Source organism: Patiria miniata, unplaced genomic scaffold (assembly GCF_015706575.1).
Source record: "Patiria miniata isolate m_02_andy unplaced genomic scaffold, ASM1570657v1 HiC_scaffold_1, whole genome shotgun sequence".
Taxonomy (NCBI): Eukaryota; Metazoa; Echinodermata; class Asteroidea; order Valvatida; family Asterinidae; genus Patiria; species Patiria miniata.
Genome location: NW_024037047.1, coordinates 16,443,923 through 16,515,155, shown reverse-complemented (window position 1 = coordinate 16,515,155; position 71,233 = coordinate 16,443,923). Strand labels below are relative to the sequence as shown.

The following is a 71,233-nucleotide window of genomic DNA, read 5'->3' as shown; positions in this document are numbered from 1 at the left end:
AATCTTGTTTTTTGTTTCATACAGCGCTCCCTTAATTAGAACGTAGCCTTCACCGAATTCGTAGATAATAAAGAATCGATGCGATACGTTGTGTAGTGCCACACGCACTGGCTTCTAACTTTAAAAACCGCCAAAAATCAGCAATTAAGACTGGGTTCGAAAGAAAAGCGTGCAAACTATTTGCAGAGATAATAGTAATATTAAACCGTTCTATATTAATAAGACTTCACGTAGCCTTCGTCTTTGGAACGACGCGAAGCAGGACGCTGTGCTACACCTACTCAAAACGTAATAGCCGCTTCACGCAAAAGTTACCGAAATGCCACAATTAAGCAACCTAGGGGTGCTGCACATGGACCAATGGCGTGCTTTGGTCCAATAGTTACGGTGTTCGACTCGTATGCCGTGGTACATGGGTTCGAATACTGACCGTGGGAACATGGTGCTTTTGCTCTTACGAAAGGCACTTTACCATGATTGCTTCGTCCTTCGGATGGGACGTAAAGCTGTAGGTCCCGTGTGTTGTGTAATGCACATTAAAAGAACCCATAATACCTATCGCTAAGAGAAGGGCTTTGCCGCGATGTTTCTGGCAGTGGCCACAATATGCACCACAGTGCCTTGTAAATCCTTATAAGGTGCTACATAATGGGTCACATATTTCTCACAGACTTCATTTACCTGTCTTTAATAATAGACATAATTTCTAGCGCTTTGAGTACCTAATTGTTGGTAGATACATGCGCTATATAGGCTATGAGCCCAACACCTATTGTTATTCTACGAATTAACTATTATTATTGAGTGGTCGGGCACAACCCGACAACTCTTTGGATTTGTTACGATTAATCTTTCTTTGAGTGGTCGGGCACAACCCGACAACTGTCTGGAATTGTTCTCATAAATCTTCTTTCTTTCATTTTTTCCGGACCATATTCTCCGCGGGTTTTCTCCTAAACGGTATATGGTATGAACTTGTAACTTTCAACATAAATTGACCCTCATCCCTAGTGGTGCATATTACTCTGACGTCATGATGAGGTCATCAGGTGTCAAATTACAAGCGATTTGTGTTGAAAAAAATGACTTCTTTCACCTATAACTCTTGAACAACATAATCAATCATGTTCCAATCTTGTAATCAGAGAGACCATTAATTGGTAAACAATTTTGTCGTGTACATGAACTCGCTTGACCTTTATTTCCGGGTCTACCGGAAGGTCAAAGTTAGGCGAATTCAAAATGAAGACATTAGCCTGAATTCAAAACAAAGCAAAATTTCTTCCGAACGGTTCACGGTCTGATCATTTAACCTAGTGTGAACTTGTACCGTGTTACAAAGATGTTATAAATTTTGTTATGTCATCATGACGTCATCAGATATCAAATTACAAGCGATTTCAGGGCAAATTTTGACAAAATAGTTTGCACTATATCTTTTGAACTAAATAGAGTATCGTGTTCGTTTTTTTCATGAGGTTGTAGACTATGCCGTGAGAAAACATTTCTTGTCCCCAGACACAAAACCGCTTGACCTTCACTTCCGGTGTTACCGGAAGTGCAATAAAAACTGAATATAACTCAAAAGCGGAAGCATTTTACTACACACATATAAATTATAAAAATGTTTAGTGAGAAATGCCAACCACCAAAAGAAACCAGACGTCATCATTCAAAAGGTCGCCCCTAGCGGCACATACAATATTGTTTGCTTTCTTTAATTTGAAAACCAACCGTTCAAATTTTACCAAATCGCCCCTTGATATTCTCTGATTAACCACAGATAACTTGGCAAGGTTTCAAATTCATGACGTGATCTGACCGGAAGTTACTTCTTTGAGAATTTGTCAACGATCATATTTTAAATTTAATTTTATCATTTGATCCATGTCGTATATCTTAGCCAAAATAACGATACCATTACAATGTTCACCTTTGCGTCCAAAAACTGTGACGTCATCAAACAGGAAGTTCGGCGTGATAAATACAAACACTTTTATTTTCCATATTTTCATACGATGTTGAACTTCACAATGAACATCCACTCCGAACTAAAACAGTGTCCACCTCCTGTTTTGAAGAATGAGGTTATCGAGTTAGAAATAACTTGTATGCGTACGTAGATTGTTTACTGAAATTTACCACACTGTTAGAGATACATTTTTGTAAACAAAATAATTGATTGTCCTGGAAAGGATTTAATTTCGTGATCCTTTGTTCTTACATTAAAATATTCATAACTTAACTTAACAGTGTTTCATAAAATAGTTGTCTACCCGACCACTCTACGTTTGTAACAACAAACGCGAATCTCTAATTATTATTATCATTCTCCTCAGCAATTTCAGCGAATTCTTTTCCAGAACTGTTTGTCAACATGAAAACATATATGAACTTCAATAGTTATCATGACGTCATCATGGGTCTCGTGACGTCACTTGAAAAATTAATAAATGTAATCTTTGAAATTCAGTCTGAAATCAACCGTGAGAGACCGGAACTTGAAATTTATGGGAATCGATATGATAGTATATGATCTTCATTTTCTCTTGTGCGCTTCAAATCACGTAACCCTTCCTTCCGGTCTAAAGCGGAAGTGCCTAATCATTTGAAAGTGGAAAAAGATATGAACTTGCTTTTAACGGTGTGAGTGTATGGCTGGGTTGACCTTTCCAAAAAAATCTTAGTTCGGGTAGCCTCGGTAATACATTGTATTACATTTTACGTCACGAAACTAAAACGGGAGGAATTCCTCCTTTTTCCGAAAATGTCCGAAGTTTGCCGAATTCGTTTCGTCGACCATCGGATAGCGCCCGAGTATTTCCGAGTATATAGGTTTAATTAACTGCTAATTGCTTATAAAAAACTTTTTTAAATGAGTTGATAATTAATATTGTTGCTTTCATTAAGAAACTTGAAATTCAACGGCGAATTTGTGCATCAAGTATACTTGGATCGTCTGGACGAACTTTTTGCTACGTCATGTTCATGTACAATTCCAGTTTGACGACCGCTACCGAGATTTTCCAAAACTCGGTCTTCATTCGGCTCCGCCTGCTAACAGTGCTATTTGGGTGCCTTATTTTGAAGATTCCAGATCAACATTAGTCAATGTTATCTTACAGAAATATCAAAATACATTAACTGTATGATATTACGAAGCAAGTGATTTATTTACAAATTTGATCAGAACATTGAAAGCTATAAGTGATAAAGCAAAATCGGAAACGAAGCCGAGCTTTGAAAAAGGGTTGTCAATGTCGTCATGTTTATTTTTAGCCACAGAGGCTGTTGACCTAAAATTAAGACGTGAGCGTCGGGAATAATTGTCAGGTCTAGGGAGCCAGACTAGCAAGAAGTGTTCGAGCGCCCTCTACCGGCAGGTTAACAAAATTCCAAAACGCATGTTCAGTTGATGTCTGTGGCGAAATTTGCGGTAATCGACCTTAATGCAGACAAGACCTGTGCGCAAAAAAATTGATTACGTCATCAGAAAGGAAGTTACAATGAAAAGACCTTTAAACTTGCTAAAAAAAAATGCTAAAAAATGATCCGAAGCAAGTCAGCCGAATCAGCTCTAGTTCTTTAGCTGTTCCCAATTTTGAATACATCTTCCCCATAGGATTTGGACACGTTTTCATTCCACAACTTTTTTCATAAGATCAACTTTAAACTTTGCTTATAGTTATCCACCATCATCTGAGATGTATGCCAAGTTTTTTTTTTTTTTACAGTCTAATTATAACTAATGAACTATTAGACCGATTAATCACAAATTTGCTAGGTATAAAGACAGGGAAGTGATTTATAGATGAACATTGATATGACGTCATGATGACCTATGCAGTAGCAATTTAACGGTGTCTCAGCTGCTAAAAGTGCTCTCTGGTTTAACACAGCACTCCCTTAATTGAAAGTAGCCTTCACCGACATCGTAGATGACAAATAATCAACGGTGAAGCATAGCCTTTAGTCAAGTCCCACGCGCCGGACACGTGACGCACCCCAAATGCTGACACGTAAAATAAATTGCACGAGCGGCGAAGCCGCGAGGGCCTTTACCATCTCGCTGAAAACGCTTTTGTTTTTCTTTACATTTGTCTACCGATTTGGTAGACATGCATAATGCATTACCCGTTGTGAATTGACCAATGAAAATGCAGAATTACTAATGTAAATCAGCCGTCGTCTGGCGCCAGACAGCACGTGCGTCATGGCGCGGGTGCTGTTGCTGGTAACCGCAAACCACCGTTATAGATGATTGGTTTATATTGCTTGATTTATATTACGTGAATAAATGAATAAGTATGAAGCCCGAGAAGGGACAGGGTGAATTTTTTGGGGGGAATTTCCTAATTCGTTCGCACGAATTACTAATTCGTTCGAACGAATTGCTAATTCGTTCGCACGAATTCCTAATTCGTTCGCACGAATTAGTAATTCGTTCGCACGAATTGCTATTTCGTTAGCACGAATTACTATTTCGTTTGCACGAATTACTAATTCGTTCGCACGAATTACTAATTCGTGGGAACGAATTAGTAATTCGTGCGAACGAATTACTGGAGTTATTCGTGCGAACGAATTGGTAATTCGTGCGAACGAATTACTAGAGTTTGCTAATTCGTTCCCACGAATTAGTAATTCGTGGGAACGAATTAGTAATTCGTTCCCACGAATTACTAATTCGTGCGAACGAATTACTAATTCGTTCCCACGAATTAGTAATTCGTGCGAACGAATTAGTAATTTGTGCGAACGAATTAGGAAATTCCAAAAAAAAAATCCACCCTGTCCCTTCCCGGGCTTCATAAATAAGTGATTAGTTCCACGAGATAGAAAGAGCCCTCGCAGCTTCGCCGCTCGTGCTAGTCTTTTAACGTGCCAGCATCGGGGGTGCGTTACGTGTCCGGATGGTCCGGGTATAGGCGCGTGGGTCTTGACTAAAGGCTAGGTGTAGCACGACAAGCAGTATTTGGTTCTCACTTCAATAACCACAGGGACTGCAATAAATAACGTCTGGCCTAAATTGCAAAGCGTGATAGATTATGGATAAAAATATATCTATGGAAATAGTTTGCAGCGAGCAACCATTCATCTAACTTGGTAGATATTAAAACACTTCGATATTAAGACTCTACGTAGTCCTCGTCTATGGAATGTCACGAAGCCATGCCATAGCAGATTCTTTTCAACGTCATAACATATCCTTCAACGCAATTCTCCATGTTCAGGAATCAACATGACGCGGTACTACACTGCCTTACAACGCGTACCTCTTCATGCAAAATCCATTGAATACCCATCAACAACCAAATGCATTCTAGACACGAAAAAGAAGAAATTTTCACTTCGTTGTTAAGCACATGAAAAAAAAAATAAAAACATTGTGTCCAAGCTTTATTTTTATATTAAAATCCTTGCTTCTACATAGATATTAGTCTGGAGTAATATTTCTACATCAATTCAACCTTACAGTTCAGTAAAGTAATACACGTATACATTCTATATTACACGACTATTACCTGATTAATACAAGGCAGTTATATGAACAAGTCATAGTAACTGTTTTCCTCTGAAAGATAAAGATATGCTCTGAAATAATGAACAGGTAACTAGCCAAGAAATTGCAACGTTATAAAATTCTCTTGATTTTCTTAATCATTGATATCGTAACTTCTCTTGTGTAATGAACTATTGCCGCGATTCGGATTCGCTCAGAAATAAACCAGGAATAACACCAGAAATATGTTACAAAATCTGGTTAATTATATAAATAAATGCTGTAAAAATAAAGTATAGAAACCTTAAATAATATACTTTATTATAGCTGTATTCAGTAGTAAGTAAGCAACACACAATCACATTACCATCATAAACGATTTTAGTTATTGCTTATACGATTTGTGTTTCATGTACAAAAAAAAGTGGTGTAGCAACTTCCTAAAAGAAAAGAACTCTAAAAGGCTTTTCATCATCAGTGAAAAGGCTTTTTTGGATTTCACATCTCCTATCGACTGTAACATTTATTGACACCTGCGTTCAAAGGATTTCAACCGGGATTTCTAATATTTATCCACTAATCAAAGTTTAAACATACATGTATACTGTCCAAATACAACACCAAAGAGGACAATTTAACTGTAGTTCCAGAAAGTCTAGTTACTAAAAATAACCAAGAATACTAGTTTGTTCTATAAACTGAATTATATTTTAAACTGAATTAAACAGTAAATTTCAAAAGTGAGAAACGGAAATTGATTTAGCCAAATTTCTTTATGGACCTTTATCTAAACCTATACATATATATTAACTTTACCACAAATATTCATTCCAGCTGAAAAATTTAATTATTTTTTTCCATATTTTTCGTGCCATTATTAACAAAGTTAATTTGATTAGATGCTGTTTGAAACATCACCCCACCTGATTCAAACTATACGAACAATATGGATTGAAGTGAAATAATTAAATCGAATCGATCGAGTATCCACTAGAGATTGCTTTGCAAGGTTTTTCAACCAAAATTGCTTTGACCTCATTCTTAATTGTCAAGACCCTTGTATTAAATGCCAGATTGTTTTTAATTAAGACGACAACCAAGCAACTCCAATCGCAAAGCAGCAGCAGTTATCCACTCAGTAGGCTCGATGCGCACTAACGTCGCCACCACACTCTCATCAAACCAGTTAGTGACCGGGGTGTCGCCATTAGCGTCAGTGTTACCAATGAATACCTGACATGTAAACAATATATCCGGCTTAGTTAACTCTGTACCACATGAATACTTTTGCATTCAAATATTGCGTGATGTTGCAAAGTTCGATAATTACTTCTAGGACAAAATAATTGGTGCTAAGCGCAAATTGAATTTGAGAGAGCAAATGGCACGTTTCGTTATAAAATGTTTGTTTTAATTCCACTGTTTTAACAGGACCCATACATTTCATTACTTTCAAACTGACGGAAAAGTATGCAATTCACTTTAATATGCCATAATATGTTTTAAACTGAACGCGGTGCTCATGACATTGCGTGCCTCCTTGTAAATTTCGTTGGTTTTTTTAGGGATATAAGATCTTGAAAAAGAATGCCTTAAAAACAATAAGCTTGAAAGAAAACTAACCAATGTAGGACAACTTTGCAGAAGTAAAATATCGTAAATCTGGATTTCAAAATCTTTCGAAAGCATAACACGGGAATAATTACGTATTTACCTTGATGTCTCCGTTTTCATCTGTCACGTGTTCACGGACAGATGAAGGCTGCTTCTGATACGCAACCTGGTAGTGCGTCACATAGTGAGTGTACTTGTAGTAGCCTTGCGTGATGACACCACGGACCACTGTGCTATCAATGAGGTCAACCTCGATCCAAGGATTTGTATCGCCCCTGTACAGAGAGAGAAAGCACAACGAGATGAATGAAATCACTGAACAGACACACCCAGTCTTGAGTGGAGGAGTGGTCTAATTTCATCCTCGACACAGTAGTAATCACTAGCGGAGAAATTGCTTCCTGTATTCTGATTCGATCCAGTAGAAGCAGTTAATGGATTTATGTATTGTACTCTCATGAGATGGATTTCTTTCGTCGGGGTGATGTAAGCTCAATATTTGGTTTTGCCCTTCACCGACGTTTTTTGAGAGCACTGTATACTCAGTGTTTATAAAAAAAAAAACGTGGGTGACGGGCAAAACTAAATGTTGAGATCTCGTAATAAGTTTGATTTTATTTCCAATGTGTATCACATGTCTTTAACATTCGATGTGAATTATTACGTCCAAATTCATCCTCCTGGAAAAAAATCCTCCCTTTTTGATTTGGTAATCAGATTTAGTGTGACATTGCTTGCTGGATGAATAAGATTATGATATTACAACTTTGAAGTTATCTTGTGTTTTTTCCATATCACGAAGGCCACAGAGGAATTTTTTTGTTCGTCTGTATCCCGAATACCGCATAAACAAAACCTAACACTCTGATAAAACGTAGTCAGGCACCAGACATTTCCGTAACTTATAATGTCCACGAGTTTTGAACATGCAATTAATTAATCCAGTAAGAGGAGAGCAGTTAGTTGAAATGAACGCATACTGCTCGACGGCGTGGGGACGAGGTCGGATTTTGTGATCGTCAAATTCAAAGCGCATTCACTGTATCACTGTATCATGCCATAAGGCGAATGCATTGAGCAAGGTATATTGTATGTTCGAAGCATCTTTGCCTTTGACGGATTATTTGAAAATAGATGGAGCAATAAATCGCCATTGAAGGCGTTTACGTGATTGTACAGTGATAGCGTGCTCAGAATGATCTTATCTTATCGTTGTTTATCGTATACCTTATGTGATAAGGCGGCCAAGGTACATTGGTGGCATCAGTAAACCTTTTGTGCATGCAGTGTTTCCCTGTATCTTTTCCTTCTTTTGCATCCTTCCGTGCATTTTATGGAATGCACTGAGATGCAAGTGATTGTTTAATCCCTACCATTGGGCCACCCATGCAACGTTATTGTTCAGCCGTCCATCCCTGGCTGGAAAATTGCCTTGATGGCTTGACGATGTGATGTGGTCATCAGTGACGGTACCGTCTTCAAGACCGAGGGGCTCTGGGCTCGAGCACTCGTCTATATTGCAAAACAGGACACAAATGAAAAAACAACAAAACATATTTTGGCTTTATGTATCGCCAAGAACTCTTGGTAAACGCAAATCAGCACACAACACAACATTTCTTCTAAGACTCGGATATACTAGGTTTCGACTCGACAAAGTCCAATTTCATATTGAAAACTACATTTTAAAAAGTCTAAACATGTGTTTAAAAAAATCAGTTGATGACGTAATCAAGACGTCAGTTTGAAATTTGCCAAACGTAGTCCACACAAAGACCAGATACTAAATATATACATTGACAGTTGATGTCACGATGACGTTATCACGGGTCATTGGACGTCATCTTAAAGGTGCATTTTTAACAATGTTCTCTGTGTCATAAATCTTTGGGCGACTTACAAACTGAAGTGTGTTTCTTTGTTCCCGGGCAACGTTCCCGTATCTCTCGCATGACTTGCTTCATCCAGTCATCCGGATTATCAGGATCAGCTTCCGGTGGGGGACCGAAGTAACAAACCCTCGCCTTGGTCTCCACACCGACCACGAACACTTTTGAATAAAACCGATATCGATCGTTATATAGGGAAATAGGTTTCCGGGTACCCCATAGATAAATCCCTTCTGTGACCTAGTGACAGCTGTCAAAATGGCCGGTGGTGAGAAAAGGGTCTGAATTCTTAACATCAAATTGGCTCAAATAGTTCAAAGAAAATAAAAGCAGGCCTACATGTCGTCACCGACACCACGAACTGACACCCTCTGAATCACATGTGTACAAAAAAATTTAAACATTCAAATTTTCTTTTTTTGCACATATCAGCAGTTTGTATCATGAAGTTTAACATGACGAAGTTAAAATTGCTGAAATCATCTAAAATAAGCAAATTTTACTAATGAATTTTAAGAAATTGGTCAATTCTGGTATTTTTGGTTACCACGAAGTGACCCTGCACAGAATGTCAGTTTGTGAAAACCAAAATGTACGTGTTTTCGGAGAGTGCGCGCATGCAATAGCGTTAGAGAGTGTCAGTTCGTGAAAACCAAAATTGACGTGCTTTTGGAGAGTGCGCGCACGCATGCGCAGTGTGTGCGCGCACTCTCCCAAAACGCGTCAATTTTGGTTTTCACGAACTGACACTCACTAACGCTATTGCATGCGTGCACTCTCCAAAAAACACATACATTTTCGTTTTCACGAACTGAAACCCATCTTAATCATTTAATTTCTAATTAACTGAGCAGATTTTTACAATATAACGTTTATAATTGAGTAGTTTAAGAATTTTCACGTTAAGTGATACTAAAACCTTTAAGATAGATGGATTATTTTACTGAGTAAATTCGTGTCAAATCTTTAAAAGCGTTTTTATCCGATTCGTATTTCTGCAACGCTGACCACCGGGTGTCAGTTCGTGGTGTCGATGACGATGTAGATACCCGTTTGTTAAATTTGATGTGCTAACGCATTGTCATTAACCACCTCACCCATCAAAGGCTCCTGTTTCATGTCAATCTAGTGCAGCTTAACTTTTATTCATCCAGCAGTTCAATTTCAACAAAGTTCGTAATGGTTCTTTTTTTTCAGGACTGATCAGGATAGAGCTGAAGTCAAGCTTACCTATTATTGCTGATACCATCAGAATCCAAGCCACTGCTCCGTCCATTCTCAGGAATGCAATGAACGACAATCCACACAGTTGCGTGTAAATCACCAATATACAAACCATATCAGCAAGCATCAGCTGGAACGTACTCCACCGTCATTGCCAACCAATGACGAGCGAGCACGAGCGTCTTGCAAGCATCCTAACGTTTGTGATTGGCTAGGGGCTTCCTTGTGGAGGGGCCTTGCATATACTAGCCAAGTTGTGATGTCAGTTGCTAATTGCAGGTTGTCATTTATTGAAACTCTCATGAAATAAATGATTACTATGACCAGGCACGTAAATAACCAACAAAATCAGTACAACACAACCACCAGCAATTTCTTCTTTCCCGCAAAATTTAATTAAACGCAAATAGTGTATGGACAATGAATCTTTGGAAATTGTCTGAAGCGCAACGAAATCGTCAAGGAAGGTAGATATTAAAATCGAAACTAAATTAAGGCTCGTTCTCGGCGTCTTTGAAATGATGCAAACCAGACATAACGCTTTATCTATTTTTGGCAAAAAAAAAAAAAAAAAATCGCGGTCAAATCAATACAGAACGCCATGACGAGAAATGGAGTGTCGTGACGATATGGAAATGTTTAAAGCAGTAAAAACGAAAAGGAGTTTAGTCTGAAGCGAATTTCTGTTTTTAAAACAGCGTGAAGATTGTACAAAATTTATTATTATATCGCAAAGCTTCTCACAAAGGGTAACGTTTTTAGATTAACAGAGTTGTAATAAGTTTGAGTTTAAAAACCAATTCATAAATACCTAAGTTCCTACCTTGAATGACATCACGGTTTTGCTCATTAAAATGGAAATCAGTATCATCATAACATCCATGAAACGTGGCAATATGACGATTGAAAATATTGTTACAGGATTGCATAAAAATATTCGATGACATGGCCACTAAATCGACGGTCTGTAATAGGCACACCAAGAGAGTCAGATGACACAACGGACTTGCTGCGAAGATGATTGTTTCTCAAGATGATTAATTCCCATCTGATTTTAATGATTTTTTTCCAGATCGACAGGTCCTCATTCACCAAAATCGAATTACAGTGAAAATGCATCGAATTTGCTGCTGAATTTGGGTTTCTTTATATTTTAGAAATGTAATCAAATTAACCAAAGCAACAAACCAACATTTCAATTTATTTTGTACAGCATTTACATGTAAAAGTAATCAACACAATACAACACAACCACCTTAACCCGTCACATTAAATTATATAAACACATTTAACAAAACAGCACAATAAATTCCTTTTTCTTCCATTATTTCTCTAATAACCACTTTTACAAACCTAAATAAAACCAAAAATAACCGTCCTCCACTTACATGTACATGTATATTGACAAAGCTAATAAGCTGAATTAGATTTTTTTTTCACCTTTCTGGCCGATAGGTTTTGTACACGTTTTCTTTCTACAAGCCACTTTTTGGGAACTTTCTAGACAATCAACTTAAACTTTGCTCTCAGCTTCGGAGTCTGAGCTGCTGAAAGCAGCTTCTGGATTAATTAACGTAGCCTACACTGAAGTCGCAGATATTACATAATGTGCTCCTCACTTCAATAACCACAGGGACTGTAATAAAGTCTGGCCTGATAGGAAAGCGTGGCCAATTAAAGATGACAATGAAACTCGCTGCAATGAGTTACAATGCAGCGAGCAACCATTCATCTGAAATTGGCAGATATTAAAATACTTCTATATTAGGACTCTACGAATAGTCCTCGTATTTAGACAACGCAAAGCCATTAAGACCTATCCACGTTCAGAAATCGACATGACGCAGTGCTGCAGCATCTCACAGCGTTCGCCTCTTCGTGCAATAGGTATAAAATCCCAATAAACAACCAATTGCAGTCAGTACAGTCATGGAAAAGGAGAAATTTGATATACTGGTTTACCACATCAGGACTGTACTGAAGTTGTGGGTCTCTAAGCTTTATTGATATTTTAAAAGCTAAGCTGCTACATATTAGTTTGAGGTACTATTGTACATCCATTCAAATGTATACTTGAAGTAAAGTAATGCACATATACGTTCGTTAGTACACAACTATTTAACCTGATGAATATTGAAACTAGGCTTAACTTGTACAGCATAATAAACCAATGCCGCGATTCCGATACGCTCACATATACAGCAGGAATAATACCTCAGATGTCAACAAATAATGTAATTTAGATGAATAAATTTTGTTAAGAGTATTTTGTTTATTGTACATGTACTATAGACTTTTTTTGGAAAGTATTATTTATTACTTAATAAGCAGCATAACGTCACAACAAATCTTAAACGACTTTCTCTCTTCTAGAAAGTTACTACACCTTTCAAAAACACAAATCGTATAGGTAATACGATTTGTGTTTTTGAAAGGTGTAGTAACTGAAAGGTGTTCTAGAAGTCTAAGTGTCTTTTCTTTTTCAGTGAAAATGCTATATCGGTAAGGTTCATGATTTTTCATACCGCATCACGTTCACAAAACGAATTCGACTACATCATTTTTGACAGCTAGACTTAAAACGGTTTGCACTGCGATTCCTAATCATTCATACCTTCACTAAACATGTGAACAGATTGTCCGAATTCCACAAACAAAAGGACAATTTAAATACAGTTCCAAACGGTTTAGTTACTGAACAGAACGAGAAGGCTATAACTTGATTATTTTCTAAACTTATACATATACAAACTTTGCAGATTTTAAAAATAATTTTGTATGTTCTTTTGCTATATTACAACTGTTTTTGAAAGGTTCTGTTGGAAAAATTACTCCAGTCGGTTCAAACTAGGAACTGACTCAATGCTATTTATTCAATCGAATACCATTAAATCGAATAGGTCAGGTTTCCACTGGGACATTGCTTTTCCAATTTAACTTAATTAATTTAATTGTCCGGCCTCTCGTGTTAAATGCTACAAGTGAATGAATTTAGACGACAACCAAGCAACTCCAATCGCAAAGCAGCAACAGTTTCCCAGTCTGTAGGCTTGATGCGCACTACCGTCGCCACCACACTCTCATCAAACAGGTTAGTTACTGGGGTGTTGCCAGTAGCGTTAGTGTTACCAATGAATACCTGACATGTAAACAATATATCCGGCTTAGTTAACTCTGTACCACATGAATACTTTTTCATTCAAATATTGCGTGATGTTGCAAAGTTTGATTATTACTTCTAGGAGAAAATAATTGGTGTTAAGCGCAAATTGAATTTGAGAGAGCAAATGGCATGGTTTCGTAATAAAATATTTGTTTTAATTCCACAGCTTTAACAGGGCCCATGCATTTCATTACTTTCAAACTGACGGAAAAGTATGCAATTCACTTTAATATGCCATAATATGTTTTAAACTGAACGCAGTGCTCATGACATTACGTGCCTCCTTGTATATTTCGTTTCTGTTTTTTAGGGATAAGATCTTGAAAAACAAATACCTTAAAAACGATAAGCTTGAAAGAAAACTAACTAATGTGGGACAGCTTTGCAGAAGTAAAATATCGTAAATCTGGATTTCAAAATCTTTAGAAAGCATAAAACGGGGATAATTACGTATTCACCTTGATGTCTCCGTTTCCATCTTTCACGTGTTCACGGACAGATGAAGGCTGCTTCTGATACGCAACCTGGTAGTGCGTCACATAGTCAGTGTACTTGGAGTAGCCTTGCGTGATGACCCCACACACCACTGTGCTGTCAATGAGGTCCACCTCGATCCAAGGATTTGTATCTTCCCTGTACAACGAGAGAAAACACAACGGAATGAATGAAATCACTTTGCTCAACAAACACACCCAGTCGTAAGTGGAGGAAAGGTCTAATTTCATCCTCGACACATCACTAGCGGAGAAAATTGCTTCCTGTATTCTGATTCGATCCAGTAGATGCAGTTTATGGATTTTTATATTGTACTTTCACGAGATGGATTATTTTCGTCGGGGTGATGGAAACTCAACATTTGGTTTTGCCCTTCACCGACGTATTTTGAAAACACTGTACAGGGTGTTTCAATAAAAAGGAAACCCAACTTTGAAGAACCAGTATGAACAGACTAAATGTTTACTGGCAATAAAACATCTGAAAGCGTAATCTCTATGCTTTTCAATGATACCTTGTCTACATTTCCAGGGTCGTGCATCACTGAGCGCCACTGTCATGAGATATTGATGCAAAATTTCACTTGGTTCACTTACACGTCAAACACAATATGTATGGCGTGCATGAGAATAAGTATTCAAGAAGAAGACACGAGTGCATAAAAAAACCCGAAAAACCCAAGTCGGGTAGGTTACGAATTATTGTCAGCGCGTCTCCGCGTATTTTCACTGGGCGTGGACGTGCTCTCGACATAATTGATTCGGATGCAGCCTGGGAATTCGGAAAACTGTTGCAACCTGACGCCGTTCCACGATTGTGTACAAAGTCTATGGAGAGTCAAGCCATTTTTACTTAACAAAAATGGAAATATTTCTCAGTCCCGGATTCATGTCTTATCATCAATTTCGCAATAAATGACCTTCATTGAGATGATATATGAAGGAAAAAGTGGCGTTAGGTAGCAACATTCCCCCCTGCCGGAAAAGCAAAAAACGGAAGAAAAAAAAAGAGAGAAAAAAAGAAGACAAAAGAGGTGAGAAGTCATATTGATGTAAATTTAAAGGGGGGGGGGCCAAAATGTCCCTTCCCCCCTTTAAATTTGATAAATCGAGAATATGTCGAGAAAAACAGGATTTTTTGACAAATATGTTTTGCCCCCCTATAGAAAAAAATACTGGCGACGCCAATGTTTCCAGCTCTTGTACGAAACTTTACCCGAAACCGTTCATTTATTTAGCTCCAATGCGCATGTCTGTCATTACGCGAGGAGTCAGGCGCGAGTAAGCTGGGGGAAGTAATGGAGCGCACTTATTGTGAATTATTACGTCCAAATTCATCCTCCTGAAAAAAAAAATCCTCTCTTTTCGTTTTGGTAATCAGATTTAGTGTGATATTGTTTGTTAGTTGAATAAGATTATAACATTACAACTTTGAAGATATCTTGTGTTTTTCCATATCACGCATGTCACAGTGGATTTGTTTTGTTCGTTTGTATCCCGAATACCGCAAAAACGAAACCTAACACTCTGATAAAACGAAGTCAGGCACTAGACAGTTCCGTAACTTATAATGTTCACGAGTTTTGAAAATGTTACTAATTAATCCGGTAAGAGGAGAGCAACTAGTTGAAATGAACGCATACTGCTCGACGGCGTGGGGACGAGGTCGCATTATGTGATCGTCAAATTCAAAGCGCATTCACTGTATCACTGTATCATGCCATAAGGCGAATGCATTGTGCAAGGTATATTGTAAGTTCGAAGCATCTGCCCCATGATGACGGATTATTTAAAAATAGATGGAGCAATAAATCGCCATTGAAGGCGTTTACGTATAGTGCGCTCAGAATGATCTTATCTTATCTTTGTTTATCGTATAACTTATGTGATAAGGCGGCCGATGTACATTGGTGGCATTAGTAAACCTTTTGTGCATGCAGTGTTTCCCTGCATTCTTCCGTGCATTTTATGGAATGCACTGAGATGCAAGTGATTGTTTAATCCCTACCATTGGGCCATCCATGCACCGTTATCGTTCAGCCGACCCTCCCTGGCTGGAAAATTGCTTTGATGGCTTGACGATGTGATGTGGTCATCAGTGACGGTACCGTTTTCAAGTCCGAGGGGCTCTGGGCTCGAGCACTCGTCTATATTGCAAAACAGGACACAAATGAAAAAAACAACAAAACATATTTTGGCTTCATTTATCGCCAAGAACTCTTGGTAAACACAAATCAGCACACAACACAACATTTCTTCTAAGACTCGGATATACTAGGTTTGGACTTGACAATGTCGAAATTCATATTGAAAACTACATTTTAAAAAGTCTAAAAATGTATTTTAAAAAATCAGTTGATGACGTTATCAAGACGTCATTTTGAAATATGCCAAACGTAGTACACACAAAGACCAGATACTAAATATATACATTGACAGTTGACGTCACGGTGACGTCATCACGGATCATTTGACGTCATCTTAAAGGTGCATTTTTAACAATGTTCTGTGTGTCATAAATCTTTGGGCGACTTACTAACTGAGGTGTGTTTCTTCGTTCCCGGGCATCGGTCCCGTATCTCTTGCATGACTTGCTTCATCCAGTCATCCGGATTATCAGGATCAGGTTCCGGTGGGGGACCGAAGTAACACACCCTCGCCTTGGTCTCCACACCGACCACGAACACTTTGGAATAAAACCAATAACGGTTTATGTATTAGGAAGAAGGTTTTTGGGTACCACATAGATAAATCCCTTTTGTGACGAAGTGTCGGCTCTCAAAATGGCCGATGGTGATAATAGGGTCTGATTTTTTAATCACAATTATCTCAAATTGATAAACGAAAATAAAAGTAGGCCTACATGTAGTTACCTGTGTGTTGAATTATGTGTGCTTACGCAATTGTCACTAACCTCAACTATGAAAGACACATGTTTCATTTCAATCTAGTGCGACTTGACGTTTTTAACCAGCTGTTCAATTAAAACAAAATTCCTTGTGTTTCTGTTTTGCAGAACAGTTCAGGTTTAGTGTGAAGTCAAGCTCACCTATCATTGCTGATACCATCAGAATCCAAGCTCCTGCTCCGTCCATTCTGAGGGATACAATGAACGACAATCCATACGGTTGACTGTATACCACTGGTATACAAACCAAACCAGCACGCCTCAGCAGGTACGTAGACCACCATCATTGCCAACCAATCACGAACGAGCACGCATCTTGCATGCATCCAAACCTTTGTGATTGGCTAGGGGTTTCTTTGAGGGAGATGCTTTACGTACGCCAGAGAAGTTGTGGTGGCATTTGTTAATTGCAGGTTCATTAATTATAAACACTCTTTTTAAATATACGACAACCTTGACCAATCGCGTAAATAACAGAACATCAATAAGACACCACAACTAGCAATTACTCATTTCTTGGTAAAAATGCAAGCGTAAACAATATATGGACAATGAATCTTTTGAAAATTGTCTGAAGCGCAACGAAGTCACGGAGGAAGGTAGATATTAAAAACTCAATTGGGACGACTGGTTATCGGCGTCTTTGAAATGACGCGAAGCAGACGTAATGCTTTTGAAGACCTATATTATAATTTTTGCAAAATAACTGAACAACACAACCCAAAACGTGGTCAAATCAATACAGAATGCCACGACGAGAAATGGAGTGTAGTGAAGATATGGAAACGTTTAAAGCAGTGAATACAAAAACCAATTTGGTCAGACGGTCTGTAATAGTCACAAAACAGCAAAAGTCAAATGGTGCACTGAACTTGTTTGTTTGCTAGGTGATAATTATTTCTGAGATGATCAATATCCAGATGAATATTTTCCAGATCGCCAGGTCCTCATTCAGCAAAATCGAATTAAAAATCAAAGGAATCGATTTCGCTTTGAATTTGGTTATCTTTATATTTTTTGGAATTTAATCAAATGACCAAAGCAACAAACCAACATTCATATCGATTATGTACAACATTTACACGTAAACGTACAATATTTTCCCATGATCAACACTAGTTTCTTAAGCAATCATCTTTAAAACTATAAACAGATTTGACAAAACCACACAATAGATTACTTCTTTTCGTGTAATAACAATTTTAACGACCTCCAATGTAAATAAAACCAAAATTAACCGTCCTCCACGTACATGTACGTATGTTGGCAGAGCTAATTAGCTGTTTCGGCAAATCAGCTGAAACTTTCGTTAAGATTTTTCTTTGCTTTTGTTTTCTTTTACAAAGCTGTTCCAAACTTGGAGACAGCTTTTGCTTTTGTTAAGATTGTTCCCTTGTCTTTTTTCTTTTTTTGCACTTTTCCCCAAAGGTTTTGTACACGTTTTCATTCTACAAGCCCATAGTTAATAACCATTATCTGGGATGCATTTCGGACATTTACAGTCTTATAAGAACATAACTATTAAATATACCGATTGATCTGAATTTGGAAGGTATATAGACAGGGAAGGTGTTATAGATTAATTGATATGACGTCATGATGACCTATATACGGTAGCAAATTAACGATGTCTCAGCTGCTTAAAGCGCTTTCTGGTTTAACTCAGCGCTCCTTTAATTGAACGTAGCCTTCACCGACATCGTAGATGATAAAGAATCGATACGATACGGTGCAGCACCGCACGCAGTATATGCTTCTCACTTCAATAACCACAGGGACTGCAATAAAGCCTGGCCTAGATAGGAAAGCGCGATTGATTATGGATAACAATGAATCTATGGAAATAGTCTGCAGCGAGCAACTATTCATTGAAAATTGGCTGATATTAAAATACTTCGATATTAAGACTCTACGTAGTCCTCGTCTATGAAATGACGCGAAGCCATGCGATTGTAAATTCTTTTCAACATCATAACATATCCTCGCAATTCTCCATGCACAGGAAGCGACATGACGCGGTATACTACACTGCTTCACAACGTGTGCCTCTTCATGCAAAATCCATTGAATACCTATCAACAACCAAATGCAGTCTAGACACGAAAAAGAAGACATTTTCATGTTGTTGTTTAGCACATCAAAACTGTACTTAATTTTTTGGTGTCTAAGCTTTATTTTTATCTAAAAATCTAGGCTCCTACATATTTGTTTGGTGTAATATTTCTACATCAATTCAACCGTTCAGTTCAGTAAAGTAATACACGTATACATTCTATATTACACGACTATTACCTGATTAATACAAGGCAGTTATATGAACGTATCATAGTAACAGTTTTCCTCTGAAAGATAAAGATATGCTCTGAAATAATGAACAGTTGACTAGTCAAGAAATTGCAGTGTAATAAAATTCTCTTGATTTTCTTAATCATTGGTATCGTACCTTATCTTGCGTAATGAACTAATGCCGCGATTCAGAAACGCTCAGATATAAACCAAAAATAACACCAACAATATGTTACAAAATCTCGTCACCGTTTTCACGAAGAGCCACATATGTCCAAAATTACATTTTTTTTCGATTTTGATTTTTTTCAATATTTCGCATTAAAACAATGTACTTAACCATTTTGACATGTTTCTGTAAGCAAAACATCATTAATTTCTAAGTTACATTAATGTTGCAAGGGGCAGAAATCTCGATAACTGCATTTTGCGTTTTCACGAAGAGCCACATACATTTTGGCCCTTTGAACGCGTACAAAACCCATTGCACGGAAAAACGTAAAAGTAGGTCAAATGAGATTTGCTTTTTCACGAAGAGCCACATATCTTTGTTACATTTTCAGGCGCGCGCGCGTACTCACGCGCGCCTATGGAAATACACGTCGAACAGAAAGGGCCAATATGTCGGAAACGTGAATTTGCGTTTTCACGAAGAGCCACATATCTTTACTAATTAATTTCCACGAATTAACTGCTTTATTAAGTCTTATTACCGGGTTTATGTAAAACTTCAGCTCACGTAGAATCGTGTGATGGTTTCCTTGCTGCACAAAGTTGTTGCAAAGTAGTATTTCTTGCAGTTTTAAAATATGAGAAACTTCTTTTGTGATTATCTCGAAAACACTTTACTTCAAAATCAACATAATATATATAGTATGTGGCTGTTCGTGAAAACGGTGACGATCTGGTTAATTATATTGCAGTAAAAATAAAGTATAGAAACCTTAAATAATAGACTTTATTATAGCTGTTTTCAGTAGTAAGTAAGCAACACACAATCACATCACATCTTAAACGATTTTATTTATTACTTATACGATTTGTGTTTCATGTACTTAAAATGTGATGTAGCAACTTCCTAAAAGAAAAGAACTCTAAATGTCTTTTCATCATCAGTGAAAAGGCTTTTTTGGATTTCACATCTCCTATCGACTGTAACATTTATTGACAGCTGCGTTCAAAGGATTTCAAGCGGGATTTATAATATTTATCCACTAATCAAAGTTTAAACATACATGTATACTGTCCAAATACAACACCAAAGAGGACAATTTAACTGTAGTTCCAGAAAGTCTAGTTACTAAAAATAACCAAGAATACTAGTTTGTTCAACTGAATTATATTTTAAACAGAATTAAACAGTTAATTTCAAAAGTGAGAAACGGAAATTGATCAAGCCAAAATTCTTTATAGACCTTTATCTAAACCTATACATATATATTAACTTTACCATAAATATTCATTCCAGCTGAAAAATTTAATTACTTTTTTTCCATGTTTGTTGTGCCATTATTAACAAAGTTAATTTGATTAGATGCTGTTTGAAACATCATCCCACCTGATTCAAACTATAGGAACAATATGGATTGAAGTGAAATCATTAAATCGAATCGATCGAGTATCCACTAGAGATTGCTTTGCAAGTTTTTTCAACCAAAATTGCTTTGACCTCATTCCTAATTGTCAAGACCCTTGTATTAAATGCCAGATGTGAATTAATTAAGACGACAACCAAGCAACTCCAATCGCAAAGCAGCAGCCATTTTCCACTCAGTGGGCTCGATGCGCACTACCGTCGCCACCACACTCTCATCAAACAGGTTAGTGACCGGGGTGTCGCCATTAGCGTCAGTGTTACCAATGAATACCTGACATGTAAACAATATATCCGGCTTAGTTAACCCTGTACCACGTGAATACTTTTGCATTCAAATATTGCGTGATGTTGCAAAGTTCGATAAATACTTCTAAAACAAAATAATTGGTGCTAAGCGCAAATTGAATTTGAGAGAGCAAATGGCACGTTATAAAATGTTTGTTTTAATTCCACTGTTTTAACAGGGCCCATACATTTCATTACTTTCAAACTGACGGAAAAGTATGCAATTCACTTTAATATGCCATAATATGTTTTAAACTGAACGCGGTGTTCATGACATTACGTGCCTCCTTGTAAATTTCGTTGTTTTTTTAGGAATATAAGATCTTGAAAAAGAATACCTTAAAAACAATAAGCTTGAAAGAAAACTAACCAATGTAGGACAACTTTGCAGAAGTAAAATATCGTAAATCTGGATTTCAAAATCTTTCGAAAGCATAACACGGGAATAATTACGTATTTACCTTGATGTCTCCGTTTTCATCTGTCACGTGTTCACGGACAGATGAAGGCTGCTTCTGATACGCAACCTGGTAGTGCGTCACATAGTGAGTGTACTTGTAGTAGCCTTGCGTGATGACACCACGGACCACTGTGCTATCAATGAGGTCAACCTCGATCCAAGGATTTGTATCGTCCCTGTACAGAGAGAGAAAACACAACGAGATGAATGAAATCACTGTGCTCCACAAACACACCCAGTCGTTAGTGGAGGAGTGGTTTAATTTTATCCTCGACACAGAAAGCATGGATTTCTTTCGTCGGGGTGATGTAAGCTCAACATTTGGTTTTACCCTTCACCGACGTTTTTTGAGAACACTGTATACTCAGTGTTTAAAAAACAACAACAAAAATCCAGGGTTACGGGCAAAACTAAATGTTGAGATCCCGTAATACGTTTGATTTTATTTCCAACGTTTATCACATGTCTTAAACATTTGATGTGAATTATTACGTCCAAATTCATCCTCCTGAAAAAAAAATTCCTCCCTTTTTGATTTGGTGATCAGATTTAGTGTGATATTGCTTGCTGGATGGATAAGATTATAATATTACAATTTTGAAGATATCTTGTGTTTTTCCATATCACGCATGCCACAGTGGAATTTTTTTGTTCGTCTGTATCCCGAATACCGCATAAACAAAACACTCTGATAAAACGTAGTCAGGCACCAGACAGTTCCGTAACTTATAATGTACACGAGTTTTGAACGTGCAATTAATTAATTCAGTTAGAGGAGAGTAACTAGTTGAAATAAACGCATACTGCTTGACTGCGTGGGGACGAGGTCGGATTATGTGATCGTCAAATTCAAAGAGCATTCACTGTATCCCTGTATCGCGCCATAAGGCGAATACATTGGCACGGTATTTGGTATGTTCGAAGCATCTTCACCTTTGACTGATTATTTGAAAACAGATGAAGCAATAAATCGCCATTGAAAGGATCTTCGTGATTGTACAGTGATAGCGTGCTGGGAATGATCTTAACTTATTTATCGTGTATCTTATGTGATAAGGCGGCCGAGGTTCATCGATTTGCATGGGTATAGACCCTTTTTGCATGCATTGTTTCCCTGGATCCACTCTTTCTTATGCATTCTTTCGTGCATTTTATGGAATGTACTGAGATGTAAGTGAATGTTTAATTCCTACCATTGGGCCATCCATGCACTGTTATAGTTCAGCCGTCCCTCCCTGGCTGGATTAATCATTTGATTACTTGATGCTGTGATGTGGTCATCAGTGATGGTACCGTCTTCAAGACCGAGGGGCTCTGGGCTCGAGCACTCGTCTATATTGCAAAACAGGACACAAATGAAAACACAACAAAACATATTTAGGCTTCATGTATCGCCAAGAACTCTTGGTAAACGCAAATCAGCACACACCACAACATTTCTTATAAGACTCGGATATACTAGGTTTGGACTCGACAATGTCCAATTTCATATGGAAAAATTCATTTTAAAAAGTCTAAAAATGTATTTGAAAAAAAAAAATCAGTTGATGCATAATAATAAAGACGTCATTTCGAAATGTGCCAAACGTAGTACACACAAAGACCAGATACTAAATATATACATTGACAGTTGACGTCACGATGACGTCATCACGGGTCATTTGACGTCATCTTAAAGGTGCATTTTTAACTTACTAACTGAGGTGTGTTTCTTCGTTCCCGGGCAACTCTCCCGTATCTCTTGCATGACTTGCTTCATCCAGTCATCCGGATTGTCAGGATCAGGTTCTGGTGGGGGACCGAAGTAACACACCCTCGCCTTGGTCTCCACACCGACCACGAACACTTTGGAATAAAACCAATAACGATTTATATATTAGGAAGAAGGTTTTGGGGTACCGCATAGATAAATCCCTTTTGTGACGAAGTGTCAGCTCTCAAAATGGCCGGTGGTGATAATAGGGTCTGAATTTTTAACCATATTTATCTCAAATCGAAAAACGAAAAAAAAGTAGGCCCACATGTAGTTACCTGTGTGTTGAATTATGTGTGCTTACGCAATTGTCACTAACCTCAACCATCAAAGACACCTGTTTCATTTCAATCTAGTGCGACTTGACGTTTTTAACCAGCTGTTTAATTAAAACAAAATTCCTTGTGTTTCTGTTTTGCAGGACAGTACAGGTTTAGCGTGAAGTCAAACTTACCTATCATTGTTGATACCGTCAGAATCCAAGCTCCTGCTCCGTCCATTCTGAGGGATACAATGAACGACAATCCATACGGTTGACTGTATACCACTGGTATACAAACCAAACCAGCACGCCTCAGCAGGTACGTAGACCACCGTCATTGCCAACCAATCACGAACGAGCACGCGTCTTGCATGCATCCAAACCTTTGTGATTGGTAAGGGGTTTCTTTGAGGGAGAGGCTTTGCGTATGCTAGCCAAGTTGTGGTGGCATTTGCTAATTGCAGGTTGATTTATTATTACAACTCTTATTAAAAAACGATAACCTTGACCAATCGCGTAAATAACAAAAAAAATCAATATGACACTACGACTAGCAATTACTTATTTCCTGGTACAAATGCAAGCGTAAACAAAATATGGACAATGAATCGTTGAAAATTGTCTGAAGCGCAACGAGAACGGGGGAAGGTAAATATTAAAAACTCAATTGGGACTACGGGTTATTGGCGTCTTTGAAATGACGCGAAGCAGACGTAATGCTTTTGTTGGCCTATATTAATTTTTGCAAAATAACTGAACAAAACAACCTAAAACGCGGTCAAATCAATACAGAAAGCCACGACGAGAAATGGAGTGTAGTGAAGATATGGAAACGTTTAAAGCAGTGATTACGAAAACGAATTTCTGGCCAGAAACGAATTTCTGTTTGTAAAATCGCGTGAAATATGTACCAAAAAAAATATTACATCGCAAAGATTCTCACAAAGCAAAACGGTGTTGGCTTAACAGAGTTGTAATAAGTCTGAGTTTAAAATCCAAATTCATCAACATAACATCCATGAAACGTAGCAATATGACGATGATTGTTACAGGATTGCATTCAAATATTCGATGACATGGCCCTATAAATCGACAGTCTGTAATAGTCACAAAACAGCATAAGTCAAATGGTGCACTGAACTTGTTTGTTTGCTACGTGATAATTATTTCTCAAGATGATCAATATCCAGATGAATATTTTCCAGATCGCCAGGTCCTCATTCACCAAAATCGAATTAAAGTTAAAAGGCATCGATTTTGCTTTGAATTTGGTTGTCTTTATATTTTTGCAATTTAATCAAATGACCAAAGCACCAAACCAACATTCAAATTGATTTTGTACAACATTTACACGTAAACGTAAAAATATTTTCCAATGATCAACACTATTTTCTTTACCAATCATCTTTAAATTATAAACAGATTTGACTAAACCACACAATACATTACTTCTGTTCTTATTTCTGTAATTACAACTTTAACAACCTCCAATTTAAATAAAACCAAAAATAACCGTCCTCCACATACATGTGCGTGTGTTGGTAGAGCTAATTAGCTGTTTCGGCAAATCAGCTGAAACAGGTCTTGTTTTTGTTAAGATTTTTCTTTACTTTTCTTTTCTTTTGCAAAGCTGTTCCGAATTTGGAAACGCTTTTGTTGTTGTTAAGATTGTTCCCTTTTCTTTTGTCTGTTGTTGCACCTTTCCCAATAGGTTTTGTACACGTTTTCATTCTATAAGCCAAACCACATTGGGAGTTTTTTTTTCCGTACAACTTACTTTAAACTGTGCTTATAGTTATTAACCATTATGTATGTCGAACATTGACAGTCTGATAAGTACAGAACTATTAGACCGATTGATCTGACTTTGGAAGGTATATAGACAGGGAAGAGCTTTCTGGTTTAACACAGCGCTCCCTTAATTCAACGTAGCCTTCACCGACATCGTAGATGATAAAGAATCGATACGATACGGTGCAGCACCGCACGCAGTATATGCTTCTCACTTCAATAACCACAGGGACTGCAACAAAGTCTGGCCTAGATAGGAAAGCGTGATAGATTATGGATAACAATGAATCTATGAAAATAGTCTGCAGCCAGCAACTAGTCATCTATAATTGGCAGACATTAAAATCCTTCGATATTAAGACTCTACGTAGTCCTCGTTTATGGAATGACGCGAAGCCATGCAATTTTAAATTCTTTTCAACATCATAACATATCCTTCAACGGAATTCTCCATGTTCAGGATGCGACATGACGCAGTACTACACTGACTCATCACAACGTGTGCCTCTTCATGCAAAATCCATGAAATACCCATCAACAACCAAATGCAGTCTAGGCATAAAAAATAAGGCATTTCATTTTGTTCTTTACCACTGTGTCTAAGCTTTATTTTTATACTAAAATATAGGCTCATACATATTAGTTTGGAGTAATATTTCTACATCAATTCAACCGTACGGTTCAGTAAAGTAATACACGTATACATTCTATATTACACGACTATTACCTGATTAATACACGGCAGTTATATGAACGTATCAAAGTAACAGTTTTCCTCTGAAAGATAAAGATGTGCTCTGAAATAATGAACAGTTGACTAGTCAAGAAATTGCAGCGTTATAAATTTCTCTCGATTTTCTTAATCACTGATGTCGTAACTTTTCTAGTGTAATAAACTAATGCCGCAATTCGGATTCGCTCAGAAATAAACCAGGAATAACACCAAAAATATGTTACAAAATCATGTTATTATATAAATAAATGCTGTAAAAATAAAGTATAGAAACCTTAAATAATAGATATTTAAGAGCTTTATTCAGTAGTAAGTAAGCAACGCACAATCACATTACATCTTAAACGATTGTACTTATTACTCATAAGACTTGTGTTTCATGTACTAACAATAGTGGTGTAGTAACTTCCTAAAAGAAAAGAACTCTAAATGTCTTTTCATCATCAGTCCATATTCTGTCCAAATACATCACCAAAAATGACAATTTAAATGTAGTTCCAAAAGTCTAGTTACTACAAAAAACCAAGAATAAACTTAATGTTCAATAAACTGAATTATATTTTAAACTGAATTAAACAGTAAATTTCAAAAGTGAGAAACTGAAATTGATTAAAGACAAATTTCTTTATAGACTTTCACCTAAACCTATATATATATATATATATATTAACTTTACCATGCATATTCATTCCAGCTGAACAATTTAATAACTTTTTTCATGTATTTTTGTGGCTATTATTAACAAAATTAATTTGATATGACGCTGTTTAAAAAAACACCCCTACCGATTCAAACTATAGAGACAATATGGTTTGAAGTGAAATCATTAAATCGAATAGATCGAGTTTCCACTAGAGATTGCTTTGCAGGGTTTTTCAACCTAAATTGCAGTGACTTCATCCTAAATTGTCAAGATCCTTGTGTAAAATGCCAGATGTGAACTAATTAAGACGACAACCAAGCAACTCCAATCGCAAAGCAGCAGCAGTTTTCCACTCAGTGGGCTCGATGCGCACTACCGTCGCCACCACACTCTCATCAAACAGGTTAGTGACCGGGGTGTCACCATTAGCGTTGGTGTTACCTTTGAATACCTGACATGTAAACAATATATCCGGCTTAGTTTACTCTGTACCACATGAACATTTTTTATTCAAATATTGGGTGATGTTGCAAAGTTCGATCGTACTTATTAGTAAAAAAAATGGGCGTTCAACACGAATTGAAGTTGAGAGGGCAAATGACATGTTTCGTTATAAAAAAAATGGTTGTTTTATTTATCAGATTCACAATTGCCATAATATTTTTAATAGTAAACGTAGTGCTAATACATTACGTCCCTCGTATATTTCGTTTCCTTTCATTCTTTTTTTAGGGATATAAGATCTTGGAAAAAAAATAGCGTAAAAAACAATAAGCTTTCGAAAGAAAACTTACCAATGTAGGACAGCTTGGCATAAGTAAAATATCGTAAATCTGGATTTCAAATTCTTTCGAAAGCATAAAACGGTGATAATTTAAAACGGAGATAATTACGTATTTACCTTGATGTCTCCGTTTTCATCTGTCACGTATTCACGGTCAGATGAGAACTGCTTCTGATACGCCACCTTGTACTGCGTTACAAAGTAAGTGAACTTAGAGTAGCCTTGCGTGATGACACCACGCACCACTGTGCTGTCAATGAGGCCAACCTCGATCCAAGGAATTGTATCATCGTCCCTGTACAAAGAGAGAAAACACAGCGAGATGAATGAAATCACTGTGCTCAACAAACACACCCAGTCGTAAGTGGAGGAGTGGTCTAATTTCATCATCGACACAGTAGTAACCACTAGCGGAGAAAATTGCTTCATGAGATGGATTTCTTTCGTCAGGATGATGTAAGCTCAACATTTGCTTTTGCCCTTCACCGACGAATTTCGTAAACAGTAAAAACACTGTATACTCAGTGTTTATACAAGAATACGTGAGTGACGGGCAAAACCAAATGTTGAGATCTCGTAATACTTTTGTTACAACTGATAATGTAGTAACCAACGGATAACGTATCACCAACCGATAATGTATCACAAATTGACCAATATTGTATCACTAACCGATAATGTACCAAAAATTGACTGATAGTGTAGTAAAATTTGTATCCGATAATGTATCACGTGTCGACGGATAATGTAACTACAAATAACTGTATCCGATAATGTATCACCACGGAACGGATACTGTATCAACCGATTAAGTATCAAAAATCAATCGATAATGTTTGTTTATGTCCGAATATTCCGCCCCACTTTTTGACCGGGGAGGGGGGTCTGGGCTATTGGATCACCCCCACCCCCATTATTTCGTATTTAGAGGGGGAAAAAAAGCAGATTTTGAGGTATTTTTCAAACTTTCCAACCGACGAAATGTATTAAATAGTACTGAGAAAAGGAAAAAAAGTACAAAAAGTTTGAAATGCACTGATACATGTATCATGAACAGCGCCCCTCCCCCAGTGTCACGTGGTCTCCAGCAAGCCCCCCCCCCTCTCATTTTGTATTTCACGGCCAGGATTTTTTTTTTTTTAGCTATCCCCATCCCGAAGTCCCCGGCAAAGATTTACGCTACTGTTGCAGGGGCGGATCGGGGGGGGGGGGGGGTCATCAGCAAATAACAGTTGAAAATGTACACAGGTTTTTTCCTCCGGACACTTGGCCTCCGTAAAATCAAAAACTGGGGAAGGGGGTACCATATTTCAATATGGGGGCGCTGTTCAAATTCGACGATTAATAACACTGGATTACAGAATGGTGCTGCCTCCATCCGTATTTTGAACAGGCGGACATTATAACAGTATATTTTTTGGGGGTGTCACAGCAGAGGGGGGGGGGGGAGGGGTGCGCATTATTTTTTAAGGAATTTGTATGACATTTTTTGGGGGGACACAGGGGTTTGCCCCCCCCCCCCCCGGATCCGCGCCTTTGTTGGCCTCAAGGAAGCGGCAGGCTCGTAACGTGACGTTTGGACTCCAAACTGTGTGGGTTGAACAAACTGAACGTCACATGCGAACGGTGCCCCTCCCCCCCTTAAAAAAAAGCCGGGGCATTTGTACGTTACAGTAATATAGTGTACATGTTTATAGGATTTTATCAGCGCTCCCCATTGAAAATATGGCACGAGCCCCCCCCCCCCCTCCCCCACTAAATGAGCAGTAATGCTGTGATTGTGCCCTTTTCAAATATGTAAGAACAAAAATCGACTTGGGTCGACAAGGGAATCATGCAGCTTGATCGCATCTAGACTATCTTCCCTTAAAGGACGATTGCCGCCTTAATCCCAAAGAATTGTTAAACTTGTTACATTGTATCTTTTGTGACAGCTCAAGTTACACGATCATTTCAGATGGTAGTTTTGCTATACACATGCCTCGCCACTCGTATGTGTTCCTGGTTCATCCACTGCGTATTTTGAACGATGCAAAGTTATTGGGGGAGGGAATAGTCCGGGAGAGTGGGGAGACCATCGCAAGTTAAATTGAACATATGCGCGCGCCGACGTTGCCTGACGATCATGCGAAGACGCTGCGGCTAATAGCCTCGGCACATTCTGAAAGTGGTGAGGAACTTTGCGCGCGAACCAGTACAGTACAGTACGAACAAGGCCAAGTGTCCAGAGAAAAAAAACTTGTCCACATTTCGGCGCGGATGTGCGAGTGCCGTTACCCCCCCCCCCACATCAAAAAGCTGGATACGCCACTAGCCTAGGTCCACTTGGTAGTAGAGCGTCTCCAAACCAAAGCAACTCCCTACCTCCCAAATAAAAAAAAAATATCCTTAATGATAATCTTTCCCGAGTGGGGACTCATCATAGTAAAGGCACTTATTAGACTTTAATTAATTTGCAATATTTCCACCTTTAATTTTCCCAATACTGATACATTATCGGTTGATTTTTGATACATTATCGGTTGATACAGTATCCGTTCCGTGGTGATACATTATCGGATATAGTTATTTTGTAGTTACATTATCCGTCGACACGTGATACATTATCGGATACAAATTTTACTACACTATCAGTCATTTTTGGTACATTATCGGTTAGTGATACAATATCTGTCAATTTGTGATACATTATCGGTTGGTGATACGTTATCCGTTGGTTACTACATTATCATTTGTAACATACTTTTGATTTTGTGAATTATTACGTCCAAATTCTCCCTCCTGAAAAAAATCCTCCCTTTTCGATTTGGTAATCAGATCTAGGTCGATATTGCATGTTGGATGAATAAGATTATAACATTACAACTTTGAAGATATCTTGTGTTTTTCCATATCACGCATGTCACAGTGGATTTGTTTCCGTCTGTATCCCGAATACCGCATAAACAAAACACTCTGATAAAACGTAGTCAGGCACCAGACATTTCCGTAACTTATAATGTACACGAGTTTTGAACATGCCATTAATTAATCCAGTAAGAGGACAGAAGCTAATTGAAATGAACGCATACTGCCCGACGGCCTGGGGACGAGGTCGGATTATGTGATCGTCAAATTCAAAGCGCATTCACTGTATCCCTGTATCGCGCCTTAAGGCGAATGCATTGTGCAAGGTATTTTGTATTTTCGAAGCATCTTTGCCTTTAACGGATTATTTGAAAAAAGATGAAGCAATAAATCGCCATTGAAGGCGTTTACGTGATTGCACAGTGATAGCGTGCCGGGAATGATCTTAACTTTTTTATGTGATAAGGCGGCCGAGGTACATTGGTGGCAACTGTAAACCCTTTTGTGCATGCAATGTTTCCCTGGATCTATTCTTTCTTATGCATCCTTTTCGTGCATTTTGTGGAATGTACTGAGATGCAAGTGAATGTTAAATTCCTACCACTGGGGCATCCATACACCGTCATCGTTCAGCCGTCCCTCCCTCGCTGGATAAATCGTTATATGACTTGATGCTGTGATGTGGTCATCAGTGATGGTACCGTCTTCAAGACCGAGGGGCTCCGGGATTGAACACTCAATTACTGATATCAAAAGAGTAACCAGAAAATGTTTGCAAATGAAAATTTGGGACATAAAAAACAAGATTTTATAATGTGCGCTTTTAATTCATTTTGGGTCCGTTGCGTCAACATACGTAGCAGGGGGGAACATGACAAGACGCATATTTAAAGGCGACTTAACTAGTCGCTACTATGGCAGCTAAACGTTGCTGACTGAACATTAATAATTGTCCAAAGATGTGCTAGCAAATTCGATATTAATTCCGAATCTTGATTTCCAATAATGAAGTCGTATCTTATGTGGTTTCGGAAAATGAAATTTTGCCCCTGTAATATTTTTGTTCCGTTCTTTTTAATCGTGCGTCGACTTAATAATTATGGGGTTCACACGCAAGTTTTAACAAGTGTAAAGTGAACATCTTTATAATACATACACAACACAGATAGAACACACATACTGAGATTTGTATCCTTGTGGATTCATTTATTTGTTCTCGTGCACTAAAATTTTGAGTTTGAAAATCTAGTTTCAAAATGCTCCTGTTTTAACCAGAATAAATTTCCTGGGCTAAAATTCAGACCAAATATCTCTCATGAGATAATTCAATTGGCTTTGCAACGGACCAACACATCTTTGAAATTCCTAATTTTTGAGAAAAATCCATATATTTGCTTCGTGATAACCTTGTGGAGACGAACTCACCTGTAGAGATGTATACAATTTTTTGTTCCCTATAATACACATATCTTCACATGGTACCGTGTATCAGATCTTTCATGTGGCAAATATTTACACAGAACACACGATTGAGAAATAATTTTCGTTCTTTTGGGTTTTTTGGATTTTTTATTTAATTTTTTTAGACATTTAGTTGAAAAATACAATGACAAAAAATATAAGTAGGGGCTGTCACAAAATGAACAAAGTATAAAAACTGTCATCAGATGATGCGTTCTCTTAAACTTAATTAATGAATTCATATATTTTATGAGCGTTCAAAATTTCGATTCAAAATTTGTCATTGAAACGTTACAATTTGTGTACCCTTAACACAGTGTAGGCCTACCATTTAACACAAGGTATCGGCACTGTCGAAGTAAGGTTAAATTATACGTTGTTGGCCTACCTGTGGGAACTGTTTCCGCACGACTACAGTTGAAGTAAATTTGTATTTCGTCAGAATCCTCGCTCAGGAAGAGCTCATCCAGGTAGTAGGGCGCCATTTTGCGGTACGAAGAAGCGGGCATATGCATCCCACCGAGACGTACAGCGGTACATTTGCACGGATCCTTGTACGGTAACAACCAACGGGATGGTATACTAGATTGCGGGTTGTACTCCGATCCGATGAAGCAAATTTGATGACACGACACCAGCACTGTGTATTTTATATACAAAAAAAAAGAAAACAAAAACTACGAGCTTTGACAAGTTTGCAGATTCAAGAAAAAGAGACGCCTAACTTATACACAGTATACATTTTCAGGACTGACCAGGATTCAGTGAGATATGAAATATTAGGCTAATCTACCTGTCATTGCTGATACCATCAAAATCCAAGCTACTGGTCTGTCCATTCTCAGAGATGCAATGAACGACATGCCGTATGGACATTTGATTGTATATTACTAGTATTCAAACGATACCAACACCCCTACCCAGGTACGTAGACCACCGCCATTGGCAACAGATCACGAACGAGCACGAGTGTCTCGCAAGCATCCAAACCTTTGTGATTGGCTTGGGGCTTCTTTGTGGGAAGGGCAAGTTGTGGTGGCAGTTGCTCATTGCAGGTGGTAGTTTATTAAAACTCTCGTGAAATAAACGATAACCTTGCCCAAGCGCGTAAATAACAAAAAGTCAATATGACACCACGACTAGCAATTACTTGTAGCCTAGATAACATGCAAGCGTAGCTTATATATGGACAATGAATCTTTGGAAATTGTCTGAAGCGCAACAAAATCGTCCAGAAAGGTGGATATTAAAAACGAAACTAAATTAAAACTGACTTTGAAATGACGCGAAGCAGACATAACACTTTTGCAGGCCTATATTAATTTTTGGCAAAGTAGATGAACAAAACAACCCAAAACGTGGTCAAATCGATACAAACGGTAACGTTTAAAACAGTGAATACGAAAACCAATATGGTCTGAAGCGAATTTCTGTTTGTAAAAACGCGCAAAAATTGTGTAAAAATTATTATATCGCAAAGTTTCTCACAAAGGAAAACGTTTTTGGCCAAATAGAGTTGTAATAAGTTTGATTATATAAACCAATTCATAAATACCTCAGTTCCTTTCTTAAAGGACATCACAATTTCACTTATTAAGATAAAAATCAGCATCAGCATAACATCCATGAAACGTAGCAATATGACGATTGAAAATATTGTTAAGGGATTGCATTCAAATATTCGATGATATGGGCCCTTTAAATCGACGGTCTGTAATAGTCACAAAACAGCGAGAGATTCATAAAGGCGCATCGGACCTGTTTGTTTGGTACAGTGACAATTGTTTCTCAAGATGATGAATTCCCATCTGATTTTAATGAATATTTTCCATATCGACAAGTCCTCATTCATCAAAATCGAATTAAAGTTCAAATGCATCGCTTTTGCTTTAAATGTAGGTATCTTCATATTTTAGGAATATTTAATCAAATGAACCAAACCAACAAACCAACATTCCAATTGAATTTGTTACAACATTTACATATAAAAGTAAAATATTTGCAAATAATCAACACAACCACCTTTATAAGTCACCTTTATCACTATAAACTCATTGGACAAAACAACACAATAAATTACTTCTTTTCTTTTTTCTTTAATAACCACATTTACCAACCTAGATATAACCAAAAATAACCGTCCTCCACGTACATGTACATGTATGTTGACAAAACTAATTAGCTGTTTCGGCAAGTCAACCGAAACAGCTCTTGTTTTTGTAAAAAAAAATTGTCTCACCTTTTTTCCCGATAGGTTTTGTACATGTTTTCGTTCCACAAGCCACTTTTGAGAACTTCTTTCTATACAATCAAAAATCAACTTAAACTTTGCTTATAGTTATTAACCATCATCTGAGATGTATGCCGAAAATGTGTTCAGTCTTATAATCACAGAACTATTTGAACTTTTGATCTCAAATTTAGTAGGTATATAGACAGGGAAGTGTCATATATAAACATGGATATGACGTCATGTTAACTTTTTAATATGCGGTAGCAATTTAACGGAGTCTCAGCTGCTAAAAGCGGCTTCAGGGTTAATTAACGTAGCCTTCACTGAAGTCGTTGATATTAAAGATTCGATGCGATACGGTGCAGCACCGCACGCAGCTATATGCTCCTCACGTCAATAACCACAGGGACTGTAATAAAGTCTGGCCTAGATAGGAAGCGTGGACAATTAAAGATAACAATGAATCTATGGAAATAACATGCAGCGAGCAACCATTCATCTAAAATTGGCAGATATTAAAATACTTATTCTACGTAGTCCTCGTCTTTGGAACGACGCAAAGCCATATTGCAATATTACATCCTTTTGAAAATCATACAATATCCTTCAATGCAAATATTCATATTCAGGAATCGACATGACGCGGTGCTACACCGACTCATAACGATTGCCTCTTCATGCAAAATCAATAGAATCCCTATAACCTGATGAATACAAGGCAGTTATATGAACGAATCACAGTAACTGTTTTCCTCTTTAAGATAAAGATGTGTTCTGAAATAAGGAACAGTTTAGTAGTCCAAAAATTACAGCGTCATTAAAATTCTCTTGATTCTGGGCACTGCTCTGCGCAGTTTGCAGAAGCTTATCGTCGATATTGAAACTAGGCTCAACTTGTACAGTATAATAAACCAATGCCGCGATTCGGATACGCTCACATATACAGCAGGAATAATATCCCAAATGGTAACAAATAATAAGCATTAGATGAATAAAAAATAGATGCTGATAAAAAAGAGTATTTTGTTTCATTGTGTATCATGCACTATAGACTTTATTTGGAAAGTTTTATTCATTAGTTAATAAGCAGCACAAAATCACACTATATCTAAAACGAATTTCTCTCTGATTACTTATACGATATGTGTTTTATAAAGGGTGTAGTAACTTTCTAGAAGTCTAAATGTCTTTTCCCATTCAGTGAAAATGCTTTATCGGTATTAAAGATACATGATTCTTCGTTTCGCATCACGTTAACAAAACAAATTCGACTAAAACATTTCACTGCGATTTCTAATATTTATACCTTCACTTAAAATGTGAACAGATTGTTCGAATTCAAAACTTAAAAGTAAAGTTTAAATATAGTTCCAAACGGTTTAGTTACTAAGAAGAACTAGAAGGCTAACCCTGAATTAGTTGTTTCGGTGCTCATTGTACCTTTTTATTGTGAGTTTCGTTTAAGACATTGAAATATATTGTAAACAGAATTAAACAGCAAGTTTCATAAGCGAGAAATCGAAATTTATTGAAGTCAAGTTTTCTTAATATACTTACATCTAAACCTATACATATATAAACGTTACCATAAGTATACATTCCATTTTTTTTTGAAAAGGTTCTGTTAGAAAAATTACTCCATTCGATTCAAAATAGGAACAGACACAATACGATTTAAAGAGAAACCATTGAATCGAGTAGGTCGAGTGTCCACTTGGACACTGCTTTTCAAAATTTCACAATCTAAATTAGAATAATCTCTTCCTCAACTTATTGTCAGGACTCTCGTTTTAAATGCTACAGTTGAATTAATTCAGATGACATCCAAGCAACTCAAATCGCAAAGTAGCATAATAATACCATTCAGTAGGCTCAATTCGCACTACCGTCGCAACCACACTCTCATCAAACAGGTTAGTAACCGGGGTGTTGCCATCAGTGTTACCGATGAATACCTGAATGTAAACAATATATCCGGCTTAGTTAAGCATGTACCACATTAATACTTTTTTATTCAAGTATTGTGTGATGTTGCAAAGTTCTGAAAGAAAATTGGTGTTCAATACAAATTGAAGTTGAGAGAGCAAATGACATGTTTCATAATAAAAATGTTTGGTTTAATTCCACTCTTTTAAGAGGGCCCATTTCATAACTTTCAAACTTAAAGAAAGGTATGCAAATCACTTTTTGGTTTAGTCAGATTCACAAATGCCATAATTCTTTAAACTAAAAGCGTTGCTAATGAAATTACGTCCCTCCTTTTATATTTCGTTTCCTTTTATTGCGTTCTTCTATTATGGATATAAGATACAAAAGATACCGTGAACATGATAAGATTTTGAAAGAAAACAAATCACACTAATGTAAGACAGCGTGGCAGAAGTAAATATTATACATCTGAATATCAAAATCGTCAGAAAGCAGAAAACGGGGATGATTACTTATTTACCTTGATGTTTCCATTTCCATCTGTCATGTGTTCATAGTCAGATGAGGATTGATTCTTATACGACGCCTTGTACTTTTTCACATAACCATAAATGTCAAAGCTTTGCGTGATGATACCAGACACCACCTTTATCACAACGAGGTCCACTTCGATCCAGGGATTTTTCTCGTCACTGTTGAACGAGAGAAGGAAGAATGGGATGAATGAAATCACTGTTCTCCACAAACAATTGAACCAGTCGTGACTAGAGCGAATGGAAAACCCTCCCTCCTCCCATTCCCCTCCCTTACTACGTGTTGGATGAATATATACGTGCTTAACATTACAACCATAAAGACATCTTTGGTTTTTCGATCTCACGCACGCCACTATGGCTATGTCGTCTGTACCCCGAAGACCGCATAATTTGAATACCGAATTTTGTTTTAAAGCACTATGACTTCCACTATTTTATAATGCTTGGATAGCATTCATTGCTGGGTCAATTTCTTCTTGTGCATTCTTTTGTGCATTTCGTGGAATTCTGAATGTTTAATCCCTACCTTTGTGGTATCCATGCGCCGTTGCAGTTCAGCCGTCCGTCGCTGCCAGGCCAGTTTGTTTGATGACTTGATGCTGTGATGTGGTCATCAGGGATGGTACCGTCTTCGAGACCGAGGGGTTTCGGACTCGAACACTCAACTACTGGTATTCAAACAGGACAAAAATTTAATTGATTCTTCAGTAACCTGAAAACTCATAGAAATGAAACACATTATGATCGTCTGAAAAAAAACATCCGCGTTTCCAAGTTCGTTGCATCCAAAGCAACGAAAAGAATAAGTTTGAAAAGGCACATCGCCTTAACTAGTGGCCACTTGCGGGTGTTCGGGTTGTTCTTTTAGTTAAATTTTTCTATGAATTAATGGATTAATATATGTTGATGAGCATTCCTAATTTTACTTATGTCATTGAAAGGTAACGATTGATAAGATGTACCCTTAACACAATATACAATGTATACCTGCACAGTAGAAGTACCGTAAGTTTGAATTAAAAACGCGTGTATACGTTGTTGACTTACCTGTGGGAAATGTTGTCGCACGACTACAGTTGAAGTAGGTTTGAATTTCGGTTGAATCCTCGCTCAGGAAAAGCTCGTCCAGGTAGTGGGGCGCGCCCTTGCGGTTCGACGAGGCTGGGGTGCGCATCCCACCGAGACGTATAGCGGTGCATTCGCACGGATCTTTGTACGGTAAGAACCAACGGGGTGGGATTCCAGATTGTGGGTTGTACTCCGATCCGATGAAGCAAACTGGTTGACATGACACCAGCACTGTATAATTTATATACAAAGAAAGAAAAGGAAACTGTGAGCTTAGGAAGTTTTGCAGATTAAAGAAAAAAGAGAGCGTATACACAGTACCTGTTAAATGACGAGTTCGGGACTGATAAGGATTCAGTGCGATTTGAAATCTCAATCCTACCTGCAGCTGTCAGCGCTGATACCATCAGAATCAAAGGCACCGCTCCTTCCATTCTCACAGATGCAATGCACGATCATCCATACGGTTGAGTATTTTCACCAGTATACGAACCACACCGACAACGCCTCAGCACGTACGTACGCCACCTTCATTGCCAACCAATTACGAACGAGCACGAGCGTCTTGCAAATATCCATACTTTGTGATTGGCTTGAGGCTTCTTTGTGGGCGGGGCTAGGTGTATTCTACGCGAGTTGTGGCGTCAGTTGTTTATTGCAGGTGGTTATTTATCAAGACGATTATAATTTCGACGACAACCTTGGCCAAGCACGTACATATTAATAAATCAATTGGTCAGCACGACTAGCAATTACTTGTAGCCTAAATTATATGAAAGAGTTGATTATAAGATGGATAATGAATCTTTTGAAATTGTCTGAAGCGCAACGAAATCATCCAGAAATTTAGATATTAAATACGAAACTCAATTAAGACTACGGGCTCTCGGCGTCTTTGGAATGACGCGAAGCAGACATAACACTTTTTATATTAAATTTTTGACAAAATAACTGAACAAAACAACCAAAATTGGGGCAAATCGATACAGAACGCCTATGTACGAGAATTGGAGTTTCGTGCAGTGAATGCCAGACGAATATATTCTTAGGCGCTGTTTGAGGAAACATATGAAGTTCATAAAAACAATTTGTCATATCGCACTGCTCCTAAAAAAGACAAAGGTTATGGCTAACCACAGTTGTAATAAAACTTCCTCAACGCCTCTGCTTGGCAACAAATATGGAGTTTGACCAAAAACAAAAAAAGAGAGAGGCAAGATTCTATTTTGAAGTTTACTGTTAGGAAAACACTCGAATCTCCTTAAATTTTATTCGAATTTTTCAGCTCTTCTTCGCATATTTTATTGTGACAGAGAAAAATAAAGGGCTTGACAGTGGCGACAAGCGAGAAACTCTGTTTACTCAAGGGATTATTTTGCAAAATTGTTATATTTTGCCAAAAAAACGGCTCATTGATCTGGAATTGGTTAAAGTATACACATCCATATCAGGCTTAAGTAAACAACCATCAGGTATCAATTTTTGTAGATGATTATTACTTTGTCCAATCGTTGAAGTAAACAAATTTGTAAATAAATTGATGTGAATAATGTTGTAAATATTGTAGCGTAGAACAATTCTGGGGTTCCTCACACGCACTCAAAAAGGACTCCAACACAGGTATACTCGTTTCTGCTGGCTCTAGGCTGTTTATTCCTCACAAAAACGTACACCGCAAAACACAACTATTCTCTTCAGCAACGAGGCAACAACAATACAACTGCGCATGCGCCGCCCGGAAGGACGGGCCTCCCCGGCCGGCCACCAGGGGCTCCACTGCGCGGCTCCACCGTGGAACCGCGCTGGTGCCCTCTGGCGGCCGACCGGCACGGACGCCACACCGCCCCCTTCGAGAACCTTGTTTGTCCCCAAACAGGGCGCCGGCATCCGCAATTGGACAACCGGGAGGACCCGGCCCGGAGGCGCATGACACAACAAAATTACTACAGCATTCAAACAACAACAAAAAAAGAAAATGCAAGGAAAGAACAAGAAATCAAAGAACAAGTCTAAGGTTTAGTTGGTGGGTGGCGGCCGGCGCTGGAACTCCGTTTGCCGGACCAGCAGCTTCCAGAACTCTCGGGGGACGCCATTGGGGTAGCGCGGGGGCGGAGGCGCTCCAGGGGGCAGCATTCCTCCCAGTGAAGGTTGAGCGGACACGGAGGGATCTTCGAAGTGCTGGCCGTACTGCTGTCCCTGGTACGTCTGCAGGAGACGCCCAGGCAGTCCGATTGGACCGGACCCTCAGGGGACATCAGGGGTTCCGTCTGCGTTCCGCCTTCTGCCCTTGTCGGCAGGGGGCAACCAGGGCTTGCTTCCGCTGCCCTGCTGAAGCGAGGACGCCTGCCCTGGGCACGGCTCCAGGGGAACTGCCGGTTGGGACTCCGCCGGGGTGGTGGCTGGCAGGGTCGCTCGGACCGGTCCCGGCTCCGCCGACCAGGCGTCCTGTCCTGTTCAGGTCGGGAAGGCCGGAAGGACCGCTCCGGGTGGTCGCAGCCCCCCGGCCCCCTGACGACACTGGACTTATGCGTCTTCTTAGTGGCGGCGGCGAGGGGACCGTCCTGCCGGACCACACCGTCCGAATGGAGGTGGGTCTGGGGTCCCCTGCCAGGAGAGATGAGGCGGGGACGGGGCCTGTCCCATGTCGTCGTCACTGGCGTGCACCTCCAGCGCATCGGCCTCCGCCATCACCACGGCCACGCTGTCCCCTTGGCAGAAACGGTGGTGTCTGGCGCGGACATCGGCCCTAAAAAACCGAACTCCACACCCTCTCTGGCAGGGGTATGGGTGCTCCGGGTTGAGCGCAACACACGCTGTGTTTAGGTGCCTCCGTAAGTTCCTCCTCCTCCCGAACGTATGGTCACAGTACGGGCAATGAATCGGGAAATAACGGCGTCCTCGCTGCTCGGTCCTTCTGGGGCGGCAGCCGCCGTCGCCTCCGATGGCAGTGTCCCCTTCCCCGTCTGAACTGGTAGTGGTCCCTCCTCGGCTAACTGACCACCCAATCCGGCCAGCGACTCGGTGGTAGCGTCACCTCCTGGTCTTGGGTTGGTGGCGGTCCCCCTTTTTGCAGGTTCTGCGCTACGCGCCTCCACCAGTCCACTTCAGCGTCGCCCAGATACGGCTTAAGCCGATTGGAATGAACCACCTTGGCTTTGGCTCGAGGGGATTTTTGCACGCGGAACGTGACATCATTGATCTTCTGTATCACCAAGAAGGGCCCGTCCCACCAGCACTGCAACTTGGGCGTGCGACCCACTTTCTTGGAGGGGGTATACAACCACACAGGTTGGCCAGGCTTATAGCTGGCACTTTCTGCTCGAAGATCGTAATGTCGCTTTTGATATGTCTGGCTCTTCCGCAGATGATGACGGGCAAACTCGTGGGCGCGCTCTATCTTTGTCCTCAACCCCTCCACATATTCGTGCTCTGCTGCGCCTGCCTTTGGTTTCTCCGGCTGGCCCACCAGCAGGTCCAACGGAAGTTGCACTTCTCGGCCGCACATCAGCATGTTGAGCGTGAATTTTGTGCTGTAGTGCGGGAGGAGCGGTACGCCATCATAACGTACGGTAGGTGTTTGTCCCAATCGTCCTGGTTCTCATGAACAAACAAGCTCAGCATCGTCTTGACTGTGCGGTTGAACCGCTCCACCATCCCGTCGGACTGGGGGTGCAATGGCGTGGTGCGGGTCTTTTGGACGCCGAGCAGCTTACAGGCGCCCTGGAAGAGCTCGGCTTCGAACTCCCTCCCTTGATCCGTGTGGATCTTTAGGGGAGCTCCAAACCGGGTGATGACCTGTTCGACGAGGACTTTGGCGACAGTCTGAACAGTCTGGTCCGGGATCTGAAACGCCTCCACCCACTTCGTAAAGTAGTCGGCCACCACCATGATGCTAGAATTCCCTGTCCTCGTCCTCGGAAATCGACCCGTGAGGTCGATCGCGAGGCGCTCCATCGGAACCCCTACCAGGTACTGTTGAAGTGGGGCCTTGAGTGGTCGAGGAGGTGACTTCTTTGACCCGCACTTGTGGCACTTCTGACACTCTTCTGCCTGGCGTCGCATCTCCCTCCAGAACACCGGAGCCTGTCTCCGCCGTGCGACGGTCCGGGTAATCCCCAAATGTCCTGAAGTCCTATTGTCATGCGCCAGTCGCAAGACGTCGTCGACTTTTACCGTGGTACCACGACCTTCCATACCGGCGGTTCGCCATTGGGCTGCTCCCACTTCACCTGCAATACGCCCTGGGACAGCCGCAGCGTCTCTCACTTAGCCCACTAGTACTTCGGGCAGTCACCCAGCGCCGAGACGTCCCGCCAGCTGGGTTTGGGGACCCCGTCTTCCAGCCACCGCACAATCTTGTCCAGCTCTGGGTCACTACGTTGTTCCCGTTTGAGTTCTTCCTGGTCCCAGGCTTCCAGGAGCCCTTCCGTTGTGGTGGCTTCTTCCTGCCCAGCCCCCGTAACGGCTCCCACCTGCACCTCCCCTGGTTGCGTCTTCCCAGCATCGCGCAACTGGCTCGGCTGCAAGTCAGCGTCCCGCTGAGCATGGGGGCTTTCTTTAGTAAAGCATTCTTGACTTGCTTCTTTTGATCGCCCACACTGGCCACACTAGAGACGGCGTCGGCGTTCGTGTGCTTCCTACCCGCCCGATGTTCCACATCGAACTCGTAGCACCCCAGCCTCTGAATCCACCTGGCCGTCTGCCCCTCGGATTTGCAAAGTTGAACAGCCTTCGCAGCGATCCATGATCCGTTCGGAGCAGGAACCGGTTACCAAGAAGGTAGTGTTTGAAATATGAACGAAATGGACCACGGCCAGCAACTCTCTCCGAGTGGTACAGTAGTTGCGTTCGGCCTTAGACAGGGTACGGCTGCCATAGGCGACCACTCGTTTACCATCGTCCCCCTCCTGCGACAGCACTGCTCCGATGGTGCAGTAGCTGGCATCTGTGTCCAGGACGAAGCGGCGCTCCGTATTCGGGTAGCACAACACGGGTGCGGTGGTCAATGCGTCCTTGAGGTGCTCCAATGCTGACTGGCAAGCACTCGACCAGGAGAACGCCCTTTGGCTCTTGGTGGTAAGGGCAAGGAGGGGGCGAGCAATCTCGGCGAAGTTCGCAATGAAGCGCCTGTAGTAGGACGCGAGGCCCAGGAAACTCCGTACTTGAGTCAGGTTTGCTGGTTGCGGCCAGTTCCTGATGGCCGCAACCTTTTCCGGATCCGTCCTTACTACCTCGGCCGACACGAGGTGACCCAAGAAGGACACCTCCGTCTCGAAGAGATCGCATTTCTTCGGTTTGAGCTTCAGGCCGGTGGCTCGGAATCGCTCCAGGACCGTGGTCAGCCGCTTGTGGTGTTCCTCGAAGTCTGCCCCCCACACGATCACGTCATCCAGGTAGAGCACCGCCACCTGCCACTGCAACCCCCTCAACACTTGCTCCATTAGACGATCAAATGTCGCAGGAGCGTTGCAAAGGCCAAAGGGCATAACGGTGTACTGGTACAGACCGTTCTGCATCCCAATAGCCGTCTTCTCCCGGTCACCCTGGTCAATGCCGACTTGCCAGTAGCCACTGGCCAGATCAAGGGTGCTGAACCACTTCGCCCCGCTCAAAGCGTCAAGGTTGTCCTCGATTCTGGGGATTGGGTAGGCGTACTTCAGCGTCACCTCATTGACTTTCCGGTAGTCGACGCAGATCCGGACAGACCCATCCTTCTCCCGGACCAGCACCACCGAGGATGACCAAGGGCTGGGGGGGGGGGGGGGCTCGACCACGCCGACCTGCAGCATCTGTTTTACCTGCCGGTCGGCTTCTTGCCGTTTATGTATCGGCAATCTCCTCGGCGGTTGACGTATAGGCGTTGCTGTCCCTGTATTTATTGTGTGTCGGATCAGTTTGGTCTGACCAAGTTTGCCGTCCGGGCCGGTAAATGCTCCAGCGAATTCCGTCAGCAATTCAGCCAGTCGGGAACGTTCAACACGGTCAAGGTTCGCGGCTCCTCGCTCCAGGAGGTCTTGCAGATGGGGCGGTACCTCTCTCTGGGCATCCGTCCTCTGTCCGGTGTCACCCAAAGAAAGTTGGTTGACGGCAGATCCTTGTTGCCCGTCCTCCAGCTCAATCACATCCAGACCCTCCATTGGTGAGAAGAGAGCCAAGCGGCTGCACTCTCGCCACCATGGGTTTGTGCATAACACTTCCCAAGGGGACCGCCTTCCGGTTAATGATGACAGCGTTGTCTCCCGATCGCCATTCGCAGTGATACTTTGACAAGAAATCAATTCCGAGTACCACGTCTGGCTCGATATCGGCCACGGTAAAGGTGTGGTTTGCGCGCAAATCCCCAACTTGTAGGTCGAAGTTGCCCCCCCCCCCCTCCCCCCTCTTGTCGGCATGGGGCAGTCGTCTGCCATCCTCAGAGCTGGAGATGACGGAAGGAGGTTCGGGCTCTCGGCACTGGGCAAGGCGTTGTAGATTCGCTCCGAGATCAGACTCACTGCTGCTCCGGTGTCTAGGAGGCAACGCACTGGTTTCCCCGCGATCCTCCCCGCCACGTAGTTCGCCTTAGACGTCCCACCCGAGGCCGGTCTGGCCCGAACAGCCGGCTCCGGCACAGGAAGTTTCGGTGTTTCCTCTTTCTGTGGTCGTGGCTGGAAGGAGGCAGACTGACGTTTCTGATGGGGGCAGTACCGTCTGATGTGTCCAAATTCGTGGCACCCATAGCACTCCACCTGGGCACACGCACCTGGTGTATACACGGCCCGGGGGCCAATTTGGGTTCCTCGGCAGGGGTTGGAGGAGGCTGGGCTACCGACCTCACGTCCCTAGCCATCGATTTCTTTTTTCTGTTCTGCGCTTGCGACTCCAGAAATGCTTCCATTTCGGTCGCGTGAGTGACTGCCTCGGTCAAAGTCATCGCTTTCCTGGACAAGATGTGACGCTGCAGCTGTTCTTCTCCCAGGGCATTGCGGAAAGCCTCAACCGCCAAATCCTCACGGGCCTGCGTGGGCCACTTCGGGTAGCTCTTCAAGACCAATCGTCGGATTGATTGTCCTAGGCTACCAAGTGCCTCGTCCCGGCCCCTCGTACGCTTAGACAGCTGTGCCCGGTGAAGCGGAATCTGTGCTGTCTCGCCAAACCGTTGCTCGAAGTTTTCCAAGATGGAGGAATATTCCTTCCGTGCCTCTGGTGTCATATCTGCCAATGCCTCCTGAGCCGCACCCTTTAGGTGAGATGCAAGGAACATTGCCTTCTCCGCCTCACTCCACTGACGGACTGCTGCCACACTCTCGAAATGGATCAAGTAGTCCGACCACGATGAGATCCCGTCAAACCTGTTGGGGAGCATCAGTGGTCTCCGATCCCCCGGCCCGAGGTGATCAGGCGTCGCAGTTCCCGCTTGACTGGCACTTGGGTAGCGCTCTCCCCCGTCTGTTTAGGGGCCGCCCAAACATCGCCTACAGCCTGCCGTCCCGTAACGGCAGAAACTGGGTCGGTCCCCCCTGGGAGCACCGGGTGGTGACATCCCATGGGATCACCCAATTGCAGTGGTGTACGGCCGAGCAGCCGGGTCGGTTCCGCTCCGTTGGCTTGTGTGCGGAGCAACTCGGTTCCATTGACTCACGTGCGGAGCAGCTCTATCGGCTCCGCGCCATAGACGTCCGTGCGGAGCAACCTTGCCGGCTCCGCCCCATTGGCTTGTGTGCGCGGAGCAACTCCATTGACTCGTGTGCGGAGCAACTCTGCGGGCTCCCGTCAATTGACTCGTGTGCGGAGCAACTCCACGGGCTCCACTCCATTGACTCGTGCGCGGAGCAACTCTGTCGACTCTGCCCCATAGACTCCCGTGCGGAGCAACTCCGTCGGCTCCGCCCCATTGACTCGTGTGCGGAGCAACTCTACGGGCTCCCGTCCATTGACTTGTGCGCGGAGCAACTCCACGGGCTCCACTCCATTGACTCGTGTAGTGCGAGCCTGCTCCGAGTGGAGGTCAGGACTCGCCATACTGCGATATTGGGGACGAACGTTCTGCTGGGGGAGATCCACTCCCGGTCGTGCCGCCTGAGGCGCGCTCGGACGGTTTCCCGCCCCCGGTATATGGGCAAATCCAGCCTGGGGCGCCCCGAATGGGAGGCCGCACCAGTCGTATCCATGTAAGCACCGAGTTGTGCTGCCATGTGGGGCCTAGCACTAATTTCATGAACATAGGGGTTGTGGGTTGCCCCAGGACGAAAACCCGCCCCCGCTGCATCAACCAGCACAGCTCGGAATCGCTCCGAATGGAACGAGACGTCTGCAGCGCCAGCGTCTACAGCACGGGGCGGCCCCTCGCAGGACCTGGCATGTACTGTGTTAATACCAGCAACCTGGGGTATGTCCCGACGAAGCCCCGCCCCGCTGCATCGGACAGCACAAATCGGGATCGCTCCGAGTGGAATGAACCATCTATTGCGCCATCGTCTACAGCACGTGGCGACCCTACGTGGGATCTGTCCTGTACTGTGTTATTACGGAATATCTGGGGTATGTCCCGACGAAGCCCCGCCCCCGCTGCATCGGACAGCACAAATCGGGATCGCTCCGCATGGAACGAACCGTCTACTGCGCCACCGTCTACAGCACGAGGCGGCTTCTCGTGGGACAGGGTACCAGTCATTGATAATTTATGACAATGAGCATGCCCACCCCCGCAGGGGTAGACGTACTGCAATGACTTAACGCCCCGCCAAAGTCCAGAAATTCCACATTACCATCCCCCACATCCTCCCTCATGAGAAAATCCGTCCCCCAAAACCCCCTTGTTTCCCCTTTCCTCCCACCAAAATTCCCCGGACTATCCCGCAAAAAGGATTCCAACTCGTCCACCGGCCGATCCACTTGACGGGCCCCCACTCCGTGAGCCCGCACTCCAGCCTGCCTCCTCGCCGAGTGGCGAGTTGGGTGCCAGACTTTCGTGATCTCCTGATATCATTGCAGAAAATCGCCTTCTGCGTGCCGCCGCTGCCACCAATGTAGCGTAGAACTATTCTGGGGTTCCTCACACGCACTCAAAAAAGGACTCCAACACAGATATACTCGTTTCTGCTGGCTCTAGGCTGTTTATTCCTCACTAAAACGTACACCACAAAACACAACTATTCTCTTCAGCAACAACAATACTACTGCGCATGCGCCGCCCGGAAGACGGGCCTCCCCGGCCGGCCACCAGGGGCTCCACTGCGCGGCTCCACCGTGGAACCGCGCTGGTGCCCTCTGGCGGCCGACCGGCACGGACGCCACAATATATATACAAGAAAGACTTGTTTTGAATTTCCCTCAGTGTCTTATACGAGTGGTTTAGGCTTAACGAACAGGGATGATACATTTGCTGAAAACTTAATTCCAGGTGTGATGATTATAGGTAGCACATAACTCGTTGTTTTAATTTGTCATTTGAAATAGCCCCATGTTACATTTGTAATGAATCTATAGTTACTGATAAGGTAACGCTTACATTAACTAATCCAAGCAAGAAATGCCCTAAAAATGACTTGGTTTTCTAAATAATATCTTTACTTCACGCTGAATGAACTACTGCATTTAGACAATAATATTATCTGAATGGCAATCGCTGTATCGATTCAGAACTAATACAAAAACTACTTATACATCGGCGTTAACCATAAACATCTTAAATAACTTGAACCAAACGTAGTAACTTTTTCTTTCGGAGTTAATTACTACTATGCCACAGAAATAAGAAATAATTAGCCTCAAGCACAATATCAATAATGAAACATTTTACATGTATTATAAACACGCAAACAACCTGAATAAAAGGGTAAATCTGTGCTTATACATTTCGGTTTAGATTAGAGAACAAAGTTGATCATACTTTACAGATAATAAGTAAAGACAAATTACTCTAATTTTGTCATTGACTCAAATACACAAGCAAAACTGCGGTAAACAGAGAATTAAGTTAAATAGCATTACAAACTGGTGAGTTTACCATGAATCGTCAAATACTGTCGTATCATATTTAAATTGCCTATGTGGCACTATATATAAAACAGTTTGTTTGATATCAATTGATGCAATTGATTGCTTCATTTATTTCAACAAAGACAAAATACTGCGTAATATTACCTCTTCCCATCGGATTGGTCCTCAGTTTTTTAATCCATAGAAATGTTGCAACCAAAGATGATCAGAATCGCATTAATTGCTTCAGCTGGATGAATTCCGGCGACATCCAAGCAACTCGAAGCGCAGAGCAACGCCAGAAACCCATTCAGTAGGCTCGATGCGCACTACCGTCGCCACCACACTCTCATCAAACAGGTTAGTGACCGGAGTATTGCCATTAGTGTTGCCGATGAACACCTGAAAAGACAACCAAAATACAATAAATTTTCGTTGAATCAATTGTCTTTGAATGAACTGCGTAAAACATCGTATTAGACCAAAACTTTCCGAAAACAGGGTATTTCGGGGCAGCCTTAAATAGAGTAAGGCCTACAGTTCATCCTACCCAGACAATCTGTTTAGAGGAGGCATAATTTCCAATTCGAAATTACGCTATAGATTTAGGCCCCTCGGTTTATATTTCAAATTATGTTTTGTATTTTCTTTATATCCAAGGGAGCCCTCCATAAATATAATAACATGTTCGCATATAATATGAAATAACTTGGATTATGTGGCTTTTTGTGAGTAGCCCGCCCGCCCGGACGAGAGTTCTTCCTCTTGGTTTTTTACAACATTAAACAACCGGTTTAGATTTTGTCTTTCCTGACTAGGAGTAATTCAAAAACAACAAAATCTTGGAGATGTTACAACTGTTTGCACACTGTTGTAGTTGTCAGACCAAGGTAATAAATTAGTTCACCTTGATGATTCCGTTTCCATCAGTCACGCGATCATACAGGGATGAGGGCTGCTTCTGATACGCCGCTGTGTAGTGCGTCACATACCACCCGGCCAAGCCTTGCGTTATGATACCAGACACCACTGTACTCTCAACGAGGTCCACCTCGATCCAGGAATTGGCGTAGCTGTACATGTATGCAAACACACAGTGAAGGTGCATGAGAACCAATGACATGACATTGCTCCGGAAACAAAGCCACTTTTTAACACAAAACTTTCTTTATCACAGTGCTCAGTTTTTATTTGGCCTATATGAGATAGTTCGTCCGCAAAATTATTCATGAGAGGTAATTTGCTAGAACCCGTCTTGAAGCAGTGGAGTAACTATTTGAGTCAATGACAAGTGCCTGCAAGTCAACCTCAACTCCATTATAAGTCAATTAGTCTCAAGTCAAGTCACTAGCTATTCAAATGAACTGTTACAAAGACAATATTCCTTTGCCATTGTTCATCCCGTTCCTGTATCGAGTGTCGGGTGTGGTGTTTCCCTTTGATGCCTACCTGGACGTTGGTGACCACACATTATTGTCGTTGAGACGTGCGTCAGTGGCAGGGTAGCCTGAAGAACTATAGGACGCCGTGATGCGATCATCAGGGATTGTCCCGTCCTCCATACCGAGGGGCTCTGGACTCGGGCACTCAGCTATGACTGTGAAGCAAGGGAGGGAACGCAGTTTGTACAAATTTATTATGACAATTCACCAACTTTTTTTCGGGAGCATCAATCCCACGGTTGTGCCTTTCACAAGTCATCATGCGTGATAAATTGTAACTCCAAACATCTTTAAAATCGCTAACTATTTCTTTTAACAGTGGTGTCGATTTGAAGGCGTTGCTGCCCTCACGCTTAGGTGGACTCTTTCGGCCAAGCAGGGCGCCATCTTGTGGCGAAAACAAATGAAATATGTTCACTACAAAGACAGTACATTTTGTATTTGCAAGGACATTTATGTGCTTGCTCCCTTGGATATTAAGGACAAAGTAAGAGTAACGAGTAACGTCATTCTTTTTAACCCTAAAAGAGCCGGGGCGGAATCCGTCCCCCCCCCCTCAACTTCTTCCGCGACCCGAGCTGTTATGTCTTTTTAGCCTCGAGCCTTGCGCATCTTTTGATACCAAAAACATAAAAAAAATCCCGTATACGTCGTGTACACAAAGCATAATTGCCATTAGTACATATGAATAATTAATTAGCCATAATTCCAAAACCTTTTGGTCTATAGTCATGAAATGTCTTGGGTATGTTTATGAAAAGTTGCTTTATGCATGTACCGAGTTTCAAATGTTTTCGTAACTCGATCGCCGAGATCTTAGGGGGGCGGAATCCGCCCCCTCCCCGGCTGAGAGATGATCAAAATAACCCGGCCCTTTTAGGGTTAAGAAGCAAAAGCCTCAGCATAGTATCATTATGCCTATTTTACACCAAAAAAATCATTCAATTTATCTTTTAAGTCCTCGACGATTTGAACATAATTTTGGAAAACAAAATGGTCCAGCCAGTTGTATATGTCGTGTGATTGAGGATATCCGCATGCTAGTGCATGGGGTTTGGTTAACATCTTAAGGTCGCTTACCAGCTGCGGTAGGTTCCCTCCTTCCCGGGCAACGCTTCCGTATCTCTTGCAAGACTATCTTCATCCAGTGATCCGGATTTTCAGGATCCGGTTCCGGTGGAAGACCGAAGTAACACACCCTCGCCTGGCTCTCCACACCAACCAAGAGCACTTTGATTTAAGGAAAACTATTATCATCACGTGATGAATTTCCTGTCTTTCATCTTAGTTATACTCTCAGGTATTGTTGGGGTCGGTAAGATTCGTCTGGGCGTCACTAGGATTACGGGGGAGAGGAGCAGAAGGGGTGTCTTGTCTCTCTGTCTGTCTGTCTGTCTGTCTTGATTGACTGACTGCCACACAAAGCAGAAGTACTCTTACAAGAAACTCCGGACATAGCTCTTTACCTCCGAACAACAACCAGGCGAAACACAATCAGCAGATTGACTTCATTTTCGTTAGGAAGAAGTGGTGGAAAAGCATCAGAGATGCTCAGGCTCAATTTCTTTAACATCGTGGGGTCAGATCACTGCGTGGTCTCAGCCAAGGTGATACTCAGTATGCGAGTACTCAAGAAGCAGGTGGAGAAAAAGGCCAAGTACTTGTGGAAGGCTTTGGATAGTGACAAATTGTTTCAAGAGAAATACACAGTGGAAGTGAGAAACAGATTTGAATCTTTGGAAGTGGATGAAGATGCAGCGAATAGCTAGTAAAAACGCTTCCTCATCTGACTGTTCAAACGGTACTAACACTTGTACCCAAAAGCAAGGACAAATTCTATTAAAACAATCCTAGAGTCCTTTAGACCAGATGTCAACTTTGCTGCAGAGGGAAAACAAGATGAGGGCGTATATGTTCTTAAGAAAGAACAGCTCTACAAGGTCTTTGATGGGGTGTTGGCTAAATATCTAGCCAAGAAAATCAAGAGCATCGGAGATAGCCATGCTAACAAACAACATTCTACAAAGGTTGGACCCTCGTCAAAGAAGTTTCTGGAAATTGTTCTTCTTCTCAACCAAGTCAGATTGCTGGGGAAACTGTTGAAGATCGACCCAACTCGTGGTACAACCACTTTAAAAACCTCCTTGGTAATTCCCCAGTAGCGGAGACTGAGGATGAGGAAATACAACCAGAACCTGCCGATCAACGATGGACCACCCTCAAAGAGTACAAAACTGCAAGAAGGCTTAATCAAACCAGAGGAGAGATGTGGGGAAGAAGGGATAGTGCCGGAGGCGCTAAAATGGTTGCTCATATACACGCTTTGTTATACATCTCCAACAAATCCCTTCATTGACCAAGAGTTAAATACCCAGGCATTGGACAGTGCCCAACTTAATTCTTTTTCCGAAGTCAGGCGATCTCACGAAGGCTGATAATTACAGACGAATCAGCCTCAGCTCTGTGGTTGCAAAGGTCTACAACCGAATGATTCTGAATAGAAACCGTCCAGTTCTCGATCCTCTGCTGGGCAAAAACCAGAACGGCTTCAGAGAGAAGAGGTCCACAGTCTCACAGATACTGGCTCTGGAAAGGATCATCGAGGGGTAACAGGACGCATCTCCCAGCTGTCATGACCTTTGTCGACTTCAGGAAGGCGTTCGACTCGATCCACCGAGGGAAGCTCCTGGAAATTCTGCGAGCCTACGGAATCCAAGCGCGCATAGTACAGGCAATCAACGATGTGCATTTTAACATTTCTGCCAGGGTGCTGACTCCCGATGGCGAGTCAGACATCTTTGAGAATATGGCTGGTGTACTGCAGGGTAATACTCTCGCGCCCTATTGATTCATCATCGTCCTTTACTACGTGGGGAGGGAGGGGAGCTTGGTTTCACTGTCTTGCAAAGCAGAAGGATGGGTGCTGTGGTAGAGTCCGACTTTGACTTTGATGGCGACATTGCTCTCAGCGTGGAATGAGAATGTAAAAAGATTGGCCTGAAGCTGATTGCCTAGAAGACGGAATTCATGTGCTTCAACATCAACACTAGGGATGCAAAAATCAACACAAAGGACGGCACTACCCTTGCTGTGAAAAAAAATAAATGACTTCAAGTACTTTGGCTCTTGCATCAACTCAACAGACAAGGACATCCCAGTGAGGAATGCACAGGCTTGGAATGCTTGCCAAAACCTTAAGAAGATCTGGAAGACTACAATGCCGGATAAACTCAAACGATCGGGCGCTATTCCGTGCAAGCGTGGAGTCCAGTCTGCTCTTCGGTTATGAGACATGAAGCCTAACTACAAAGCAAGAGGGTCACTTCGATGGCTGCAATACTCGCATGCTGAGGATGGCTGTAGACGTGGGCTGGAGGGACAAAGTCGGGAATGAGGTGCTCTACGGCAACCTGGTCAGAAATAGGCGTCTGCGATTGGCGGGATACTGTGTATGACGCCCAGAGATAGCTGCACTCATCCCATGAGAACCCGCACAAAGAGTATAGCCTCTCGAGGTGGGCAGATTTTAACCTACGTGTATGAACCAGATAACTTTGACAAGGGTCCATTTTTGTCGTTTAAAGCGCGTTTTTGCTACGCCGGGAACTCAGTAAAAATGATTGTCTGCAGAACTAAGTCCTAAGGAAAAATCAGCATTTTCCACCACAATCATCTTATAATACGCTGTCTGTCTGATGTCTGTCTGATGTCTGTTTGTCGCAAAAAAAGCCCAAGGAGTGCGCGGAAACACATAATGGTTGTATCAATGATTCCTTTGATTATGCTGTCATCCAGTGTGGTAAATTGTGCTCCGATTTCACTGTCCTTTGAAGTCCCGGTTGGCACGTGAAAAAAAATGTATTGGGTAAACGACCCTATCAGCCTTTTGAAATGCTACATGTTATTCTTTTTTTGACAATAATTCTCCGCGGGTTTTCTCCTTCACAGTTTATGTTATGATCTTGTATCGACATATCGACCATGATCTCGAGTGGTGCATAATACTCTGACTTCATGATGATGTCATCAGGTATTGTTTTATTTGTTAGATTTTAAGCCTTCTGGTATATGAAGGTTTATATAAAGAGTTTCGGTAACAGTTCGGTAAACTTTTCATTTACAGGCATATGACTCTGGCTTTGTTTTTGTATGTGTGTATTTTGTGATTTTTACTCTTTTCGCCCCAATAGGGTGACTTTCCCATAGACTTGTGCACAAACCTAAACTGTCACCTAACCCAAGTTTACCTTATGTTTTTTCCACGAAATTTAGTATTTATACTAATTGGACCATGAGGAATCGATCTAGATGGTTAGCGACTGCAAAATTCCTTGTCCTAAGGGTCGTTTTCATAAAAGGGCGACAGTCATTTTGTCGCCTCAATAAGGTGTATCGCCCTATTGTGGACGGAGTTCGCAAAACCTGTCGCCCTATTACAGTAATAGTAGTAATATAATTTACAATTGATGCAAAAGGGCGACATATTTCTCAAGTGTCGTCTCGATTATGGCGACACACCCTATGGTGCGACAATTTGGTGTCGTCCTATTGTTAAACAGACCCTTAGGACAAGGAATGTTTTGTCGCAAACCATCCAGATCGATTCCTCGTCGTCCAATTAGCCTAAATACCGAATTTCGTGGAAAAGGATTAGGTAAACTTGGGTTAGGTGACAGTTTAGGTTTGTGCACAAGTCTATGGGAAAGTCGCCCTATTATAGCGTTGGTAAGAGTTATTATAATAATATACTTACAAGCGATTTTTTGTAAAACAAAAAGATGACTTTAACCTGTAGCTCTTGGCGATGAGATAGCTCATCAATTGATAAACATTTTTAGTCCCGTACGTCAGGTTGCTTGACCTTTACTACCGGGTCTACCGGAAGGTCAAATTTAGGTGAATTCAAAATATGGAAATGAGCCATATTTCCATAACCAAGATTTCCTTCGAACGGTTAACGTGGTGATAATAAAGATTTAGTGCGATTTGAAATCTCAATCATACCTGTCATTGTTGATACCATCAGAATCCAAGTTACTGCTCCGTCCATTCTCAGAGATTTAGTGAACGGTAATCCGTATGGACGGTTGATTGTATCACCCGTATACAAACCACACCAACATGCCTCTTCAGATACGTAGACCACCGTTACTGCCAACCAATCACGAACGAGCACGAGCGTCTTGCAAGCATCCAAGCGTATTTGATTGGCTAGGTGTATGCTTACCAAGTTGTGGTGTCAGTTGTTTATTACAGTGATAATTTATTAAAACGTTTACAATTTAAACGACAACCTTGGGCCAAGCGCGTACATAACCAACAATCAATACACCACGGCTAGCAATTACTTGTAGCCCAGATAATATGAAAGCGTTGATTATATATGGATAGTGAATCTTTGGAAATTGTCTGAAGCGCAACGAAATCTTTCAGAAAGGTAGATATTAAACACGAAACGAAAACACGAAACTAAATTAGGACTACAGGTTCTCGGCGTCTCTGAAATGACGAGCAGCAGACATAACGCTTTTGTATATTACATTATGAAAGCGTTGATTATATATGGATAGTGAATCTTTGGAAATTGTCTGAAGCGCAACGATATCTTTCAGAAAGGTAGATATTATACATGAAACGAAAACACGAAACTAAATGAGGACGACAGGTTCTCGGCGTCTCTGAAATGACGCGAAGCAGACATAACGCTTTTGTATATTACATTTTTGACAAAATGAAGAAAAAAACCCAAACTGAACAAACTGAACAAAACAACCAAAAAACGGGGCAAATCGATACAGAACGCCTAGGTACGAGAAATGGAGTTTCGTGCAGTGAATGTGAACCGAATATACAGGGAGGTTCAAAAGCCACTTTTGACAGCAATCTTCATCTATTTTTATATATTATTTTAAACTTGATTTTCTTGAAGAGGTACCGCTATCTTCAGACCAACCAAAATATTACGTGTTTCAGTAAGTGTACGACACACGTGGTAATTTCAACCATTCTAGAAAGTACTTTTTAACATAACGAGACTCGATCATATATTTGTCACCGTCCTACACGTTTTCACACCTTATATACCTTTACTAAGCGAGATGTCGCGCTTTGCGCAGCCCTGCTAGCTGGGCGGAGTCGTACAGTTTAGCTCCTTTTGCATGTTGCCCCTACATGGGCGTGGTAAACCTTGGTGAAGCAATTTTGCAACATTTTTCATAATCAACGTCGGCCGACAAGCGTGGAAAATTGATACAAAATATATCTTTTCTTCAAAATGAAAATTATTGTGTCAAAGCATAATAATTGTGTCAATTGCCGTAAAGTGCAAATTGCGGCAGTGCACATGAACGCAATTTTGATCATTGTGTTATTTCTACCACAAATAGCGATACCCAGCATCAGAAACTGTCCAGTTCCCATCCTGGGAAATGTGTTATGGTCGGTGATTCGAAGGATTTTTTTCCACTAAAATTTATTGCAATTTTTGCAGTTCTGTGTTAACAGAATGGCGAAGATTGTTCTTATCCTGTTTGCACTCGAGCTGGCTCTATATAGCTAGTTCGCTGGTATTAGTGTTTGCTGATGGAGGAAGTACATGTAACGACACTTTAAAACTGGCCACGTTATGGGCTCTCGACTAATAAGAATGGGTAAACTGTCTTAGGTATTGATGAATAGATATTTAAAATTAAATGGAAAAGTAAGGTAGCACTTCATTTTCACCACAATCGTGCTACAATACGCTGTCTGTCTGCTGTCTGTTTGTCACATTTTTAAGGTCCAAGGAGTGTCCGGAAGCACAAAACAGTTAATAATAATAATAATAAAAACACAGTTTTTATAATAGCGCATCACACCAAGGCCTCGATGCGCTTCACAGGAAACAACAGTTAAAAGCAATTAATGGAACAGGTAAGTTTTAAGGAGTGTTTTAAATTCAATTTCGGCATTGACAGTTCTAATATGGTGTGGGAGAGAGTTCCAAAGCGATGGTGATGCATGCATGAAGGAACGATGTCCATAAGTCTTAGTGCGAGTGACCGGTGTACCGAGCAGCACTGTTGAGCTAGAACGGAGGGTGCGTTGTGGCTGGTATACTTGAATAAGTTCACGGAGGTAATATCATATCAACTGGAACCTTGATTATGCGGTCATCCAGTGTGGCATATATATGCTCCGATTTCCGGTTGGCATTATAAACTTGTAACTTTGAACAGATGGACCCTAATGGTGGCGCATAATACTCTGACGTCATGATGACGTCATCATGTATTTATTTGTGTTATGTGTAGCCAGAGGTAATGGACGTGAAGGCCTTCAGATAACAGTTTTAGGTAAACTATTTCATTTCCACACATATGACTCTGCCTTTCGGTTTTGTTTTGTTTTGGGGAGTAATTTGTGGTTTTTGTTGTTTGCTTGTTTTATGCCGAATATATATATTCCTTTAACTTGTAACTCTTGAACTCAATAATCAGTCATGTTCATACTTGGCAATGAGATAGCTCGTCAATTGCTTAACATGTTTTAGTCTGGTATGTCAAGTCGCTTGACCTTCACTACCGGGTTTACCGGAATGTCAAAGTTAGGTGAATTCAAAATAATGGAAATGAGCCTCGTAGCACAACAAACCAAGATTTCCTTCTAACGGTTAACGTAGTGATAAGAAAGATTTAGTGTGATTTGAAATCTCAATCCTACCTGACATTGTTGATACCATCAGAACCCAAGCTACTGCTCCGTCCATTCTCAGAGATTCAGTATGGACGGTTGATTGTATCACCCGTATACAAACCACACCAACATGCCTCTTCAGATACGTAGACCACCGTTACTGCCAACCAATCACGAACGAGCACGAGCGTCTTGCAAGCATCCAAGCGTATATGATTGGCTAGGTGTATGCTTACCAAGTTGTGGTGTCAGTTGTTTATTACAGTGATAATTTATTAAAACGCTTATAATTTAAACGACAACCTTGGGCCAAGCGCGTACATAACCAACAATCAATACACCAGGCTAGCAATTACTTGTAGCCCAGATAATATGAAAGTGTTGATTATATATGGATAGTGAATCTTTGGAAATTGTCTGAAGCGCAACCGTCTATCAGAAAGGAAGATATTAAACACGAAACGAAAACACGAAACTAAATTAGAACTACAGGTTCTTGGCGTCTCTGAAATGACGCGAAGCAGACATAACATTTTTGTATATTAAGTTTTTGACAAAATGAACAAAACAACCAAACTGAACAAAACAACCAAAAACGGGGCAAATCGATACAGAACGCCTATGTACGAGAAATGGAGTTTCGTGCAGTTAATGCGAACCGAATATACAGGGAGGTTCAAAATCCACTTTTGACAGCAATCTTCACCAATTTTTACATATTATTTTAAACTTGATTTTCGTGAAGAGGTACCGCTATCTTCAGACCAACCAAAATATTACGTGTTTTAGTAAGTGTACAACACACGTGGTAATTTCAACCATTCTATAAAGTACTTTTTAACATTACGAGACTCGATCATATATTTGTCACCGTCCTACACGTTTTCACACCTATACCTTTACTAAGCGAGATGTCGCGCTTTGCGCAGCCCTGCTAGCTGGGCGGAGTCGTAAAGTTTATCTGCGTTTGCATGTTGCCCCTACATGGGCGTGGTAAACCTTGGTGAAGCAATTTTGCAACATTTTTCATAATCAACGTCGGCCGACCAGAGTGGAAAATTGTGTCATTTTTATTGTGTCAAAGCACAATAATTGTGTCAATTGCCGTAAAGTGCAAATTGCGGCAGTGCACATGAAAAAATTATGATCATTGTGTTATTTCTACCACAAATAGCGATACCCAGCATCAGAAACTGTCCAGTTCCCATCTTGGGAATTTTTTATGGTCGATGATTCGAAGGATTTTTTCTCCACTAAAATTTATTGCGATTTTTGCAGTTCTGTGTTAACAGAATGGCGAAGATTGTTATTGTCCTGATTGCACTCGAGTTGGCTCAGCTGCTTTGCTGGTATCAGTGTTTGCTGATCGATGGAGAATGTAGCGAGACATACCTAATGCTGTCATTTTGATTCACGATGTACCTTGGACCCACGACATAGGCACCGCCTAATAGTAAATGATATGCATGTTAATCATAACAACAGCTTCATTCTCTCCCTTATGTTATGACTGAAACCATTAGTTCAACGTGAATTCAATATCGAACTGCCATTGTAGACATAATTATGTATAAAGAACAGATTTTGCAACGTTCTGACTTATTCTCATCTGCGGCCACTGTGACCAGTTTGCATGCTGAAGTACCACATTATCGAAAGTGTTGAGCTGAATTTGGCTAAGATTACAGTGGTAAAAAATACGGCGACTTGGTCATGGCGGAGAGTACAGGATCGAGAATGGAATGGGATGACAATTTTTGGGACGTGACAAGCGACGTCAAATACAGAGGACGCAGTGTTTGGTGTGATCGGTGCAATGTCTCCAGATTAATAGATAATGTGAGAGATGGAGACAGACTAGAATTCAACAATAGCAATATGTCACGTGTGCACTGGGGCATCTACGTCGGTGTATGGAGCAGCTTGCGATGGGGTGTAGTCCACTACATTCCTGATAACGAAGAAGGAAGAGAATACTCGGACGTGTTAACGTCCTCTGATGACAGTTCCACAGTGAAAGTACTTGCAGTTAACTCCATCTATGATTTTATTATGAGTAAAAATAAAGTAAGAATCAACAATTCAAAGGATAAACACTTGCCACCGGTAAGCACGGAACTTTGTGTTGAATCCATTGGGACCGCTCTAAGAAACGTTGAAGTCATAATCAACAATAAAGGAGATGGGAAATGGTCACCTATAGACAGTGAAAATATTCTCGACGAAATCAAGCGTCAGTTGCCGGGCGAGACGCGCAGGTGTGCATGCAAAGTTCCGTTCGAAAACAGTGAGGACTTTGTGAACTACTGTCGGTACGATAACTGGCGCATTAATTTCGCGTTAGTCAGTGACTGGTGCGATTCCTGGCAGTCATTGCCGGGACTACGTGCGGGTGACAGGCTGGAGTTCAATCGAACCCTACCGTACGCGCACTTGGGGCATCTACGTCGATGAATGGGGGAATGACCGCCACCAAGTTGTCCATTTCACCCCGGCATACGGAAACGGGAAACATTACTTTAAGAACAAGAAGTCAGGTTCCGGGTCATCAGCAAGTGATGCACCTGCTTTCTGCGTAGCGTCAATCTCGGAGGTTACTGACAACCAGAAGGTTAGAATCAACAACGAAAGAGATAAGACCTGGCCACCATTACTCAGGGCAGACATCTTGACTGAAGTTAAGTTTCATTTGGAAGGTCAAGATAAGCACAAGCCGGAGTATAATTTTATCTCAAACAACTGCGAGCACTTTGTGAACGTTTGCAGATATGGGTTACATCGAAGCGACCAGGTATCCCGGTTGAAATTCTGGAGAAAAAGTAGTATGCTAGCCCCCCAAAAAAATATTGGTTCTAGAACCGCGCCTGTAAAGCAAGTATTATTGGGTAAGACTGATTGCCAAGGCAGTGGCAGCCCACATCTACCAACAAGTAATGTGGACGCCATTTCTCCTGCGTTTAGTCGGTCTCTGGTCAGACCGAAGTTCCGGAATTGATGCGGCGACGCGGTGTTTTTTTTGGGGGGGGGGTGGCTTTTTTTTCAAGCTTGTATTGTACAGACAAGGTGGGTACTATTTTGCTTGTTTATGTCCTCATTATACATTGGTGTCCTCCATAATTTGCCTTTGTGCCCTTTATCATTTGCCTTGGTGCAAAATTTCCCCATTCCTTGGTGCTCCTTGGTACAAAAATTTGAGGAGGCGCGGCAATAGAGGGCGCTGTTGTAGCTTCCGTGTTAATTTGGGGAAAAAAAGGTTGACGCACATGATTAAAATCGACACGCGCGCTGACCAGAGACCGACTATTTTTTTTTGGCCTTATCGCTCTAATCACAAGTGTAGAAACCCTACTCGCTGACTTGTCACGTCGGATCACATTCTCCAACAAATTGACATTGAAAAAGGTGAAGCCGCAAATCGTTGAACCTTTCTTCAGCCTTCGATACGGTTGATCATACGATACTGATCAGTCGCTTGTCATCACTTTGAATTAGCGGCAGTGCTTAGTCTAGGGGCTAGACGTTGTTATGTTTTGATACGCGATAACCCGCCGCCACGATTGCCCGCCGCCGCGAGAGGGCGCTATCACGACCAACCAGTATCGCCCACGGACTTGTCAGGAACAACGTCTAGGGAATCTCCTGAAATCCCCCCCCCCCCATACTACACATACTATATCAAAAGAGCTGACCAGTGTAGTTGCACAAAAGGTCTTGCTGCATCTGTCATTGCACCGGAAGAAATTTGAGAGTTTGCTTCGGAACTACTATAATTGTTTTGAATTGCGCGCTGCATAGGCCCATATTAGGCCAAACAGGTGCGCGCGTATTACACAACCAATACGAGATTCTCTAGACGTTGTTCCTGACAAGTCCGTGGACGATATTGGTTGGTCGTGATAGCGCCCTTTCGCGGCGGCGGGTAATCGCGGTGGCGGGTTATTGCCAGTGCTGGTTATCGCGTATCAAACCATCGTCTAGCCCCTAGATTAGGCAGTGCTCTGAAATTTTCACATTTTATTGTATATCTAACTGACCGTTCTCTCTCACTGAGTCTGCGTTCAAGATGCGATCCGAATCAGTTTCTGTGGTCAGTATAGTGTTCCACAGATTTTTCTTTGGTGGGCAAGTGCGATTCTCTACACTGTAGCCCACATGCCTGGGCAGAATATCCAAGAGTATGATTGTTGTTATGCAGAGGACATTCAATTGTCTACATAACGCATCCTTTAGTCCAAGTCCATCGAGTTCAGCAATTGAGGTAGAAAACTTTGAGGCTTGTGTCGATCACATCAGAGGATGGATGAGTTCATAGTGGAGTGTCATAGCCGAGCGGTTAAGCACCAGACTCAGCTCTGGTGTATCTGATCAGCAGAATGTGGGTTCGAGTCCCGGTCTCGACCCTTGTGTCCTGAAGAAAGACAAATTAACCCGTATCGCTTCGTTCTTCGGATGGGAGTAAGGCCGGATAGGTCACGTGTGTTCTGTAATGCACGTAAAATAGCCCATACAATAACACTTATCGCTAAGAGAAGGGGTTTGCCCCTGTATGTGCACGTGCACATGTAGCCTTATTAAAGGGAATGTACAACGTTTGCTTTTGCTGCAATTTTCAGAAATAAATGGATTTGGAGGATTAGTATGTTATAGCAAATATTGTTAAAATGACTTGTTTCACGATTTGGGCTTGTAAATGCTGGAGAAACCAAGAAAACCTATCATGTTCTTGTAGTCTGGTTCCCTGACCCCACCTAAGTTGAAACAGAGCAATTTATAAACTTTGTGGAATTGTAAGGTCAGAGAATCAGTCTAGCAGACTTGTACCCCTTCCCCGGTGTGTAATCAATTTCAAAGAAAATGCGGAATAACTAATTATAAAATATTAGGAGCACTTTTTGAAGGAAAAAAAAAAACAGTTTTCTCCAACGCTAGTCGGCCGACCAGCGTAGGAAAAATCCCATTTTTCTTGAAAATGACAGCACACCAGGAGCAACGATTTTACAGAATGTTTTAGACTGTCATTCCATAACAATCCAGTTAGGTATTTCGTAATAATTTGATCATTTCGTTTTGTGATGTTTGGAAATGTTGTATCTTCCCTTTAAGTCACCTATTGTTAAATACATTAAATCATCATGGCAATATTGAAATTGACCAATAGTTTTCTCCAATTTTGCGTTCCTATAATTTCCTTCGTTTAATTTGATATGTTTTGTTTTGGTATAAAAGTCTTCCCTGCCCCAAAAGTGCCCCATCAGGCTTAATTCTACTTTTTGTATTTAGGAACCTGAACCCCCAAAACACAACATTTTTTTCCAGCGACCTATTATTTTTTTCCTTTCTTCCATTCTCCATAAGGAGTTCAATAGTCTTTTCTGAATCATTGGAGATGATTGCGATGTTTGGTGACTGCAAACACACCGGTCCTTTCAAAATAATTGTTGATGAATCTTCAAAACTAGAAAGCACTCAGGGAGCGCAAACCTAAGGCTAATAATAAAAACGCCCACTTGACTTGTTTCCACTGCTAGTAAAAAAAAATTATAGGATGAATTATTAAATAGAATATATTTGTTATAAGTACAATGTAAATAAAAACTAATAATAAAAAGAATTAAATTCATTAACATATTTGAAGGGTACGTAGGTGCTGTTGAAAAAAAATTGGAAAAACAAGTTTTGTAAAATGACCGTTGAAGGTTTAGCCTATATCGCTTAAAATTATTTAATAAAAAAGAATTTAATTTTTTTATAATTCTTCAGTTGATATATATTAAGAAGGGTGAATTATATAATTATAAATGATAAAATATTAAAATACATTTTAATGTTTCCTTAATAATTACTTTTGAGTGGGCGTTTTTAACCCAGGCAAAATCAAGGGTATCGGGTTAAAAACGCCCAGTACCTTCCTTGACATCAAACTGCCTCATTTATCTTCAAAGACCTCACTATTAATGTTTGTTGTATGAGTAAGTATTAGCTATTAGAGTCCTACCACATAAATATTAAACAGTATATTGTGTGAACTGGGGAGGTACATGTAGGCAGTATCACTAACTGACGTTACGTAGTGGCAAGGAATCTGGCATTTGTTAGGGAATGCCCGAGAAATCATGAGCTCATGGCATTTCGCAAGACATAAACAAACCTCTATTATAGTAAAAATGACTAGAAATGGTATTAGACCCAACTAGACTGGTTTCTGCTCTTATGCTCTAATAGCAGAGCTTCATCAGTAGTAAGCCATACCCGATATTCGGCTAAAGTCGTGTCAAATGTTAGAATGCATACATGTAGATAAGTGCATCTAATACAATTTTGTGTGAACCTTGTAATGAGTCCAATTCCCGGTTATTGATAAAACGTTGATTTGACAAGTAAACCTTTCAGATTTTCGGCCCTTTTATAGGCAGGAATTGGTTCGCTGGGAAACAGATTGCATAATTTTGGTTGTTCCGAAAGACTAGAGGTGGTTCTTTTGGTCGTGTTTCATTCATGCATGATGTACATGTATTGCTCACAGTTTTCAAATTGTACGTCTATTATGACTGGCAATTTTCTCTTTCTTGTGGTTACAGAGTAAAAGTTTCTCCATGAACGCATTTCTTTTCTCTAAGAAATGTGTCTCGTTGTTACAGAGATGTGCGTATCTTAGTAGTTCTCCTTTGATAAAGCCTTAGGTAATCAGCAGTAGGCTAAAACATATTTGCCTAATAACATGGAACTATGCTTTGGCTTAACATGATGGAAAAAGATTGTTCAATATTGGCAGGTATTACATATATAAGCCTACAAGTTTGTTATGGGCAAATTATTAACGCTAATGTTCCACTTACTTCCACATAAATATACCTGTTTCAAATGATCCAGCTGTGTTTGAAAAGACGTAGTATGTGTTTTCGTAAGTGTATACAATACAAGTACTAATTTTAACCATTTAATAAAGTGCTTTTTGAACATTACGAGACTCGATCATATGTTTGTCACGGTCCAAGTTATTTTCACATCTTTTACATGAACTTTTACTAAGCGGGATGCCGAACTCGCGCGGCCCCGCTACCTGGGTGGAGTCGTCAAGTTTAGTTCAATATATGCATTTTGCCCCCAAGTGGCGTTATTTTTTAAGTGGGATTATTTTTCATAATCAATGTCGGCCGACCACTTTTTCTTGAAATTGACAGCACACCAGGTGCCATGATTTTACAGGATGCTGTCATTCACTAACAGTCCAGTAAGGTATTTCATAATAATATGGTTTTTTGGGTTTTTTTATGTTTCAAATATTATAAGAAATGTAAATAAGTAGTAGGCCTATTGCAAAAAAAAAAGTTACTTTTTGTTGCGTTTTCGTAATCACTACTTTAAATGCTTCAGTTCTACATGGTACGTGCTTCATGATTTTGTTTAAGTGCGTTTGCAATTTGGCTATTCATCGATCAATGCCTTTGTGTAATTTTTTACCATAAATAGCGACACCCAGTGTCAGAAAATGTCCAGTTCCCAGCTTGGGAAATTTGTTATGGTCGGTGATTCAAAGGATTGTTTTTCCTCTAAAATGTGCGATTATTGCAGTTATGTGTTGGCACATGGGCGTCAATCCTGGGGGGGGGGGGGACACACCCACACTTTGTGAAGGATGGGGGAAATATCCAATCCCCCCCCCCCGATTTTTGAATTCGTGTGTCTCATTTACAGGGCCCTATTATGTACTATCTTTTGCTTAAAAAAATTGGTTAAAGTGATCAGAAATTGCCTCAGATCGCACCACAGAGCATCAACATTCCAAACTTTTCGGGATCACTCAAGCGGGTCCCGGACCCCACGCCTTTAGCTTAGAATGTATTAGCTGATTCAATGACTTCAACCTCGAAAATTATCTTTAAATTATTATCTTTTGCTAAGCATCTAGAATCATTTTTTTTTCTTTTTTTTTCACGCTCGTATTAGTTCTGATCGAGGTATCTGCCCCCCCCCCCATTTTTGAGAAGCGATTGACGCCCCTGTGTTAGTAGACTGGCGAAGATTGTTCTTGTCTTGATTGCACTCGAACTGGCTCTAATTGCTTCGCTGGTATCAGTGTTTTCTGATTGAGGAAGTAGCGAAACTTACCAAATGCTGTCATTTTGATTCATGCTGTACCTTGAACCCACGACATAAGCACTACCTATAATGCATGTTAATCATTACAACTAGCCTCATTCACTTCCTTGTCTTATGAATACAACCATCAGTTGAACGTGAATTCAATATCGAACTGCCATTGCAGACAGAATTATGTATAACGAACAGATTTGGCAACGTTCTGACTTTTTTCTCATCTAGATCTGCGACCATTTACCAGTTTACATGTTTAAGTACCACATTATTATGTTGAAGTGTTGAGCTGAATTTGGCTAAGATTACGGTGGTAAAATACGTGGACTTGTTCATGGCGGAGAGTACAGGATCGAGGCTAGAATGGGATGACGATTTTTGGAACGTGAATCTGAATGATTGCCTAACAAGCGACGTCAATTACAGAGGAGTCAGTGTTTGGTGTGATCGGTGCAATGTCTCCAGATTAATAGATAATGTGAGAGATGGAGACAGACTGGAATTCGTGAAAAGCAATCTGTCATGTGTGCACTGGGGCATCTACGTCGGTGTATGGAGCAGCTTGCGATGGGGTGTAGTCCACTACATTCCTGATAACGAAGAGGGAAGAGAATACTCGGACGTGTTAACGTCCTCTGATGACAGTTCCCCAGTGAATGATGTACTCGCGGTTAACACCATCTATGATTTTATAATGAGAAACAATAAAGTAAGAATCAACAACTTGGAGGATAAACACTTGCCACCGGTAGGCACGGGACCTATTCTCAAGGAAGTCAGGTATCAGCTCAAAGACCTACACGAGAAGTCTGTACTCGAGCAATTCTACGTGTGTAGAATTTCGTTCAAAGACAGTGAGACATTTGTGAACTACTGTCGGTACGACTTCGAAATTGTAAGCAAATGGTTCAGTAAGGCTGATATCGAGGGCTTTATTCGTAAAGTGCGCGTAGGAGACAGACTGGAGTTCGGACTCCCTTCTCCGTACGACGAGCGCTGGGGCATCTACATCGACCAGTGGGGGGACGACCGCAAGCAAGTGGTCCGCTTTCGGTCCAAGGGTAGAGATAAGCCAGAACTTTGTGTTGAATACATTTGGACAGCTCTAACGGACGATGAAGTCAGAATCAACAACGAGGGAGATTGGAAATGGTCACCGATAGACAGTCAAAATATTCTCGACGAAATCATGCGTCAGTTGCCGGGCAAGACGCGCAGGTGCGCAAGCAAGGTTTCGTTCAAAGACAGTGAGGACTTTGTGAACTACTGTCGGTACGATAACTGGCGCATTAATTTCGCGTTAGTCAGTGACTGGTGCGATTCCTTGCAGTCATTGCCTGGATTACGTGCGGGTGACAGGCTGGAGTTCAATCGAACCCTACCGTACGCGCACTGGGGCATCTACGTCAATGAATGGGAGAATGACCGCTACCAGGTTGTCCATTTCGCCCCGGTTGATGGAAACGGGAAAATCTTCTCCAAGAAAAAGAGTTCTGGTTTAGGGTTCCCAGTAGAGGACGCACCTGCTCTCTGCGTATCCTCAATCGGGGAGGTTACCGGCCACGATAAGGTCAGAATCAACAACAAAAGAGACCAGACCTGGCCACCGTTACTCAGGACAGACATATTGGATGAAATTAAATTTTATTGGAAACGTCAGTCAGATGGCCACAAGCCGGTGAACCGTCTTTTCTCCAACAACTGCGAGCACTTTGTGAACCGGTGTCGGTATGGGGAACATCGCAGTGACCAGGTATCTCGGTTGACATCCAAGATACGAAAAGGTAAATAAAGACAGTTTAGTGACCATTTGGCAAATCTTTTTTTTTAGAAGTTTGTTAGACCATTTGAAGACCAAGTTAAAATATATAAATGGAAAAGCAACAACTTGAATGCTCTTACCGAACAATTACGTAAAAATATATTGTAACATTTTTTCCGAAGCCAACAATTGTGGTCGATTTGGAAGATTGCCCCGAGCGACGACAGTAGTCATTTTTAAGCGCCAATCAGGTATTATAATATATAGCTTCCTTTTTCCCTGGCTCAATTTAACATATCTTTGGTTATTTTGATCGGGCACACATTCTACCGCTCACAATTTGATCTAAAATAACTACTTTTTAACTGCATACTTGTCTGTATCTAATGGGCCCTTGAATGTGTCCTTAGTCCTCTTAGCCCCGAAATGTTGCCAGTTTACAACATCCGTAAATAAAGGCCAGACTTGGAACATGTACAAAAACATGTAGAACTTTGTCACATTTTGATTTTCACATTTAGGCTTAGTTTGTAGTTTAATTTTGCTTTAGAAGCATACGCACCCTCTTTATAGGCTAATCAGAAAGTGCTGCCTTTTCAGATGTCAATTATTCGTGACATTTCCAGATTCGTTTGCACACGTTAGCGCATCAAAATTTCAAAATGAAATTTCACGAAAAATAGACATCTGAAAAAGGCAGCACTTTCTGATTAGCCTATAAAGAGGGTGCGTATGTTTCTAAAGCAAAAATAAACTAAGCCTAAATGTGAAGCATAAATGTGAAAATCAAAATGTGACAAAATTCTACATGTTTTTGTACATGTTCCAAGTGTGGCCATGGTAAATTGGTAAATATGCGTGGTAAATTGGCCACATTTATGGGGCTATAGTCCTCCTTGCTTAATTTATTGGGTTTTTTTTGTGATTTCAGCTTTCAAACTGCTGCAGGATTAATACTGCAATCTGAGAGGAGGCTCGCTGGGCAACGGACAACATGCATGAATGGTTGCTGGCACTTCATCACTCCTCGCGAGAACTCCAGTGGGACCATAGGCATTGAGAAACATTAAAAAAAAAATCACAACATTTGCCTGAAATAATATTTCCACAATTAAAATATTACGTCTTCTAACCACCATATTAGGCATGCGCGTTTTGATATAATAGCCAGAAGAACTATTGTTTTCTTTGTTGTAAATGTGTCATTTAGTGGATGGGAATACACTGCGTTCACGCGTAGGACGCGAAGTACGCGCTACTTTGTGTTGCATCATAATACTGCTGGTTTTAGAGAGCCAGCATAGTGTCTTCATTCTTTGTACCGTTCTCTCTAAATGACTGCCTCACCGATTTTCAGTGTGTAACATGGTTGTTGACCGATGAAGAGATCCGGGCAGTGATATCGGATGTAATCACATCATACCACCAACGAATCGGCTTAAACCGACCTACTGTGTAGCCTAGGTGCGTGAAAATACTTCCTGTCAAACAAAAACATTTTGAATCATTTGAAAAAAATTGTGTTGAGTCTCGGGCAGGTTAGCCGTCAATTGTGTAGTCGATCGGTAGACGGCATAGGTATCAGTGATAAGCACATTGCACATACTGTCTCGAGGCATGTCCACTAAAGTCAACATGAACGCCCGCGCGAACATGGACACTTGACAAGCTCTGCAAAATACACATACTTTCATTAACCCAAGCAACTCTCTTGTTTTGAATAATTATAATACACTAGTATTAGTGATACCAAAGTAACAATTTGTTCTCTAACTTAGCTTATTCATATATTATATATATATTTGTTTTACAAGTGTACCTCATCTCCTGAAGACAATAACAGCATACTGATCCACCGCAAGTCACATAGTGTAACCGCAAACTCTAGTTTACACTTCCGCCGTGCAACGTTTTAAATGTTATTTAGGTATATTTGCTTATTAAATAACTAAAGCCATAATGAAAGTAAAAGCCTTGTTTTTTTGATGAATTTTCCATATCGACCGAACTGTATTGTAAAAAAAAAAAAATGCGTTGTTGAACATGTAAATAATCGCAGCTTGTATATTTTATTCTTTTTTTTCTGAATAATTATGTTGACTGTCATTAAGCATTGTCGTTAGTGTTTTCCCAAACCTGCAACATTTATCAATATTTGCGTGTATGTATAAGCAGCGTTGGAACAATGCCAAAACCCCAAAATGCACCTAGCGAATTAATGAGCAGAACCTTAGTAAAAGTGACGATAGAGATGGTCCCAATTGCCCTGCAATATGTAATATCTTCGTTAAATTTGCAAATCCATGTAGTCAAGCGTGCAACCAGCTGACATTAACTATAATTAGCTAGCTGAGTGCAAGTCTGACTGTTTTCTAGGAAAATCTAAATGTTTTTCAGTGTTTCCTCCTACCGCCCAAGAATTGTGTTTAACGAAACATTAATTGTGCGTAAATGTTGGTGTACGTATAGCAAATGGGTACATGACTATTCCCCACGCTTAACAATTAACAATTATCTTTACTCCGCTTGAATTTGGTTTATGCTGCTTTAAACGAAATTACATGCAGACTCTATTATAATGTAAATATTCGTCAGTTTAATTTCTTTACTGTCGACAATACAGATAAGAATTTACACAGCGTTCAAAATGCCTATTTTAGCAACATTAAAACTAAATAATAAATACCTAAAACAGTTTACCCCTTCCTATTGGTCAAGGGTCCGTCACGTGGGTGGATTTAAACGGCTAATGAAACACGAATTGGTTTCAAAACTCTTTTTCGATTCCGTTTGGAATCAAGACTACTAGATATTTTCTTATACAAGCACATTAAATACACATTTGAATCTCATTTTTATTCTTCAAGGATTGCCGTATAAACCGCCCTGTGTATAAACCGCAGTACACATTTTCATGGGCAAATCAACGTATAAGCCGCGGCTTATATTCCAAAAATTACAGTAGTCACATTTCTATATTTTATATTGTCCCAACTACGTTGTAAGCATGACCGAGGTCAACTATCACCAGATCCTAGTATGGACCATGGTACATACACCAGAGGGGTTGTCGGTAATTTTGTCAGGTATCTGTGGTTTGCTTAAAATTGACAAGAACAGTATTGGGATTGTGCACACTTCCAAAGGCTTGTATACAAGTGCTCAAGCTGCCAGCATTCCTCCTGATGACGAAACAGTCTTTCGGTCAACACCTGACAGTTTTAGGCTTAACCTACGCTATCAGGTATAGGCCCTACACACGGTGTCGGTAATAAAATAGATTTGTGTATTCTGGAGTTGAAGTAGGGGAGGTGCCTCAAATTACAGTTGACATAAAACATCTCCGTGGTGTTTGGAGTGTGTCTGGAATTAAATAAACCTGACCTCTAAACCGGGACAGTGCATTGCTGCATGCTAAAATGTATTTTATTAATGTAATGTAAGTTTGTAGTTGTTGAAGTTAGGAAAACAAAGCTTAAATTAAAAAATAAGGAAATAATTTTACTTCGTTTTAACTGAAATTTGATTTAGAGGACGAACATGGCTTAATAAAGAGAAACTGCCAGACCACTCTGCGTTTGCTCAACAAACGCGAACCTCTAACTCTTTCTTTTTACTGCACAGCACGTTTCCGCGGGATTTCTTCTAAACGGATTATGATATGAACTTTTAACTTTCAATAATATATCGACCCTCAACCCAAGTGGTGCATATTACTCTGACGTCATTATGACGTCATCGGGTGTCAAATTACAAGCGATTTTAGCTGAAAAAGTGACCAATGACGTTCATCTATAACTCTTGAACAAAGCAATCAGTGTTTATATTCTGTAATCAGATAGACCATTAATTGATAAACATTTTTGTCGCGTACGTAAACTTGCTTGACCTTAACTTCCGGGTCTACCGGAAGGTCAAAGTTAGGTGAATTCAAAAAGAAGACGTTAGCCTGAAATCAAAACAAAGCAAAATTTCTTCCGAACGGTTTACGGTATGCTCACAAAACCTTGTGTGAACTTGTACCGGTTACGAAGATGTTATAAATTTTGTTACGGCTTCATGACGTCGTCAGGTATCAAATTACAAGCGATTTAAGGGCAAATTTTGATAAAATAGTTTGCACTATATCTTTTAAACTAAATAGAGTATCGTGTTCATTTTTTTGTGAGGTTGTAGACTATGCCGTGAGAAACATTTCGTGTTCCCAGACACAAAACTGCTTGACCTTTACTTCCGGTGTTACCGGAAGTGAAATAAAAACTGAATGTAACAAAAAAAAACCGGAAGCATTACTACAAACATATATATTATGAAAGTGTTTAGTGCGGAATGCCAGACACAAAAAACAGTGTGATGACATCATCATCCGAAAGGGCGCCCCATAGCAGCACATAAAATAGTGTTTCTTTTCTTTAATTTTAAAACCATAGGTTCCAATTTTACCAAATCGACCCTTGATATTCTTTGATTAACCGCAGATAACTTAGCAAGGTTTCAAATTCATGACGTCATCTGACCGGAAGTTACTTCTTTGAGAATTTGTCAACGATCATATTTTAAATTTAATTTTATCATTTGATCCATGTCGTATATCTTAGCCCAAATAACGATACCATTACAATGTTCACCTTTGCTTCCAAATACTGTGACGTCATCAAACAGGAAATTCGGTGTGATAAGTACATACACTTTTATTGTCCATATTTTCATACGTTATTGAACTTCACAATGAACATCCATTCCGAACTAAAACCGTATCCACCTCCTGTTTTTGAAGAATGAGGTTATCAAGCCAGAAATAACTTGTATGTGTACGTAGAATGTTTACTGAAATTTAT

At 40.9% G+C, this 71,233-nt stretch overlaps 6 protein-coding genes across 6 annotated transcripts; all 6 read right to left on the bottom strand.

Annotated features, from left to right (window-relative positions):
- Positions 1-6,583: 6,583 nt before the first annotated feature.
- On the bottom strand, positions 6,584-9,081 carry LOC119731029 (retinoschisin-like). The gene is made up of 4 exons (XM_038204072.1): positions 8,996-9,081; positions 8,491-8,640; positions 7,218-7,392; positions 6,584-6,736 (listed from the first exon to the last, which is right to left on the bottom strand). Exons 1-4 carry the CDS (start codon positions 9,079-9,081, stop codon positions 6,584-6,586), a joined length of 564 nt encoding a protein of 187 aa, XP_038060000.1.
- A 4,117-nt stretch (positions 9,082-13,198) lies between these two features.
- Positions 13,199-16,554, bottom strand: LOC119731013 (retinoschisin-like). The gene is made up of 4 exons (XM_038204071.1): positions 16,402-16,554; positions 15,896-16,045; positions 13,852-14,026; positions 13,199-13,369 (listed from the first exon to the last, which is right to left on the bottom strand). Exons 1-4 carry the CDS (start codon positions 16,485-16,487, stop codon positions 13,199-13,201), a joined length of 582 nt encoding a protein of 193 aa, XP_038059999.1. The 5' UTR covers positions 16,488-16,554.
- Positions 16,555-20,796: 4,242 nt separating this feature from the next.
- On the bottom strand, positions 20,797-23,676 carry LOC119730996 (retinoschisin-like). The gene is made up of 5 exons (XM_038204070.1): positions 23,631-23,676; positions 23,119-23,268; positions 22,617-22,755; positions 21,425-21,599; positions 20,797-20,949 (listed from the first exon to the last, which is right to left on the bottom strand). Exons 1-5 carry the CDS (start codon positions 23,674-23,676, stop codon positions 20,797-20,799), a joined length of 663 nt encoding a protein of 220 aa, XP_038059998.1.
- Positions 23,677-26,903: 3,227 nt separating this feature from the next.
- On the bottom strand, positions 26,904-32,182 carry LOC119730983 (lactadherin-like). Its single transcript, XM_038204068.1, has 4 exons — positions 32,086-32,182; positions 30,838-30,979; positions 27,507-27,684; positions 26,904-27,056 (listed from the first exon to the last, which is right to left on the bottom strand). The coding sequence occupies exons 1-4, from the start codon at positions 32,180-32,182 to the stop codon at positions 26,904-26,906; spliced, it is 570 nt and encodes a 189-aa protein (XP_038059996.1).
- A 3,556-nt stretch (positions 32,183-35,738) lies between these two features.
- On the bottom strand, positions 35,739-37,897 carry LOC119730975 (lactadherin-like). Its single transcript, XM_038204057.1, has 5 exons — positions 37,846-37,897; positions 37,420-37,694; positions 36,922-37,055; positions 36,380-36,551; positions 35,739-35,885 (listed from the first exon to the last, which is right to left on the bottom strand). The coding sequence occupies exons 1-5, from the start codon at positions 37,895-37,897 to the stop codon at positions 35,739-35,741; spliced, it is 780 nt and encodes a 259-aa protein (XP_038059985.1).
- A 9,772-nt stretch (positions 37,898-47,669) lies between these two features.
- On the bottom strand, positions 47,670-50,009 carry LOC119730961 (lactadherin-like). Its single transcript, XM_038204032.1, has 4 exons — positions 49,946-50,009; positions 48,873-49,020; positions 48,331-48,496; positions 47,670-47,825 (listed from the first exon to the last, which is right to left on the bottom strand). Exons 1-4 carry the CDS (start codon positions 50,007-50,009, stop codon positions 47,670-47,672), a joined length of 534 nt encoding a protein of 177 aa, XP_038059960.1.
- Positions 50,010-71,233: the final 21,224 nt, after the last annotated feature.

What these genes read in the sequence shown, in the direction of transcription:
- LOC119731029 (XM_038204072.1), bottom strand. Translation starts at nt 9,081, where the DNA reads ATGAAGCAAGTCATGCGAGAGATACGGGAACGTTGCCCGGGAACAAAG. An exon ending in AAGTCGCCCAAAGATTTATG is followed by an intron (nt 8,641 to 8,995) that starts ACACAGAGAACA and finishes TTGTGTCCTGTT; the next exon opens with TTGCAATATAGACGAGTGCT. An exon ending in GTTGCATGGGTGGCCCAATG is followed by an intron (nt 7,393 to 8,490) that starts GTAGGGATTAAA and finishes CTCTCTGTACAG; the next exon opens with GGGCGATACAAATCCTTGGA.
- LOC119731013 (XM_038204071.1), bottom strand. Translation starts at nt 16,487, where the DNA reads ATGAAGCAAGTCATGCAAGAGATACGGGACCGATGCCCGGGAACGAAG. An exon ending in GGTGCATGGATGGCCCAATG is followed by an intron (nt 14,027 to 15,895) that starts GTAGGGATTAAA and finishes CTCGTTGTACAG; the next exon opens with GGAAGATACAAATCCTTGGA. An exon ending in ATGGAAACGGAGACATCAAG is followed by an intron (nt 13,370 to 13,851) that starts GTGAATACGTAA and finishes TTTACATGTCAG; the next exon opens with GTATTCATTGGTAACACTAA.
- LOC119730996 (XM_038204070.1), bottom strand. Translation starts at nt 23,676, where the DNA reads ATGGACGGAGCAGGAGCTTGGATTCTGACGGTATCAACAATGATAG. An exon ending in AGTGCATGGATGGCCCAATG is followed by an intron (nt 21,600 to 22,616) that starts GTAGGAATTAAA and finishes CTCTCTGTACAG; the next exon opens with GGACGATACAAATCCTTGGA. An exon ending in ATGAAAACGGAGACATCAAG is followed by an intron (nt 20,950 to 21,424) that starts GTAAATACGTAA and finishes TTTACATGTCAG; the next exon opens with GTATTCATTGGTAACACTGA.
- LOC119730983 (XM_038204068.1), bottom strand. Translation starts at nt 32,182, where the DNA reads ATGGCGCCCTACTACCTGGATGAGCTCTTCCTGAGCGAGGATTCTGAC. An exon ending in TGCGGAAACAGTTCCCACAG is followed by an intron (nt 30,980 to 32,085) that starts GTAGGCCAACAA and finishes TTTTGATATCAG; the next exon opens with TAATTGAGTGTTCAATCCCG. An exon ending in GGTGTATGGATGCCCCAGTG is followed by an intron (nt 27,685 to 30,837) that starts GTAGGAATTTAA and finishes CTCTTTGTACAG; the next exon opens with GGACGATGATACAATTCCTT.
- LOC119730975 (XM_038204057.1), bottom strand. Translation starts at nt 37,897, where the DNA reads ATGGAAGGAGCGGTGCCTTTGATTCTGATGGTATCAGCGCTGACAGCT. An exon ending in GGCGCATGGATACCACAAAG is followed by an intron (nt 36,552 to 36,921) that starts GTAGGGATTAAA and finishes CTCGTTCAACAG; the next exon opens with TGACGAGAAAAATCCCTGGA. An exon ending in ATGGAAATGGAAACATCAAG is followed by an intron (nt 35,886 to 36,379) that starts GTAAATAAGTAA and finishes GTTTACATTCAG; the next exon opens with GTATTCATCGGTAACACTGA.
- LOC119730961 (XM_038204032.1), bottom strand. Translation starts at nt 50,009, where the DNA reads ATGAAGATAGTCTTGCAAGAGATACGGAAGCGTTGCCCGGGAAGGAGG. An exon ending in GAGGGAACCTACCGCAGCTG is followed by an intron (nt 49,021 to 49,945) that starts GTAAGCGACCTT and finishes CTTGCTTCACAG; the next exon opens with TCATAGCTGAGTGCCCGAGT. An exon ending in GTGTGGTCACCAACGTCCAG is followed by an intron (nt 48,497 to 48,872) that starts GTAGGCATCAAA and finishes ATACATGTACAG; the next exon opens with CTACGCCAATTCCTGGATCG.